Source organism: Monodon monoceros, unplaced genomic scaffold (genome assembly GCF_005190385.1).
Source record: "Monodon monoceros isolate NGI ecotype Baffin Bay Population unplaced genomic scaffold, NGI_Narwhal_1 Super_Scaffold_18, whole genome shotgun sequence".
Classification (NCBI taxonomy): domain Eukaryota; kingdom Metazoa; phylum Chordata; class Mammalia; order Artiodactyla; family Monodontidae; genus Monodon; species Monodon monoceros.
The window spans coordinates 161,977,723-162,039,225 of NW_021703774.1; the positions used below are offsets into that span (position 1 = coordinate 161,977,723).

Sequence of the window (61,503 nt, forward strand, 5' to 3'; positions counted from 1 at the left end):
AGATGATAAAATCAAAGCACAGAGAGGCTAAATAACTTGCCTGCTTTTGACAGACCAAAGACTGAACCCAGGTTTCTCAATTCCCAGCCCACGTATCATTGTAAACAGGATGGGGTGAGTAGAGTCTCCATCCAAATTTCAACCTAGAAAAGGGGTTTAGAGCTCCAGCAATGATGGAGAGGAATGGCGGGTAGAACTTGAGGTCTGATGCCACTTCCTGGTTTGAAATAGACCCAAACTGTAACAGCCCAAAGATTTTAAAAAATAACATATGAAATGTTATTATTGTTATTATACGTGTACTGGTGGGAGTATTTTCTCTGAAACGAGATGAACTGGGTTTGAATCCCAGCTCTGCCAATTAGGGCTGAGTAAATTCAGGCATGTTACTTAATCTCCCTGTGCCTGTTTCACACCTATAAAATTGGGGATATAGAAGCACCCACTTTGTGGTGCTGTTATGAAGACCTAATGAGTTAATACATGTAAAGAGCTTAGAACCGTGCCCAGCACATAGTAAGAGATCAATATATGTTAGCTACCCTTATAAAATCATTAATATTATTATAAAAACAATGCAGAAATAAAGAAGCACACCCCTTGACCTTGCAAACACCAACCAACCAACTAACCTACTAGCAATCCCATCATGCAGACATACTGGTTGTTAACACCTTGTGGTATATCATTTGAACTTTTCCTGGGTGCATGTGCGTAACCCATGTGTATGATCATAATGTACATACTGCTTTAGGGACTTCCCTGGTGGTCCAGTGGTTAAGAATCCACCTTCCAATGCAGGGGACGCAGGTTCGATCCCTTGTAGGGGAACTAAGATCCCATATGCTGCAGGGTACTTAAGCCCACGCACCACAACTACTGAGCCTATGCACCCTTGAGCCTGTGCGCCACAACTAGAGAGAAGCCGCACACCGCAACGAAGAGCCACTAGCCGCAACGAAAGATCCCATCTGCCACAACTAAGACCTGACGTAGCCAAAAAATAAATTAATTTTTTAAAAATGACGTACATACTGCTTTGTAAATTTTGACAATATGTTGTAAACAACTTTCCTCATCAATTTATACATTTCTACAATATTTTTAATGGCTTCCAGGTCTTCTATGATGTAATTGAATTTAGTCTTTTAATTTTGATGTATTCACTGAAAAGAATAATCTTCTAGCAAAGCTGTGACTACAGGTGATAACACATAAGGTGATAACACAGCAGTTACTCTTCTTACAATCAATTTATATGATTTTATTTCCTCTTATTTAGTCCCAGAAAGTAAAGTCGCAGGTATGTGCATTTCAGTATTTGTCACCTCAAATACTCATGTGGTCCACACAATACAACCTAGCAAGGGCTCTCCAGGAGAAGATTGAAACACTCCTCTCTTATCTGCAAATTACATATAAGAGTTTACTACACAGCTCAAGGTTACTATCATTGTCATTATATTATTATATTTTAAAAATATTTCTCCAAATACAAAAATATATGGTCACTGTGAAGTTATTCCAGTAGAACAGACAGCAAAAAAGGACCCACAAAGGGTTAGAGCATTTGATGATGGACTCATAGATACTGCTGTGCACATAATAGGCACCCACAAACGTTAGTTCCCATTCATTCTGGCATCACTGAAGGGACCAGACAGTTCCAAAGCCCAGGGCATCTCATACCTGTTGTACATCTTCAGCAAGATCAGAACCACGGTGAAGATGACGATGACAACCACCACAATGGCAGCAACGATGGCTCCAGAACCTACGAGGAAGAGAGGAGTGGAGATGACTAACGTGCAAACTGAAATGCAAGGAAGGATTCGGAGGCTGGGAGGAAGACACAACACCTGGCACCCTCACTGGGTCAAGGAGAGGAGAGAACGTGAAATCCTGGCATACTCATTGCTGACCCCAGGACAGAGTCACATCTAGAGTGGCAGTGTACCTCTACCTCCAATGGGACTTGGAGGGCCATATCCTCAGCACCTGCCCTGCCAAAATCCTGCCTTAGGCTAAGTCCTGCTCTTATCATCCCCAAGATAGCTTTGAACTTCTTTTGTGAAATAAAAACATCCTTCCTTCTTTCAGATGATATAAAAGTAATATGTGGTTTTTGTAGATAATTTTTTTTTTTCCTACAGGACACACATGGGCAACAACAATAGCCCTGTGCCCTGTGTAGATAATTTTGAAAATATACATACAAGCCAAAGAGGAGGGGAAGATGAAGACCTCATTACCCCAAGAGCCACTGATAGTCTACATACGTATACATTCACCAATGCGATCACGTTTTTGCATATATGCATATTTATCTATCATCTTTTAGAATAATTTATTAATCCTATGTCTGAAAATCCATCTTAAGAAAATATTCATAAATATGGAAAAATATGCACTTGATAAAAATGGAACCATATTCCATAGACCGTTGTACAACAAAATACCCTGATCCTTTTGCTATGTAAGTACATAGTTTTCTTCATGACTCTTGAAGGCTGTATAGTACTCCGCTGTTTGCCTGTGCCATAATTTGTTTAGCAATTCTTTATTGAGGATATTTATGTTGCATTCAATTTTACACTATTAAAAACATGGCTATGATGAATGTCCTTGTAGCTTAATATCTCAGATTCTAATTTCAGTATCAGCTCCCAGTCCCAAAGTCAAATTCTAATATTAGGTTCAAGATCAACAGCCTTGCCAGAATTGATATAGAAAACATCAAGAATCATAAAAAAAGCTTCATACTTTAAACCGATCTATTTGATTCTGGGGAATTGATCATAGGGAATAATCCCAAATACAGAAAAAGCTATATGAATGAAAATGTTTATTACATTATTGATATTCTAAATATGGGAAGGGTTTAATAAGGTATAGCACACTGATCCATGAAATATACTGTAATTAAAATAATAATTATGAAGACTATGGTACATGGAACACTTTCGATGATAGAAAAGTGTGGAATATAGAATACGATATTATATACACATCCACATATACATACATATACATTATGTTGCAACCATTAAATAGGTGCATACAGACATAACATTGAACAAATCATTCGTGGTATGATTCCACGAATACAAAGTTCAAAACCAAGGTAGAATTAATCTATGGTGGTAGAAGTCAGAACAGTGGGTTCCCTTGAGTGGGTGGGGGATAGTGATTGCAAAGGGCACCAGAACTTCTGAAACACTGATGGTGGCCTGATTCTTCATCTGGGGGGCTGGCTACACAGCTGTGTGCACTTTGTGAAAATTCGTCCAGCTGTGCACTTATCATTTGGGCACTTTTTCGAACATATGTAATGCTTTTATAAAAAGTTTACTTAAAAAACAACAACGACTGTGCATTTATTCATAGGAAGAAGGACAGAGGGAAAAAGGGAGGGGGTGGGGAATCCATCATGGAGTTACTTGTTTTTCTTTCCTTCCTGGGGAGTCCAGTGGGTTTTTCAACCTCGGCTGGATAATTCTCTATCGTGGGGACTGTCCTGTGCCTTGCAGGGTATTTACCAGGATCCCTGGCCTGTACTCACTAGATACCAGTAGCACTTCTCCTCCCACACTCCCAGTTGTGACAAGCAAAAATGTCTTCAGACATTGCCAAGTGTCTCCTGGTGGTAGGGTTGCCAGATAAAATACAGGATACCCATTAAATTAGAATATCTGATAAACAATGAATAATTTCAAAATATTGCATGGTATATCCTTATACTAAAAATCTATTAATTGTTTATCTTTTTTTTTTTTTTTGCGGTACGCAGCCTCTCACTGTTGTGGCCTCTCCCGTTGCGGAGCACAGGCTCCGGACGCGCAGGCTCAGCGGCCATGGCTCACGGGCCCATCCGCTCCGCGGCATGTGGGATGTTCCGGGACCGGGGCACGAACCCGTGTCCCCTGCATCGGCAGGTGGACTCCCAGCCACTGCGCCACCAGGGAAGCCGAATTGTTTATCTTAAATTCAAATTTTATTGGTATCCTGTACTTTTATTTGCTAAATCTGGCAACCTTATTTAGGGGGCAAAATTGCCTAGTTGAGAGCCATGACTTTTAGTTAAACAAAAACGTATTATTCCCATCTTGCTGACAGTGATTCTATCTACCCTGCATTTCACTTCAGAACTGTTTTGAGACATATCTCAGCAGGCCTCTGTAGGTCTCCCCACCCAGCAAGAGCAGGCTAACATGTGGGACCCTGTCCCAAGAGTGACCCTCTCTGGGTCTCCATAGAAGAGCCACATCCTGCCATTAACCCAGCTTCCTGCGAGTACCCCAGCCTGTAGCTGTTTAACACTGTTCATCACTGCTCCATGTGTGTCGGGAGGCCTGTTGCATTCATGGAGGTATGTACCAAGTCACCTGACATGACTGAAATGGACCCAAATTTCACCTAATACAGTCAGTTGGTTTTCTGAAGAATGGTCCTCAAATTTTTCCTTCTAGGGACCCCTTGTTCTTGGCAAATATCTCCCCAGGACTAACTCTTCCTACCTACATTCATTTACTCCTTGGTAAATTGATGGGATGTTTTTGCTTTGCAAAACTAGTACGAAAGTAGCTGCATTTTAAGGTGACTCGTGTAGGGCCATCTTACAAGAGATACAAATTTCCATCGCCTTCTAAGCCCCAAAACTCCCTAATGAAAATAACAGTAATAGTAATAATAATAATAATACTCATTAGGTACTTAGTATGTTTCATACGCACAGAGGCTATTCTATGTTTTTTACATGGATTATCCCTTCTAGCTTTCACACCTACCTATGTGGCAGCATTGTTAATATTCCCATCTTATAGATGAGGAAATCAGGCCCAGAGCAGTGAAGTCATGTGCTCAGGGTCATGTAGTTGGCAAGTGGTATATCACTGAGACTGAGACCCAGGCAGTGTGTCTCCAGGGCCCACGCTCTTGACCTCGACACCAGGAGCTGACCACAACACCTGTCCCGCCCTCGCTCCCCTGGCCGCCCAGCTAAGTTGACCTTACTCTTGTACAGAAAGTCTTCTCCTCTGGTGGTCATGTTCAATGAGAAGAAGGTGGTACTCCCCAAAGGGGTGGCTGTGGTCATCTCGACCTGCTGAGAAGGAAGATGAAATATCATTTAAAACCAGAGTAATCTTTATAACCCCTGTATGATGCCTCTTTTGGTCTTCATCTGGGTGACAGGAGAAAATATTTAAGCATGCAGTTTCTCTTAGCAGCAATTAAAGATGAGGCCTTTTACTATACACTACGGGGAATTAAAAATAAGGTCTGACATTTGTAAAGAACTTCATTTTTCAAAGCAGTTTCAATTCATTCAACAATATTTATTCAACTCCTCCTAACTATGTTTCACACAGAATGTCTAAATTGATCTTCTGGAAACTGTGAGGGAGGTTATCGTTGCCATTTGACTGATGAAACTGAAGCCCCCAGTGCCATGTGGAGCCCCAAGTTTACCTAGAAGAACTGAACCCTGGGCGTCTACTTCCCACGCTAGTGGGGCTTTGGCCACCCCACAACCGTGCTTGAAATTGTGTTCCTGCTTTCAAAAGCTTTACAATCTAAGGAGGAAAGAATAAAAGCAAATGAAAAAAATTATGGTTACTTGATTATTAAGCTGTCAGTGACATGAGCCATGGGGTTGTGAAGAATGATTTCAAGAAGGAGATCAATTTGAATGGGCCTTGAAGGATGAGTGTGGTCTGGGGATGGGGGTGGAGGAGAGAGAACACAGGTGTGGTTGTGCAAAACCCTCAATGGGAAGAGAGCATCTCCCATGCACAAGGCTGTCTTCACAAATGCCATCTGTCAGCTCACTTAATGCTCTCAATCATCACATTTTGCTGCTGAGAAATTGAGGCTCAGAGTGGTTGAGTGAATCGACCAAAGTCACACAGCTACGAAGACGTGGAGCTTGGCCCAAAGGCAAACTCCTTGCCTCCGGAAGCTCACATTCTGGTGAGAGTGAGAGAGACAGTAGGTTTGACCATAGCATTCTCGGGCTCAAAAAACAATCATCTCCCCGGTACCCACACTTCTATATCTGGCAGTGAAAGCCCTTCACTGGCTGTTTCCACCCTCCATTTCAGCCTCCTGGTTCCTCCTACCAACCTCTGCCAAACTGCTGGGACAACGGGCCACTCCATCCTCCCCCGTCGTTCCTGGTCTTTGCTGTCTCTGGGCTGCGGCCCCAGGCTTTGGCCTCCCAGGCCCCCCAACTCTGCCAGCTCATGATGGAAACAGGGGTCAGCACCCCCCCAAGTGGGGTCAGGTCATCTGCAGCCAGGCTGGGGGCTCTGGTGGCTATGACCTGTTCCCCTGCCAACCCTCCCAACAAGGGCCTCAGCCTCAGAATGACCCTGTGTGGCCAGGCCCTGTTGATCCACAGGATAGGCTCTGCCTTTACTTTCTCTGCCCTCCTTTAAGTCTTGAGATCCTGCCTAAACTGCTGCTCCACCCCCAGCTATGTCTGTCCCCTCCTCCCAAAAACCCAATCCTCAGGACTTTCACAACTCAGGCTTCCTGAAGGACATGTCTGTGACCCTGATGTCCCCATGCCAGCCAACCTTTCAACCTTTCAGCCTGGCTGGGCTTCCTGTCTCCTGACTACCTTAAACAGAACTGGGTTGCTGGCCATGCCTCATTGCCCGCTCCCCCTCCAAAAGGAACAGAACCTTCCAGACTCAGCCCAGTCACCTTCAGGAAGACTTCCCGCCAGATAGAATTAGCGATGCTACCCTCCATCCTCCCATAGCAGTGCCCTGCAAAGAAGCACCACCACAGCTTGTGTCTCAGTTGCTGTGTCTGGCAGTCAACTTTCCACGTTCATTGTCAGGTCCTTGAGGTAGAGACTGTTTCTGGTTCTTTTCACTCCTGTCTGGCTCTCCTCACCTTTGCCAGTGGAAGGACTTGAGTGAGTGGCTGAACCTCTCCCAGCTGGGGTTGCTGTTTGTAAAATGAGGTAGCTTTTCCCAAGGGAAATGAGGGATCAAGGTTAAGTATGGAAAGTGCTTTTAAGTGCTCAGTAAATGGTAGATAGCCCTCAGGATTTTAGTGGGTATCAGTGAATACTTGCTGAACTAATTAGAGACAGGAGCTCAAAACAGAAAAAAAATTCTTTCTATAAAAATAGGTATGGACCAGGCTTCCCTGGTGGCTCAGTGGTTAAGAATCCACCTGCCAATGCAGGGGACACGGGTTCGAGCCCTGGTCTGGGAAGATCCCACATGCCGTGGAGCAACTAAGCCCGTGTACCACAACTACTGAGCCCACACGCCACAACTACTGAAGCCCGTGCGCCTAGAGCCCGCGCTCCGCAACAAGAGAAGACACCGCAATGAGAAGCCTGCGCACCGCAACAAAGAGTAGCCCCCGCTCGCCACAACTAGAGAAAAGCCCGCATGCAGCAATGAAGACCCAATGTGGCCAAAAATAAATAAATAAATTTATTTTTTAAAAAAATAGGTATGGAACAATTTGCGAACATGGAATAAAATTCTTCCCCAGCCCCCGACCCCCACTCCTACTCCTAAGGAGAGGTGGCTGAACCCCTCCCTCAACACACACATATACACACTCCCCATCTCAGCACGTAAAGGGTTTTAATATGCATTTGCCCAGACGCTCTGCTTCTATCCCCACCAATATCAAGCTGAGGACACTCACCAGTAACGCTTTCTCACAATTCCTTTTAAACACAAAAAAGAGAGAAAAACAAAAATAAAAACAAAAACAGAAAGAAGAGGCAAATAGGTGGCCATTGGTCAAAGGTCATTTAAGGAGAGAGACATGGCATAATCACTAGATAAACTAAACCCTACCATGGACACAACCCCCGTTAAACCAACATGCACAAAGATGACGGAAGCCACCATCCGAGTGTCTGCCACATGCCAAGACCTTGTGCCAGATATTTTTATCCATCCTCTGATTTAATTAGCAAATGCCATGTAAAGTAGGTTTTCCGCTCCCCTCGTTTCAAATGAGGACCCTGAGACTTTCCATGCTCACACAGCCTGGAGGCTGTAGGCTTGGCATATGAACTTGGTTCTGCAAACTTCAAAGACTATATCCTTCCCTCTACACCACCTGCCCCTGGTACACCTCGGTGGGGAGGGGGGGAATGAACAGTCACTACAGGAACCCGCACACACGCACTCACAGACACATACTGACCAGTAATGGAGCCGCCTAAGGCCACCAGGACACAGGCTCCTCTGCAGGTCCTTCAGGGTGACCTCCTGGGTGCCAAGTTCCAGGTGTGACTCCTTTTCAGATGGGCCCGGCTACTCTTCTTTCTGAGAGAACAGTGAGTAATCCCAGAGCATATCGTGCCCCATCTAAGGACCGAGGGCTTTAATTACGTCTCTGTTCCTGCCACATCAGAGAAGGTGGGAGGGAGGGTGGTGGAGCGTTGATGGCCAAGGATGTGGGTGTTTTCATGTGTGGGGCCTCTGCAATTCTTGTTAACCAAGTGAGATCCAGCAGGGGATTTCAGTATCAAATGTGCCCATGACCGGGATCCATGGCCACAGAAAATGGGGGAGCATACAGGGAGGGCGAAGCTAGTTTTTACTGACAGAGGTTAATTTAATAATTAATAATAATAATAATAATATACTATGTGCCCCAGGCACTGCATTCAGTGATTTATGTGGGAGGTCTCATTTAATCCTCATACCTTTCTGGTTAGGAGGGTGCAGTCACTGTGCCCACTCTACAGATGAGGAAACTGAGACTCAGATCAGAGAAGAAATCAATCTAAGCTCACAAGGCTAATATGTAGCCATGCTAGGATTCAAGCTAGGGTCTGTCTGATTTCACAGCCCCTTCTCCATAAGCTCTCACTGGACTGCCTCCCAGTGAATCTGGGGACCAAATCAGTGTAGGGCTTTGATGAGAAAAACCTCACAGGCTGTGGCACAGAGAGCCAGAGCCCTTGATCTAACCCTGACCCAGACTGGTCCTACCTGACTGGTCCCTGACCTTGCCTATACTCTGAACCTCTGTCTCCAGCCGAGCCTTAATCGCATTTGCAGAATCTATAAGAAACTTTTTCCTTGGGTTGTTTACAAATGGCCCCGTGTGGGAGGTCAGTTTGGGAAGCGATGGAGGATCATGAACCTCACTGAACCACCCCTCTCTGACTGTTCCTTGGTTACGTGTAAGGGCCATAACTGTAGGATAAATGTTGCCAGGCCCCACCTGTCCAAAATATTTCCCCCTTCTGCTCTGCCCCTGCGGTACCCTCCTTCCCTCTGGCCTAGCCTAAAAGTTCCTCCCTGGATAAGACAGCCCAGATGCTATCAACCCTGGCAGACCCCTACCCAAACGTCCAACTATAGCTCAGAATAGGTAAGCCATGAATGCCTGAGACCCACCAAAACATTGGAATCGATTTCTCCCATTCACCTGAGAGATGGGAGATTCAGCATGACTTGGTTTCTCCCACAGACAAGAACCTCACTACTCCCAAGCAGTCCCTTGATAATTATGTGTTCATTATCAGAAAATTAACTTTCATTTTGGAACCAAAAGCTCTCCCCTTGTGAGTTTAACCCATTCGTCCTAATTCTCTTCCCACAAAGGTAATCTGCTACTTCTTACACATGACAATGATCATGCTTAAAAGCCCGTCTATGTATGAAAAGTTAAGTTCTATGAATGGTACAGTTACGGTAGCTGAAATCAGCACATCAATTTTACCTCCCACCAGTAGGTGGCAATAGCAGTTGGCTACAGTATGTCCTTTCGGACTTAACCAACAAATCGTTGGCAAATGTCCCGTGAACCCAACCTGTTTCTAAGTAGAGGAGCTTTCTGCCCTTGAAAACAGCAACTGTATGTTCTCTGATGATTTTCTTCTCCGGGATAAATATTCTCAGCTCCTTCAAACAATCTTTAGGGTGATAGTCTCCCTCATGGATGGGTTCCTTGTTTCTCTGTATGTCAATGTCTTCCTTAAATATAACACCCCAAACTGGATACATGACTCCAGAGTGGGCCTGAACTCTCCAGAATGACACTTTTCTTGACAATTATCAGACCTGAGCCTGAATTCTACTATTTACTAGCTGTGTGACCTCCGTCAGCTTTCTTCACTTCTTAGTTTTCTGATCTGTAAAACAGGAATTACAAACTTCATAGGGTTGTGTGAGAATTAAATGAGATAAAATGTGATATATTCAGCACAGTGGCTGCACACAAAACCTATTGATATTGCAATGGATTAATGCAGACAAATAGCCCATTAGCTTTACAGGCAGCCACAGACCCTGCTCCACCCAGACCCTGCTGGGACCCCCCCCCCCCCGCAAGCCTCTTTTTGACTTATTCTTGTGCTTGTTTACGGTCAAAGCCCTAAGATCGGTAAGTACAAGGGCTTCCTACACTCAAAGTGCTATGGAACTAGAAGGCAATAACGGCCGCATTACGCATGGTGACAGTATTATGATGAGCTGCGGTCCAGTAACCAGAACTCCATTACACTCGTGCGCAGCTGTCTTTTTGAACTTAAGGGCAGGACTTTGCATTGATCCCTGTTAGCCGTGACCTTGTTGATTGGGCCCTCAGGAGAGAAACTCCAGCTCCTGCTGGGTGGCTCCTGAGAACTCTTGACGGTCTGTGACAGAGCATGTTGTCTAGGAACTCAGGACCCAGCAAGGGCTTCGGGGTCAGGTAGCCCTGGGTTTTATTCTTGGGCTCCCTGCTGACCGGCTCTCCAAGCCAAGCCACTTCTCTAGGCTTCAGTGTTCTCATTTATAAAGCAGGAATAACACTCCCTATCTTGCTGGGTTATGAGAATAAATGAGATGTTATAACTGTCCAGCACAGTGCCTGCTGGATGGTGGGTGATGGGTGAATGTCCATCCCAGCCTCTCTTCTCCTTTCCTTCCTGTCCCCAGTCTGTGTTCTCCCTCCTCTTCGTGGAGACCCCAGTTCTCCACCTGGCCAAGTGTGTGCTGCATTTGCTCAAGCTCAAGTATGAACAGGGAGGTCAAGGAGCCAGTCCATGAAGGCCGATGTCCCAAGGAGGGGATCTGAGGAGGGATACCTCAGAACTTCCAGAGGTTTGACCTTCTCCTTCATTTCTGCTGAGGGTAGAGACAGAGGAAATAGTGAAACCACCCCCAGGGAGGCAAAAATCCTAATGGGACTGGTAGGGCACGGGGGCTGCTGGGTGCAGCAAAAGAGCAATAATGAACTCATAACTTGGGGTGAGAATCAGGACACCTGGGTCCCCTTTGTTACTCTTTGCCATACAACTTTGGAAAGTCATCTCCCCTCCCTGGACCTTGGTTTTCCCACCTGTAAAATGGCCCAGTTTGGAGATGATCTCTAAGGGCCTTTCCAACTTGTGGTTCTATTGCATGGACCAGCCATTCATAGCTTACCTCAAGAACCAGTGTCTTCCAAAAGCTCATCTTTCTTTGTAGCTACGTACTTGGGGGATATTGGGAGACAGTGTGTACAGTTCAGGCTGGAAGGCAGGTGAGACTAGAACAAGCCGAGAAGAACTCCACAGAGGGGTTTTGACATGGCAGCAGCATTGCACACGGGACCCCTAGGAACCTCCAAATGCTCTGTTGAGTACATAGTAACCCCAGTCTGCCTGAATCTTAACTGGCCCCTCCTACACCCTCCATTCCTGTTGGGTTCCATATCATCTCCCCCCACTCCATCTACCCTGCGTGTGCTTCGCTCTGTCCCATTGTGTGTCCCAGCTTCCAAAGGTGGGGTCTGAGTTGGCATAATGTCATCTTGAACTTGGGGCCAGACACAATTACGTACTGAATACATGTTCCTTGTGGTTGGTTCCCAGAAATTAGTAAGACCATTTCTTGTTCCATTCATCCATCTACTTTTCCATCCTCCCATCCACTCATGCACCCACCCACCCACTGTGCACGCATTCATCCTCCCACTTGTTCTGTTCATCTTCCCTGTCATTCATTCAACCAGCGCCCACCATGTACACAGCTCTGAGACGATTCAAAGATGGGCCATGGGGATCATGTATCTAGAGCTCAGACAAAGAGGATGAGAAACAGAATTATTTCCTTTAAGAATCTTTGCTGAGACTTCCCTGGTGGTGCAGTGGTTGGGAATCCACCTGCCAATGCAGGGGTGCAGGTTCGAGCCCTGGTCCGGGGAAAATCCCACATGCCGCGGAGCAGCTGAGCCTGTGCACCACTACTGAGCCTGTGCTCTAGAGCCCGCAAGCCACAACTACTGAGCTCGCATGCCACAACTACTGAAGCTCACGCGCCTAGAGCTCGTGTTCTGCAACAAGAGAAGCCACTGCAATGAGAAGCCCGTGCACCGCAACGAAGAGTAGCCCCCGCTCACCACAAATAGAGAAAGCCCACGTGCAGCAACCAAGACCCAACGCAGTCAAAAATTTTAAAAAAAAAAAATTAAAAAGAATCTTTCCTTCCATCAGTATTTAGTGGGGCTCATCCCCCCTCACGCCTGGTCCAGCCTGATCAGAGAGGTGGCTGGTCAACATCAGATTGAAGTCCTATGGAAAAGGCAGTGGCCCGTGGCTCTGGAAGTTGGGGTTCCAGGCCCACCACGTCTACTAAGTCTTATTTACCCATCTGTCAATTTCTGGCTTGAACATCCTTTGATTCTTATTCTTGTGGCCCACATTGTAAAGAAAGGTGTCTCAAGGAGCTTCCAGCCCAAGACCTGAAAGTCTGAGAAGTTTCACGGACGAAGAGTTATAAATAGAAATACCAGATGAAACTTGTCACAAGGCAGATTTATACCTAGTGCCAATAGGGTGGCACAGGCCGTGCCAGGAGTCAGTGGGAGGAAGAGAACAGTGGGTATCCTGGTTGAGACTGACCGAGAGCTGGAACGTGACCTGTGCCTTCCATTTGCCCCTCAGTCTTTGGGCTCAAGCCAAGGGCCCAGCCACGCAGTCCTCAAACTACACCTGAGTTCCTACATAAATCTTCAGGTGTCCCACTGTCCCCAAGGGAAATAGGCACAAGATTAAAGAGTTGATGCCCCTAAGTGAATATGTCAGAGGAAAATAATTCCACCCCGACATTCTGATCAGGAAGGAAAGGAAACTAACATTTAAGGGGACGCTAATGAAGACTCAGGCGCTGCGCATTCATATGTTTTCTCATTTAGGTCTTTTATCTCCTTTGCTGATAAGAAATGGAGGCTCAGCGCTTCCCTGGTGGCGCAGTGGTTGAGAGTCCGCCTGCCGATGCAGGGGACACGGGTTCGTGCCCTGGTCGGGGAAGATCCCACATGCCGCGGAGAAGCTAGGCCTGTAAGCCATGGCCACTGAGCCTTCACGTCCGGAGCCTGTGCTCCGCAACGGGAGAGGCCACAACAGTGAGAAGACCGCGTATCGCAAAAAAAAAAAAAGAAAAGAAAAGAAATGGAGGCTCAGAGAGGTTAACTGACTTGCCCAAAGTCTTATAGCAAATGAGTGGAGACGCTGACTCTCAAATTCAGATCTACCTCCAAACTGTGGTGGCTGCCAAGTCTTCCAGGGGGCAAGCAATTTTCCTGGGGGCACTCCGAGGGTCAGCAGCCCTGCTGCAGCAGGACCCTGCTCACTATTTTTACTACATGTTGTTATTTTGAGCCCAAGAGTTACCACAAAACCTCAGAGAATGGAAGCATTTCTCAAGCTTGGCACTGTTTACATTTGGGCCAGATAGTTCTTTGTTGTGGAGGTATCTTGTACATTGCAGGATGTTTAGCAGTGTCCTTGGCCTCTACCCACCAGATGCCAGTAGCATCCCCCACTTACAACAACCAAAAATGTCTCCAGATGTTTCCAAATGTCTTCTTGGAGGCAAAGTTGTCCCTGGTTGAGAACTACTGGAGTTGAGTTATGGGCCTGTCTCATAACAGCTTCCTATCCTTTCTCTCCATAAAGGTCTAGACAAACAGGAAAACGTCCAGCCTGTACTTAACATGTGTGGGTAGGCAACCAATACCAGAAAGGATGATGGCAATTATGATGCCCACAAACACAGCAGCTTCCATTTAGCAAATGCTTACTATGTGTCAGTTACCATGCTAAGTACTTCATACATATTTTCTCACATACCTTTTCTCTATTTTCCAGATAAAAAAGGCGTGAGGCTCAGAAAAGTTAAGTAACTCATCCAAGGTCCCAGTGCTAATGTATGGCAGAGCTAGGATGCATTCGTTTCCTATGGCTGCTGTAACAAATTACAGCTTAAAATAACACAAATTTATTTTCTTACAGTTTAGAGGTCCAAAGCCTAAAATCACACTCACTGGGCTAAACTCAAAACGTTGGCAGGGCCATGCTCCATTCAAGGCCCTAGAGAAGACTCTGTCTCCTTGCCTTTTCTACCTTCTGTGGGCCAACTGCATTCCCTGGCCTGTGGCCCCTACCTCCCTCTTCAAGCTAACAGTGTAGCATCTTCTTCTTCTTTTTTTTTTTAACTTTTATTATTATTTTTTTGGCTGCATCGGGTCTTAGTCGTGGCACACAGGATCTTTGTTGAGGCGCATGGGCTTCTCTCTAGCTGTGGCGCGTGGGCTCCAGGGCATGTGGGCTCTGTAGTTTGCGGCACGTGGGCTCTCTCGTTGAGGGGCGTGAGCTCAGTAGTTGTGGCGCGCGGGCTTAGTTGCCCCACGGCATGTGGGATCTTAGCTCCCCCACCAGGGATCGAACCTGCGTCCCCTGCATTGGAAGGTGGATTCTTTACCACTGGACCACCAGGGAAGTCCCCATTGTAGCATCTTCTTATCTCTCTCTCTGACCTCTGCTCCCAACCTCACATCTCTTTCTCTCTCTCTGATTCTCCAGCCTCTCTCCTATAAGGACCCTTGTGATTACACTGGACCCACCCAGGTAACTCAGGGTAATCCCCCATCTCAAAATCCTTAACTTAACCACATCTGCAAAGTCCCTTTCGCCACGCAAGGTAACATAGGCACAGGTTTGGGGGATTAGGATGTGGCTATCTTTGAGGGGGCATTACTCTGCCTCATATATAGGATTCAGACTCTTATCTGTTGGACCCCAAGGTTTGTATTCAAACCACACCTGCTTCCCCTGCCCTGCCTGAACAGACACATCCCACAGGCCAGGTGCTGTGGGGAATGCGGAGGTTGACCAGACACGTTCAGGGAGTGGTGGTCATGAGCACACATCAGGAGGTAGTACGTGAGAGGTGCTGGTGCTGTAAGAGGAGCAGAGAAGGGATCCTGAAGACACTGGGCCAGCTAGGTAGGGGTGTGGGGCGTGGGCTCAGGAGGCAACGGGGCAGGCCTGATTCCATCCCTGCTGCACGAGCTGATTTCACATGTCTCAGCACCTACTTCCAAACTAACTACGAATACATCTGCAGTTTATCCTGTCCTGAAGGACCACCCTACTCCAGCCCTTGCCTGCCAGGATTCGGTCCCATCGGTGGGATTTATTCGCACAATTAAATGGTGACCATTCTCAATTTTTCCTGTCCAAATCTCCTCCCTGCTGAGGGAGCTAATATATAGGATTCAGACTCTAATCTGTCAGACCCCAAGGTTTGTACTTAATCCACTCCTGCCTCCCCTGCCCTGTCCTGCCTGAACAGACAAATCTCCTCCCTGCCAAGGGCTTAGAATGTCTTTAGTTTTATAAGTCCACTCCCTGACCAGCTCTGGTTTGCAAGGATGTCCTTTGGCTGCCTGGCCCCTCCATGAGCCCACCCCTCCCTTTACAGAATAGAGAAACCACACCAAGTGGGTGAGCAGCGCTCTCCCCCCAGACAGGCAGAGACTTCTACCTCCTCCAGTAGCTCTCAGGCTCTGCAGTGACTCAGAGATGGTTTCTCTGGGCCCAGAGGAAGATGACAGGTAAGAAGGACAAACTCTGGTTTGCTTCATCCTGGGAGAAACAAAGTGTGGGATCTATCTTTGTCTTTTAAAAAATGCAGGAGGGGGCTTCCCTGGTGGCGCAGTGGTTGAGAATCTGCCTGCCAATGCAGGGGACATGGGTTCGAGCCCTGGTCTGGGAAGATCCCACATGCCGCGGAGCAACTAGGCCCATGAGCCACAACTACTGAGCCTGTGCGTCTGGAGCCTGTGCTCCTCAACAAGAGAGGCCGCGACAGTGAGAGGCCCACGCACCGCAATGAAGAGTAGCCCCCACTCGCCGCAAGTGGAGAAAGCCCTCGCCCAGAAACAAAGACCCAACACACCCCAAAATAAATAAATAAATTTATTTAAAAAATAAAATAAAAATTAAAAATGCAGGAGGGAATTCTGGTCCAAAAGAGCAGATGGAACACAAGTCTTCATCTCTGCTTCCTTCTGAAATCCCCCATGAATGACAGTAAAGGAATTCAGACGTATGGATCCATAAGGCCAAAGAGAAAGGAGAGACGACAACCACATTGGAGAGAGGCCAGTCAAGGTTTGAACGCTGGAAAAGCTGATGGCTGAGTGTGACTTGGCAGCCTGGCAAAGGCCGAGGCTCAAACCTCTGGCCATCTAAATTTAAATGAAATTAAGGAAAATTAAATAAAATTAAAAGCTCAGTGCCTCAGTCGCACTAGCCACATTTCAAGCGCTAACATCCACTGGGGCTTGTGGCTCCTGTATTGATCAGTGTGGGTCTAGCACGTGTCCACCACTGCGTAAAGTTCCACTGGATGGCAGGGCTCTAGACGCTGACCATCCAAAGTGCGGTCCTTGGATCAGCAGCGCTGGCAACCCTCCGACCCTGCTCGGAAGGCAGAATCTCAGGCTCCATTCAGACCTGCTGAATGGGAACGTGCCTTTTATTTAGCCAGATTCCCAGGTGATTCATAGGCACATTTGACTTTGAGACTTAAGGAAAAGGAAGGTGGTGGTTAATCTCTGGCTGAAAAATGGTGTTGAGGTAAAGTCCTGCATTGTGGGGCTCATCTAGCCCCTTTAACCCCCTGGGCCACTGGGCTTAACCTGCAGGCAGGAAATTAGAGGCTCTTGGGAGACTGACCAGCTAAAGAGAACAGACTGACAGATACTGATTGATGTTACACGGTCCTCCAATGAAATGACCAGGTTCCTGCCAATCAGCCAATGGGGAGGCCACTAGCTGATAAGCCGGCCCCCACACCCAGAGCTTCCCCTGAACTTTTTTTATTCAACGAGTTTTCTAGTGGCTTAGTCTTAAATAGGAACAGATAGCTAAGGGTCAACAGACCTCTGAGGGTACAAGCCTCAAACACGACGAACAGACAGCAAACAAATGAACAGAGGCAGGCGTTTAAAGCAAACAGAGACAGAAGGGCAGAAAGGCCCTTCAAAGGGCAAAAGAAAACTTCGACATCCTCAGAGAGATGAGATACTACATTAATAAAACAAGAACAGAATGCTATAAGAAAAGAATATTCCAAGAACGAGAAAGAGTGTTAGGATATTTAAAATGTGATAAAAGAAATTTAAAAATTCAATAGAATTATTGGAAGATAGTTGAAGAAATGTCTCATAAAGTGGAACAAATAAAGATTGGGAGAGAAAAGGGGCAAAAACAAATTACTCCAGGAGGTCCAACATTCTAATGATAAGAATTCAAGAAGAGATTAAGCAGAAAAAATCAAGGGGAGGAAATTATCAAAGAATACCTGGAAATTTCCTGGAAATGAAGGATATGAATTTTTAGAATGAGAAGACTCACGGAGTCCCCAGAAAAATGAATAAAAAAGATGAGTCATCATCATGACCTTTCAGAACACAGGGCCTAAAGAGAATATCCCACACACATCTATAGATAACAACAACAAAAAAAGGTCAAATACCAATAAAAGGATGAACACTCAGATGAAACCAGAACAGCAGTGGATTTGACAGCAGCAGCAGGGAAGCTCTGAGATAGCTCTCCAAAGTTCTGAGGGAAAATAACCTCCAGCCTAGAAGTGGACAGAAGCCAAACTAAATATTGAGAGTAAGGGTAGAAGAACTACATTTTGGGACATAGGAAGCTTCACAAAAAATCCACCCCACCCCATGCACCTTTTCCTGGGATGCTCCTGGAGGACGTGCCCCACTAACGTGGAGGAGCGAATGAACATGAGAAGCTCAAGGGACCCAGGGATCGAGGAGTGCCCAGGGCGGCGCCCCGCAGCAGCCTGGGGGTAGCCAGTCCAACTAGGGGGAGGAGGGAGGTGCAGGGGGATTCTGCCAGCCAGGAAAAAGTGAAACTGGTAGACTTTCTATGTGTCTGTCCAGAGTGAAAGGAGATCTACGCTTCCGTTGGAGAGTTTGGGGGATGAACTTATGATGGAAAATTCAGCTCCTCCAAAAGGTTTAAGGAGCTAAGCTGCTCCCTTCTACTCCTCCCCCGACAATTTCTCTTTCACTCCACACACCCTCTGCGATGGCCCTAGGAGGCAACTCCTGTGATCAGAGGATTTGGTGGAAGCCAGACTGAAAACTGCTGAGTCCCACACCTTCTCCTTACAAACGGGGAAGCTGAGGGCCGGCGGGGATGCCCAGGGCACACAGACGGGAAGGTTCATTGGTAGTTCATTTGGTACGTTTTCCAGAACTCCTTTCTGATTCATTCAAGACAAGATCAGTAATAACAACAGCAAGAACCAAAGACAACCTGAAGGGACTCTGGCCCGTGAGCACGATGAGGTGCCACCGGGCCCTACGTTTCCCCCTCAGCTTTGCCCTCAACCACCCTGCTTGGTAACTGCACTAAGTTTCTAAAACACACCAACTGAGGTTTCTGAGTTACTTCTCGTTGCCACCTATGAAAGCAAGAACATAGAGATGTACCTGAGTTGTATACACCATGGACAGGCCACTGTGAACCTCTGGAAGAAAAAAAATTGGGGGTGGGAGTGCAGGGAAAAAAACCAAGTCTCCTCGGAACCAGGTGCCCTGACCCCCAGTGCCCCTGGCTAACTCCTTATTATTATTTTTTTTAAAGAACCCAGGCAAATGCCTTCCTACAAAATCCAATCATCTGAGTTTACCCCTAACGCTGACCTTTCAGGGGCCTCGCTTTGATTCTCTGCCTCTCCCTCCTCCTTTTCCAAGGGCTTGGTTAACCTCAAGGTCTTTGTAATGAATGAGTTAAGGATGTAAACTCTGTCTGGAGCATCTGCACTTTACTACAGAATTCGAGGGAACCTAGTTCTGTGTAAGCTTATCACGTGACGTTCTTTCTTTGCGTCTCGGTGTCCCGGGCTATGGAGCTCATTACATCACCTGTTCAGCAGGGTCACCACCAAAACCCTGAGAGGGAGGTCTGATGTAGGGGGCAGCAAGAACCCTGGGCTGGAAGTTAGGAGCCCAGGGTTCGAGTCTTACCTCTGTTACTTGCTTGCCGCGTGACCTTGGGCAAGTCACTTGTTCTGTCTGGACTTCAGCTTGCTCTCTTGCAAAGTGCACGGCGGGGATCGGTGACCTCCCTCTCACGCTCCTTCCCTTGTGTGACTCTCCCGCCTCCCAGTTTGGTTCAGGACGTGGCCCCTCACCCTCCGCAAGGCTCGCCTGCCTCCTACACCTTCCATTCCAGAAGGAACAGCCCTCCCCTTTCCTGCCCGAGCTGGGGCCTGGCAGGCGCTGGGCGGCAGACAGGACAGGAGGCGGGGGAACAATCCCGGCCATTCAAGCTGCCCGTGGGGAGAGCTGGCCCGCAGCCAGTCACAACAGGCCCCGAGATACAGAGGGGCGTTTGTCTGGGAGACCCACGGTTTCGTCTAAACCTTCGCGCTCTCTCTCCTCCCTCCCTCTCAGGTGGCAGCGCCAGCCCCCAGCTTTGCTAGGAGGCGGGATGTGGATGCTGTGCAGACCTGAGAGCAGCCCCTCTAAGGGCTGGGAAACCGGCCAAAAGGCGGAAGGTGGGAAAGAAGGGCAGGGGAGACACGTGTGCAGGGTGGCCTCCCAGGGCGTGGCCACAGGGAGGGCAGAGGGTGGGGACAGTGTGTGTGGGGCACAGGAAGGGCTTTGGACAGGGCAGAGGCAGTAGGGAGGGTTCAGAAGGAGGGGCTGGTTCCCCACCCTCACTGACTGGGAGGAAGGGACTCGTGAACAAGATGCTCCCTTCTCCTCCAGGCCTCAGTCTCCTCAGCTTTAAAATGGGGCTGGGAATTCCCCGGTGGTCCAGTGGTTAGGACTCCGTGCTTTCACTGCCGAGGGTACGGGTTCAATCCCTGGTCAGGGAACTAAAATCCCATAAGCCGCGCAGTGAGGCAAAAAAAAAAAGCTGGTTATCCTGTCCTTATGCTGTAAATCAAATCAGATAATGAACCTGCAAATAGCGTGGTCTAGGGAAGAAACGAGTTTGGACTCAGGTGGACCTGGGTTCAAATCACACCTCTGTCACCTCTAAGTTATAGGCAATTTATTTACCCTCCATGAGCCTCATCTTCCTCATCTCAGGGAAAAAAAGATGTGTGCGCAGCCAGACAAGATCATAAGGAACAAAAAAGAGCAGATGGGACGTACCCTGCCCCAAAAATGCATTTGAATGAATGAAGAATTGGCCAGGGCCGCAGTGTGGCCGCAGGGCTGCTTTCACCATAATAAAGTTTCATGGGCTCTAAACAGTTTATTTTTTCTGATGTGAGAAAAAAATGGAAACATTTTCTTCTGCCCTAAAATGGGATTCCCCTCCCCGCCCCCGCCGATTTTAAAAGAAAATAAAACATTTCAGGGGCCCTTGAACGTCTTGTGGGCCTTGTGTCTGCTGTGCCCGGCGAAGAAGTCGGCCTGATGTTGGATCAGGGTCTTCTCAGTGCTGACCTGTCCTGGGCAGAGCCCCCAGTGCCGTCTCTGAAGAATCTCCCGTGGATCACTGATGCCTCCCAACCCAGAGCTGAGCCCACGGTCCTCCAGTTTTGCCAAATCTTCCAGTGTCAATGCAGTCCGAGCCCTGTCACGCGAGGATGATGGGCCCCAGAAGCATGGCAGGTGTGGAGGCAGGGAGAATCCAGGGGCCCTGGGTGTGTAAGCCGGCCTGGCTCTCAAGGAACTGGGGTGGGGGACGATGGGCACTTACCACTCACGGTCACCACCACTCCCTTTTGGGACCTCCTCTGTGTCTAGCACTGTGCTTGGGGCTTCACGTTCATAATCTCATTTACCCCACGTCACACCCATTCCGCTTTACACCCAAGGAAACTGAGGCTCAGAGAGGCCGAGTAACTCACCCACTCACAGAGCTACCAGAGCAGGCTTGGGACCCAGTCTTCTGCTTCCCCAACCAGGGGCCTCCCAGCACCCACCCCGGCCTCCTTGAAGAGTCAGAGGGAACATGAAGCAGGCTTTGAGGGTGTGCGGAACACGCAGGGCAAGTGTGAGTCCAGGATCCAAGGAAATACGAAAGTGAGCAGGAGAGCATTGTGGGGAAGGGAGTGGGTGTGCCAGGGACTGAGCGTGCCAGGGGCACCTGGGTACCCCGGGGGGTGGTGGGCTGAGCAGGGGCAAGGGCGGGGGCCAGCGTGCCAGCATTTGCCTCCACAGGCCAGTGTGTCTTAAGCCAGCAAGGCGCTTGGCCAGGCGGGGCTACTGCAAAACACGCTAATAGGTACTTCATTTTCTCTCCAAACTGCCCAGAGCCATTGTCTGTTTAGCTACAAACCACAGCAGATGCCGTGCTGTTCAGGGAGCACTGCCTGCCTCGGGAAAGAGAAGCTCAGAGTCACAGAGCAGGATGTAGCTGCTCGCGGGCCGGGGACCTCGGGCTCTGACGTTTGCCAAAGGAGGGAGATTCTTAGTTGGGGACAGGGTGCCCGTCTCCACACCAGTCACACCACAGCCAGGGGGAATGGAGTGTGCCCTGAGTGTGACCTTTCCATGCCAGAGTGGAGAGGATGGAAAGGGACTCTCTGTCTCAAAGCCTATCGGCTGCACAGCTACCCCAGAGAGCTTTCTAGCAACAAATCTGACCGTGCTGACCTCTGCCTAGACCTTCAGTGGTCTCTCACCAGCTAAGGCGAATGAAGTCCAAACCCCTCAGCAGGCCTTTTACTGCCCAGCAGCATTTAGACCTGTGCTCGCCAATATGGTAGCCACATGTGGCTATGGAGTCCTTGAAATGTGGTTGGTCTGAATTGAGATGTGTTGTATGTGTAACATACCTGCGGGAACTCAGAGACGTAGCACAAAATGAAAGAGTGTGAAATACCTCAGTAGTTTTTAAATATTGATTAGATGTTTGATAATATTGGGATATACAAGGTTAAATAAAATATATTATCAAAATGTAATGTTTCTATTTACTTTTTTAACGTGGCTACTAGAACATTTAAAATTACATATGTGGCTCATTTATATTGAACAACACTGATTTATACTATGTCCTTCTCTCTTTGCTGCCTCTCCTATCAACACTAGCTCATTCATTTGTTCATTTCTTCATGCATTTATTCATTCAGTAAAAATTCATTAATCTTAAGCTACATGCTAAACACTGGAGACAAAAAGGAAACAATATAGGCCTGAGCCCACATGGAGCTTATGAACTATACTTTAGAGATACCAAAGAGCTTGTGTTCTACACACACACATCGCATAGCATTACTTGCCTCTGCTCATATTCATGCTTCTCTCTAGAATGACTTCCTAACCCAGTCTGCCTGGTGAACTCCTATTTATACTTCAAAACCCAAACCATCAAACACTTCAAGCACTTATGTCAAATGTTTCAATTAAAAAAAAAATCTACCTCATACAGTTTGTTCACTCCCACCCCTACTCCCTGCTGGGGTTCTGAACTATTAACTGTGTGATTATGCAATTTTACTATCATGTCAGTTTAAATGTCACCACTCTAAGATTATCCCTTTCCCCCCAACCCCAGGAATTGTCTCACTTACCCTCTTTAACCTTCTTCACAGAATAACCACCAGCTGAAACTGTCTTGTTTGTGACCCATCTAACCCCCAGATCCTAAGCTCTGTGAGAGCAGGGTGGGAGGCCACTGGGAGGTCAGCGTGCCAGCATTTGCCTCTGTGGGCTGGTGCGTCTTGAGCCAGCAGGGAGCTCGGCCAGGCAGGGCTACTGTTTTTCTTGTTCAGAGCTGACATCCCAGGGCCTAGCACAGTTCTTAGCACCTAGTAGGCACTTAGAAAATAAAGATGATGGCATGATGGCTGTAGAGTAGAGGGTGTTACAACAGAGGCTCTGGAGCCAGACTGCTCGGTTCAAATCCTGCACTCAATTAGCTACTGTTATCACCATCGTCGTTGTTATTATATGTCTGCTTTCCCCCTCTTGAGGGCCCAGGCAGTGTCTTGGGCTTTGTCATGCCCTAGCACTTCACAGAATCTGGTCTCTTCCAGTGTTCCCCATTGCAGGAAATGTCACTGCCACTCACATAGCCTCTGAGGCCAGAAACCTAAAGTCACCGCCTGTCACCAGTCCTCCACCCCCATCATCAAGCCCTTTCAGATTTACCTTCACGTCTTATACATTTTCTTACTAACCTCTCTCATCCTCCCCATCCTCGCTCAGGTCCAGGCTTCTGTATTCTCTCACCTGGATGCTGCAATAGCTTCCTAACAGGTCAAGGCTGCCTCTACTCTGGGCCACTGCAACCCTTCTCCACAGCAGCTCCAGCAATCTTTAAAAACCTCAAGACTACTTCAGACTAGAACTTATGATGGTCAGCAAGTCCCCTGTACAGGATCTGGATCCTTCAGACCCCTCCAGTCTCCTCCCTGTCTGAGCTCTGCCCTCTGTCACTCTGTCCCATCGCTGCCACAGGGCCTTTGCATATGCCAGAGCACTCTTTTCTCATTTATTGACACTTCTGATACTTTAACCCAAGCATCACTTCAAATTCCCATGCTGTGCACTCTCACAGCCCTGTGTCCCTCTGTCACCACTGGTTGTAGTTATCACCTTCCATTTGATGAATGGTTGTGTCCCATATCAGACTCTGAGCCCCATGAGTGTAGGGGATGTGTCAGGTTTTTTTTGTTTTTTTTTTTTGCGGTACGCGGGCCTCTCACTGTTGTGGGCTCTCCCGTCGCGGAGCACAGACAGGCTCTGGACACGCAGGCTCGGCGGCCAAGGCTCACGGGCCCAGCCGCTCCGCGGCATGTGGGATCTTCCCAGACCGGGGCACGAACCCGTGTCCCCTGCATCGGCAGGCGGACTCTCAACCACTGCGCCACCAGGGAAGCCCAATGTGTCAGTTTTTATTCACCCTTTGAATCCCTAGTTCCTCAAATACTGCTTGGCACATTGCAGGTATGAACACATAGTTGTCAAATGAAATGAACCCCCGCTAAGTGAATGAGCAGTGGGGGGTTAATAACAGCTGACTGAACTGCCTCATCGAACAAGGACCAAGCACAGGTCATGGGTCTTGTGCTTTCCCACCACATGGGGCCGCTGGTAATGCAGACATGACATTTAAGAGACAAGACAGGCCATGAGTGCTATGGAGCTCGGAGTGGGAGAGGGTGCTGAGCAGGGGGCCGGGGAAGAGGGCGTGCTGCCTGGAGAGGCAAAATTTGAGTGGCACCATGTGGTCATTAAACCCTTGTGCTCAGGGGTCAGTGATCTGGGTCTGAACCCCAGTAATATAATAGTAGATTATATTTACCTGTCTCTAAGTGCCAAGCCCTCTGACTGCTTTATGTCTATTTGATTGTCTCATCCTCCCTAAGTGGAAAGCACATTGCAGTTTAAATTTTTTATAGAGGACACTGAGGCCCAGAGAGGTTAACTAACTTGTCTAAGGTCACCAACTGGGATGGGATGTGAACTCAAGGAATCCGACTTCAGAGTCTGCTCCACATTTGAAGCCTTGATGATAAGAATAAGCATTTGATGAGCTCTTACTAGGTGCCAAGCACTTTTCTAAAAACTTTACAAGTGGGGCTTCCCTGGTGGCGCAGTGGTTGAGAGTCCGCCTGCGGATGCAGGGGACACGGGTTCGTGCCCCAGTCCGGGAAGATCCCACATGCCACGGAGCGGCTGGGCCCGTGAGCCATGGCCGCTGGGCCTGTGCGTCCGGAGCCTGTGCTCCACAACGGGAGAGGCCACGGCAGTGAGAGGCCCGCGTACCGCAAAAAAAAAAAAAACAAAAAAAAACTTTACAAGTAAGTTTTTATTTATATCATTTTTATTTTTATAACTCGTTTCACCCCATAATTTTATCTCTTTCTTTTAAGTAAGCTGGGTATCATTATCTCCATCTTACAGGTGAAGAAACTGAAGTCCAGAAAGGTTAACTAACTTGCCTGAGGTCACACAGCCAGCAGAAGTGATGAAACTAGTTGGGACCATGCAAAACACTCAGAGTTCATTCTTTTAACCACTCCACTTCACAGCTTCTGCTCTATGAAGGTGCATTATTATTATTATTATTTTGCTGGGATTTTGTCAGGTGGAGAAGGGAGGAGTGACATTCTAGCTGGGAAGAACATTGGGTGTGAAGACTGGGAGGTGGGGGTGAGTATGAACACTTTCAGGAAGAAAAGTGTGAGATTGGTGATGGGGGTGGGACAGTGAGGGTCCCAGCACCGTGGAGCTGAGTGTCCAGGGAAGGCCAGAGAGGAGATGAGATGTGAGGGATGTTTTGGGATTAAGCTATGGAGGAACTTCCTCCACAGGGAGATGCTAGCATGTTCTGCTCTCTCCAGGATCCCTATGCCATGGATTCCATGTGAGATGTTTGAAAACTAGAAGCCTCAGAGCTTCTGACCTGGCTCTGCTGAGTGTCCTTTGGGAAGTTACTTAACCTCTCTGTGCCTCCATTCCTTTTCTGCAAAAGGGAGGTAATAAACGGGACCACTTTCGTTGGGCTCCTGCTTGAGTAAAATGACTTTATGCATACAAAGCCCCGGCAGAGTTTGGCATAAAGCAGCCCTTTGATATCTCATTTCTCTCCCTTCCCCAGCCTCTAGGACGACCTCCCCAAATCCCCAGCCTCACCAGAATCAAGGCTAAAATCAACAGCTGATCGAGAACCACTAAGGTCCCTGGAGACCCCAGGTCAATAAGACGAGGAAGCAGAGAAGCAAATATCAAGCTATCCAAAGTGTGTCCAAGACTGAGGAAAAAGAATAATTATAATTTATTTCCTTCTCCTTCTTGCTGTGTCAACTCAGGGTTATATAACTGAACTTCTCTGTGAGGTAGCCCTTGGGGCCGCCAGGAGGCAGGGTTGGCGGTGACATAAGTAAATATTTCTCTGCTCTCTGCCCCTGGCTCGGGTTCTGAGCAAACACCACAGCCTGAAAGGGAGGCCATGACAAGGAGGAAGCTGGGTGAAGAGTGAGCTCTGGGCTGGGAGTCAGGAGACCGTGTTCCAGGCCTAGCCCTGACTTGAAGGACGTGGAATTCAGGCGACGAGTGATCTGGGAGGAGAGATTACAGTGTGAGCTAGGGAGTGGTGGGACCTTCCCTGGGGAGAGAATCCAGCCTTCTCCCTGCACCCTGGCCTGGCATTCAAAACTCTCTCTCCTGCCTTCTCCCCCATCCCATCTTGGAACCCACACACTACGAACCCTGGCTCTTTGGGACTACTGAGTCCCCAACGCCCCCCAACAGGATTTGTTCCTCTCCCGGGAAGTCCTCCCCTTCCCTCAAAATGGTGGTATGGTGCGGGGGACAGAGGTGTGGGGTTTGGAGTCAGACATGGGCTTGAATTCCGGCCTGAGTGGCTTTGGGCCTGTGACTTAACCTCTCTGGGCCTGTTTCCTCATCTGTAAACTGGGCTTGGTGATTCCTGTCTTTTTTCCTGGTTGCAACAATGAAATGAGATAACAATTGTTAATAAGTGCCAATTACTTAGCCTTATCGCATAAACGTGTGAAGGTTTTGCATGCATAAGTCATTAGCAATGCATGTCAAGCCTCTAGAAAAGTGAGTGCCTGGTGCATAGTGGGCACTGATAAATGCTGCTTTCCTTCTCCAAGACCTGCCCAAAGCAACCCGGCCAATCTCAAGTAGGTCGATGTCTTCTGAGACGTCACAGCATCTCATAGGTACTTTGCTTACAGCATTTATCATATGAAAGTGTTGTAATTAGTAGACAGGTCTGTCTTCCCTTCTATTCTAGGAGCTTCATGGGGAGTGAATTCACGCACACAGAGAGGCTGCGTGGAAGAGATGGGCTTTCGCAGATGCCCTAGGATGGGTTGGCTTTGAACATACACTGAACGCTCTGGGCTCTGGCTCCCTGAGCTCTGCTGCCGACCATCAGAGGCCCTCGCTCAGCTCCATGTAGACTCCAGGGGTAAGCCACACCCTCTTCTGGGTGCTTAAGGGGCTTGGACTTGGACCTGCACCATAATTTTTTAGTCCAAACCCAGGACACTTGTCCTAGCAAAAGATTTTGGGTCCATGAGGAGTCCAAGAGGAGATCTAGAAGCTACAGAATGAAGGTAGAAATACTGGGATTTGCAGGATAGCCCAGTGGTTTACGAATTGTAGACTTACTTCCACAATGCCTGGCCTGGTCATGCACCTGGCATACGGTAACTGTCTAACAAATGCTTAGTGGATTGGGGGCAATGTGTTTTTTCACTCCATCGTGCCGCTGGGATATTCTACTGTAAAGGAACAGAAGCTACCAGCCTTCTTCCCTGGGGACCCACTCGTTGCAGAAAGAATTGCTGAGACCTTGGCTTTCTGCACGGTGTCTCTCCTTCATTCCAATACCATCAATCGCTTCTGGCTGGCTACAGAATAAAGCCCTAATTCTTCGTCTCATCAACTAAGGTATTCCATGGAACTTTTCCAGTTTTATCCACCAGCACCTGTCTCCTCCTTTTCTCCCCGGCCCTAGGCAGGGAATGAGTGACTTCCTGTCTCCTAAACTCACCCATGCTTCCCAGCACTGGGAAGCTAGCTGCACAGTATTTCCCATCCCACTGCTCACCGCTGAAGAGGTAGAGTCTATTTCTCCACTCCTTTGAATCTAGGTGGGCCCTATGGCTGCTGGGACCGCTAGAATATGGTAGAAGTGACACCGGAAGTTCCAGGTATAGCCCTTCAGTGGCAGCTTCTGCTTCCTGCCTCTCAGAATGCCTGCTCCTGGAAACCTCCTTCTTGGAACCCAGCTGACATGCTGTGAGGAGCCCAAGGCACGTGCAGAGGCCACAGGTAGATGTGCTAGCTGACAGCCCCAGCTGTGCTCAAAACTGACAGCCAAGTGTCACTAGGCAGCCACATGAGTGAGCCACTGGGGGCGCCCAGGCCAGCTGAGCCTTCAGATGTGAAGATCTGACCGAGACCACGCGACAGACAGCATCAAGGCACTAAGTCTTGGAGTTGTTGGTTACACAGGGATAGATAATCAGCACACTGGCCTTCGCTCCAGTGCTATCTTCCCAGTACTACACCAATCTAAACCTTCCTCTGTCATGAGACCCAACTGTCCCCTCCTCCCTAGGTCACCTCTTCCACCTCTGACTACTTATATTAATTGTCTGCACCAATCACAATGGCTTTGCAGTGAGATCCCTGGACCTACTTTTCCTTTAAAACATTTAAAAGTGTGCTCTAAACAGAAATGTTCTATCATTTCTGAAAATGGAAAACCAATGTCACTTGCCATCAACAGAAAGTAACAAAATAAAATAGATGAAACGGATCAATGTCATTAAACTCTAGCTGGACAGTGTTACCTCCCAAAGTGTCTGGGCCCAAGGCTGGTCCTCTGTTAAAAAGATGAGCAAGTGTTGTAGCCAGACTCTGAGTTCCAGAATCTGGGTAGTTACAGCATACCAGCTTCCGGATTCCTGGATCACATGGCCATGGTTGTGTATCTTTAAATTCAACAGCTCCAGGCAGCCCTTGTGATTCCTTCACTTTCCTGATTACGGCAGGTGCCATAGCTCTCCAGTCTGGCCAGTTCTGTATCGTTTTGGAAGCCTCCAGCCTTTCCAATATTTTAAAAGAATTAGGTGCATAAAATCCCTTCCTACCGAAAATGCCGAGTTCTGCTTCTGTTTCTTGCACTGACCCCTGACTTAAACACCCTGACTTCCCATAGCTCTTGCAGCACGTCCTGGACTTGTTTCTTTTATTATTTAGGTATTTCCTTCATGAGTATTTTCAATGTGGGTCTCTGTGTATTCCACCTTCTAAGGCTTTATTTGCCTAAGAATATTTTTAGTATGACCTCATCTTTGAATGACAATTTGGCTGGCTTTAAAATTCTGGATTGAAACGGTTCTTTTCTTTCAATTCTTATAATAACATTACTCTGATTTCCTGGTTCAAGTGCTGTTGCTGAGATGTATAATGTCAATCTGATTCTTGGCCCTTTGTAAGGGATGCTATTTCTTTGTCATTCCTCTTTGTCCGTCATATTCTCGATTTTACCATATCTTTGTGTGGATTTTTCTTTATTTCTACCGTTGGCTACTCCATGAGTCCTTTCAATCTGAGTTCATTCATTTTCCTTTAATTCTGGAACATTTCATCTCCATTATTTCAATTCTTCCCTGTTCTCCATTTTTCTTTTTCTCTCCTTTAGCGACACCTACTTCTACCCACCATCTCTTAGGTTTTCTTTTTCATTTGTTCTCTCTTTGTCTTTTCCTGCATCCTGGGACAGTTCTCAATCTGATTTTCCTCTTTACTAGTTAGTTGTTCACTTATATCCAAACTGATATTTATACCATCTATTGTGTCCTTTACTTTAAAGAGTATATCTTTCAGAGCTAATCTTTTGCCTTGGTTCTCTCCTGGACTTCTTGTCCTTGCGTTATTTTACAAATGTCTTCCCTTATCTTTTTAGGCATAATTATCGTGCTTTACTTCAAAATCTTGGTCCATCTACTTCAATCATTCTGCTTTAGATGACATATGCAGCTTGATTTATTGTCTTTCTTGTATAGTAGTTGTACTTCTAGGGCATCTGATTATTTTCGTGGGTGAATTCATGTCCCCCTGGGGGTATTTGCTCTTAGTCTGGTAATGTGCCCTGGGGGAGAGCCAAAGGCATTAAGAGGAAAAAAGATGAGCCCCGAGCCAGAGAGCCACACAGACTCCCTCAGCCACCTCCTTCCTGTTGGCACTCTGCCTGTGTGTCTGTCAGGCTTCACCTTGGAGTTCCAGGGAGAAGCAGACTTGGCAGGAGGTAGACTGCAGGGATCCCACAGGCTGGGGTGGGTGGTGGGGTTGGATGGGCATTGATGCGGGAGTGAATGCCTGAAGCTTGTCCTGCTTTGATCAGTCCCTTATTCCAGCAGGGCTTTGAGCTGCCCCAGACTCCCCCCAGGGCTGTAGCTGCCAACTTCTGCACTACAGAGGCAGGAGGTAGTGGCTGTCCCAAGACAAGGAGCAGGGACAGGAAGTGGGTAAGCGTCCTAGAGAGCAGGACAGTGGAGAGGTCAGTCCACCATTCATTCATTCCACACTGAAAGTGTGTCTTTCCACACTGGAAGTTGTGGTGGGCGACCGGGAGACCGTGGGAAATGGACCCTGCCCTCGTGGAGGTCATGCTCTGACAATGAAACAGGGAAGAGCTAAATCTGACTACAGATTGGATCTGTTTCTTTTACTTTAACCTTTGCTTTCAGTTGCTTTTGTTCATTAAAAGGATATTGTCTATACATAATGGCCTGCCTTGGGGAACCCTGCCCCTCTTCCTGAATGTTAAACCAAAGTGCCTTTGTTCAGGGAAACATCCCGACGCTGTCCACCTGTGGATGGCTGCAAGAAAGAAGAAATTAACACGTCTGGTCACCGAGGCTGGCCATTCCAGGGGCATCTGCAAATCTTATGGCCTTTTTACTTTACTTCCTCACCTCCTTCCCTTCTCTGTTCTATAAAAGAAAATGGCATCCAAACCCAGTAAGTTGGTTTTTCGGAGACATTTGTCTGCCATCTTCTCGGTCTGCCAGCTTTCTGAATAAAGTCGTTATTCCTCACCTCAATATCTCCGATTTATTGGCCTGTCGTGCAGCGAGCAGAGAGAGCTTGGACTCAGTAACTACAACGGTCTAGCAGACTCAGCTTAGTTCCCTACTAAGGTCCCTATCTTGGCACCTCCTTTTGGGCACCTCACTTAGTCTTCCTAAGTCTCAGTTTCTTCATCTGTAAAATGGAGATAAGGCAGTTCATGCCAAGTGATTAGCAAATGCCCAGCACATTGAGAGCTCTCAAAAATATGAATTACTGTTGTTATTATTACTATGACCAAAGATAATGTTTCTGGGGATTAGGTAGCAACTTGGAGCTGCTCCCATAAGATAAATGAATCCCCTTTTGTCCTCTGGGCAAACCAGTCACCCTTTAGGTCTGAGACTGGATAGAAGGCCAAGACGGGGTGTCTAGAATTTCCACAAAAGAGGATAGAGTGGTCTTGGCTCTTTGAAAAGTTTTGGTCAAGAAGTAGCGAGGGGCTTCCGTGGTGGCGCAGTGGTTGAGAGTCCGCCTGCCGATGCAGGGGACACCGTGCCCCAGTCCGGGAAGATCCCACATGCCGCGGAGCAACTAAGCCCGTGAGCCATGGCCGCTGAGCCTGCGCGTCTGGAGCCTGTGCTCCACAACGGGAGAGGCCACAACAGTGAGAGGCCCGCGTACCGCAAAAAAAAAAAAAAAAAACAAGAAGTAGCGAGGCAGAAGGTGGGAGTTTGGTGGGGAGGTGAATAAAAAATCCAAGTTACATTTTCCAGAGACAACTATTAATACCACCATAGGCATTAAGATTTCAGATAGCTAGTCCCTTTTCTACAGTTTCTTGCTTTTTTGTTGTTTTTTGTTTTTTTAATTGCTAAAGGGCAGTACAGGGAGGAGGTTAGAACTTCCACAGCAGCGTGGGCGGGAATCTCAGCCTTGTTTCTCCCTAGCCTCAGGGCCTGCATCTCTCCTGGGCCCAGGAGACAGTGCCAGGGCTCACAATACTTTCCGGGGCTCACAAAAATGTTCTCATTTCTGTCAAAATCAGAAGAAAACAGGAAATTTTAGGTTGGAGAAAATGTTTTAATACACCAATGCAGTCATTAATATAACTGTTAATATGTTTTAGGGAGGAAGGGTCCACGAAGGCAAAATTGCATCCCTGGTAAGCTCTGTGACCACCAGCAAGTGGTCTCTGAACCTTAGCAGGGACCAAGGGAATACTACTACTCACTTCCTGGGCTGCCGTGGGTGTTAAAGGGACTGAAGCATGTGGAGCATTTAGCGCTGTGTGGGCACCAGCAAACACGGGCTCTCAGCAAGCAGTCGTTAACCATTTATTTCCCTCTGAGACCTGCAGGCTAAAACCTTAGGGAACTTGGAGGAGGGTTAGGGGATTAGGGACAGCAGCAGGGGAACAAGTTACACAATTGCTTTTTATTTTGTACGACAGACTGAAAGAGAGCATCCCCAGTGGAGGAACAGATGGAAGCTTCAAGGCCAGGCCATGTGTGCCGGAGTCTGCCAGAAACCAAACAGCAGGAAAAAGAGCTGAATTTCCAGTGCAGGCCCGAGGCAGGTGTTAGCCTTGGAGAATGAGTGAGTGAATGAATGATGGATGGATTCTGGAGGAACTGAAAAATCCTGAGGCTTGTTGGCCCTAAAAGTTGGCTCGACAGGTCCCAAGACACAAGCTTCTCTGAAGGGGAAGGGAAACTAATGTTTATTAAGGGAGGACCGCGGATAGTATCCTCTTTAATACATTGGGAAACTGAGGCTCAGAGAGGCGATGTGGCTTGACCAAGATCCCACAGCTCAAAAGCAGAGGCCTATGTGCCTGCTCTGTGCCCCATCCTCACTGCTGGCTGAGGCTGCCCTGGATGGAGCGAGGTGTGCTGGCAGTCCAGGGTCTGCACGGCTCCTTGAGATGCCAGGAGCTTCTAAGACCGTCCCCTCCACCTCCTGAAGCTGCCCGGGACGTACCATAGGATCTGGCAGCCCCACTGAGGGCCCCAACAGCTCAGGAGTATGTGGCCCAGGCAGGAGGCCCCTCACAACAGGCCTGGAAGCTGGCTGAAGAACAGGCCTCTCTGTCTTAGAGGCTGGCACACCCTCTTTTCCTTCCTTAGGCCAAACTGCAGCCAGCACCCCCAGGAGTTTCAAACCACATGATAGGTTCCAGCCCAGCTGCCACTGGCCCTACCCCCTCAACTCTTACCTACACCCAGCCCTGCTCAGGAATCCAGAGACCTGCTGGCAGGCTCTTGCCTTGGCACAGTCCCCTTCCCCTCTTCCTGCCCCCTCCTGCCCACCGAGGATCTTTCCTCCTGATAAGGAATTCCTCTGAAAGAAGGCAAAGAGGGATCCACCCTACCAGATCCCAAAGCAAAGAGTGGGATGCCAGAAGCCCAGATGTCAATGACTGCATCAGGAGGCCAGATGGATGGAGATGGGGAGCCCAACAGGGCAGTGTGCTCAGTGCTTGGAGGTTGTCCAGGAGAAACAAACACGCCGCTGCTTCTGGGCTGCCTTCAGAGGCTCTCGCATGGCAGCGTGCAGGGGGCATCTTGACACAGGCACTGCTGGCCAGCAATACTTAGCCTAGTTTAGAGAGGTTCCTATTTTAGATTACTTTTCTCCAATATCAAACATACATCTTTTGAAAAGTAAAGTGAACATACATAATTTGGGGTCTATTTTCATCATATGAGGTTTTTTGTTGTTTTTTTTAATTAAAAGGGTTTATTGGGCAACTTAAATCCACTTTACCATCCTTTTTTTAACCTTCCATTCCATTTTATTGGAAGATTGGAAAGTAAAGAGAAATGTTGCAGGATTTACAATTCCCAGAGACTCTCAAAGCCCACTCTAGTGACAAAGCACTTGGATTAGGAGACTTGAGGTCTCCCCTAACCCTCCATTGACCGAGTGTATCTCATCCTCTCTGGACCCGTCTTCTCACCTTTAAATGGAGGGAGACCTCTGTTACCTTTAAGGGTCTCTGTAGCTCCTACCTTCTGTGACCCTGAGCCCCAGAAGCAATGGGATGGGGATCAGCCTGGATGTTGCTTTCCTCCTCTCAAAGCCCTGGGGGTCTCTGGGGGGCTGACTGTCAAGGGCAGTAGGGCTGGGAGCAGCAGCACAGTGCCTAGGCCTTCCCCCGAGGTGTAAATGTCTACTAGTAGTGGATTCTTCCCTGAGAAAAGACGCTGATGGTGGCAGGAGAGAGGGTGGAGGCACAGAACCTGTGACAGGGGGACGTACCCTTCAAGCTGTGAGGTAGGGATCAGACAGGGGCAAAAGAACTTGTGGTGCTTACATCAGTTCTGTCAGGGGGTGCTCTCCTCTCTCAACACCAAGAGCCCCAGTCCTCAGCCCAGGTTTGTGCATTCCACAGACATTCACTGAATGCCTACCACGTGCCAGACACTGTCATAGGTGGGGATGCAGCAAGGAAGGAGGCAGGCTTGCTCCCTGTTCCCATAGAGTTTACAGTCGGTGGGAAACACAGACATTAAATGATTATGAGCAATTATGGAAAGTGCTACAAGGAGAAGCTTTGAACTCGGCTCTTTTGAGGAATACAGTGCCTCCCATCTCCTCTTGATGTGTTCCCCCAAATCTCTCACCTCCACTTCAGATCTTTGCTTCTCACGGACTCCTAGTCACCACAGGGAGATGGAAACCCAATGAGGCTGCCTGCCAGGATGTCAGACAGGCTGACAAGCTAGCTTTACTAACAGGCTAACTAACAAAGTTAGTCAGACAGGCTAACTTTGCTAAGAGTGGCTCCACCTCAAGTACATCGCTCCCTCCCAGCCCGAGGCATCAGTGGCCACTGTCCACAGGGGTGATAACGGGTGTGCAAACCGGCCACGGGGATAAGCTTTGAATCCACTGCAGCAGATTCCCCCAGAGACCCAACACGTTCCCCTAGCCCAACTCACTGTGAGCCTGGCTCAGCACACACATAGTTGGCCCACCTGGCACCACACTGCCCCCTTCAGCTACCTCACCACCAGCCAGGAGACAGCAGGACAAGGTGAGGAATGTCCCACCCCCACGAAGGGGCCATGGGAGTCCCTTTCCCTTTTCATCTTCTGTTCCCATCAGGTACCCACAGTCCTTTGCTGTGTCTTCCCCCCCGCCCTGCCCACCCGCCGCCCCTTACCCCTGTAATTTGGAGGTGGACACTTAGAGGATGTGAGAAAGGTATTTGACCTACCTAGAGTTCCAGCTCCTTCATCTATGCCCATGTGGCTGCTGGGACTCAGGATTCCAGGATTTTGTGTGCCCTCCCTACCTCTGTGCTCTGGATGAGCTTATCATATTACTCCCCTGCCCCCCATAAGAGGGGGTGCCCCAAATCTGTTACTCTGGGCTTATCTTAATCTGTTACACTGCTCCATCCACCTAAACAACCGTCTCCTACATCATCCCATCTGTTAGGATCTGATCATCTCTAAATTCACGGCTATTTATTGACTACTTACCACATGCCAACTGTTGTACTACATACTCATTCATTGTTCATTCATTCAACCAATATGTAGTGAGACCTACTATATGCCGGGCACCATATAATGGTGAACCAAATAGACATGGCCCCTGCCCCCAAGAAGCTACAGCCTAGGGCTTCCCTGGTGGCGCAGTGGTTAAGAATCCGCCTGCCAATGCAGGGGACACAGGTTCAGGCCCTGGTCCGGGAAGATCCCACATGCCGCGGAGCAACTAAGCCCACGCACCACAGCTACTGAGCCCACGTGCCACAACTACTGAAGCCTGCGCACCTAGAGCCCGTGCTCCGCAACAGAGAAGCCATGGCAACAAAGAGTAGCCCCCACTCTCAGCAACTAGAGAAAACCGGCATGCAGCAACGAAGACCCAGTACAGCCAAAAATTAAATAAATGAATGAATAAATAAATTTATGTATTAAAAAAAGAAGCTACAGTCTAGTGGAAATTAACAGCTTATATTTACGGAGTGCCTATAACATACAGACCTTGTACTAAGCACTTTATGTGGACTACCTGACACCCTGTCAAAGAAATTGTTTCACTTACGGAGCAAAGGGAACTGTAGAGAAATGCAGGGTCCTGCCCAAGACTAAGTTATTGGCACCTAAGGGGCAAGGCAGGGATTCCAATGCCCAGGTTGACTGATTCTAAAGCACCAGCACTATGCTTTCTTCCCCATCCCTACTCAATCCCACCTCCTCCAAGCACCCCTCCAGATCCTCGTCCCAGACTAGATGGCTTCCTTGGTCCCTCTAAGCCTGCTCTAGTATTTGACACACCCATGTCCTCCTCCTGCCAGATATCCAGCCCACAGAACGTGTCCCCACCTCTTTCCTCTGGAGCAGCTAGTCCAGTGAGCCACCCCGGAGCTGCTGAGTTTGCTGATCTGAGCTAGAACACTGGTTTCCTCCCCCTGCTGTGGGTTTTCATCGCAGATCTTCCTCCTGGAGGGGTCTCCGCACAGGGCTCACCCATCCAGACGCGCATTTCACAGATGAAGCCAACACAGGTCCTGAGTGGTTCAAAATCCCTTTACCTCCTGGCTGGCCGAGTCCGCTCCCTTTTCTTCCGGGGAGTCTCGGACCCTCAGCCGGAGGCTTGGTGAGAGAGGTGGGACAAGGAAACGACCTGCCTGCTGGATGCCCGTAATATCAACCCCCCAAACGCAGGCTGGCGCTCGGGGCACTTCTCCGCGAGGGTCGAGCTTGCCCGGCACTCCGGGCACCTGTACTTATGCCCCACCCCCATTTCCAAAACCCGCAAAAGGTGACCGATATCCCTCCCTCCACCCCGGCCACCGCCCACCGCCCTCGCGCGCAGACCCCAGGCACCCCTTCCAACGCAGGTGGGGGTGGGACTGGGAACTCCTCACTCTCCCTCTCCCGTCACCCCTCCGCGGAGCGCGGCAGGTGGACAGCGAGCCGCTGCGCCTGAGCCGGGCCGCCCGTGCCCCCCGCAGACCCGGCGTCCCCGGCGTCCCGCGCCTCCTACCTGCTCGGGGGAGCCCTGCGCTCCGGCCGCCGCCCGCTCCGCCTCCCGCCGGCGCCACCACAGCAGCCCCAGCTCCGGCCGTCCGGGATCCCGCCCCCGGCTCCGCCCCGCCCCGTGCAGGTGATCCCGGGGAGGGGCCGACTTGCCCCCGCGGTCCCTGCCTCGGGGGCCGTCCTGGGGGCGCCAGGCTCGGGACGCTGGCTGGGCGGCGCCTCACCGCAGTGTCCTCGCGCTTCTCCTGGCCTGGGTCCTTCTTGAGATTCCAGTTCTGGCACACCCACGCCCACCCCCAGGCGCTCAGCGCACCAAGGCCACGTCTCCCAGGTCAGACTTCTGCCAGGGCAGAAGGGGAGAAGGGGCCTTACAAATAAACCAGGCCGGGTGTGAGCTGCAGGGGGTTTGTGTAGGTGTCTTTTTTTTTTTTTAATTTATAATATTTATGGCCTTTTCTTTTTTGGCTGCACTGGGTCTTCGTTGCTGTGCGCGGGCTTTCTGTAGTTGCAGTGAGCAGGGGCTACTCTTCCCTGCGGCGCGCGGGCTTCTCATTGCGGTGTCTTCTCTTTGTTGCGGAGCACAGGCTCTAGGCACGTGGGCTTCAGTAGTTGCAGCACACGGGCTCAATAGTTGGGGCTCATGGGCTCTAGAACGCAGGCTCAGTAGTTGTGGCGCACGGGCTTAGTTGCTCTGCGGCGTGTGGGATCTTCCCAGGCCGGGGCTCGAACCCGTGTCCCCTGCATTGGCAGGCGGATTCTTAACCACTGCAACTTTTTTTTTTTTTTTACATTTCACTGAAAACTTTTTATTAGCCTTTTGGATAGAAACGGGAATTTATTTGCCAGGAAGGATGATCCCATCATACTTCTGCTAGAACCAGCGCATGGCCTCCTCTTTGCTGATTCTGTGTTTGGCCCCAATGCAGCCTGTCCTGTGCTTCTTGTCTACGATGCTGAAACCTGGCCTACCCAGCACCACACAGAAGTCCAGGCCGTAGATACCAATGCTTGGGTCATATTTGATCCCCAGATCGATGTGTTCTTGGATCCCAAAGCCAAAGTTTCCAGTGTCTGAGAAGTTATTTTTTCTTAACTCATACTCTCGCACCTTCAGACCTTTCTCCAGGATTTCTTCTGCCTTGGCCCCACGGACTGTGCAATGGACAGCAACTTTTTCATTTCTTCTGATGCCAAAGGATCTGACGGTGTATCTAGCTTTGGAGGACACAGGAGTCTGGCCTGTGAGCTGCTCCAGCACCTTGGCTGCCCGGGTCAACCTGTCTCCACTCTCCCCCACGCAAATGTTGAGGCAGAGCTTGCGGATGCGAAGTTCCCGCATGGGGTTCTCCTTCTCCCCTTGATCCTGCGCCATGACGGGAAACAGGAAGAGAAAGTGAGACTTCTCTTTTTCTTTTTTCATATTAAACTTGTAGTTTTATTCAGGTTTGATTTTTAACAAATGTGTCGGGGAGAGAGCCCACAGGAAAGGGTGAAGCCCATGGGGGCAGGGCCCTCCCAGATGCCTGAGGAGGGGGCAGGTCCCCTCCCCTCTCCTCCTCTTCCCTTCCCATCTAAAGGGATTTGGGGAGAGACATAGGCAGGGGAGGGGGCTGGTCCCCAGTCTGTGGGGGTGGTGCTTGGGAAAAAGGGCTATTGGGGAATAAGGGACTAGACCAGGGATGAGTGGGGGAAGGGCACAGAATCCACAGCTTTCTGATTCCAGATTGAATTAAAAAACAAAACAAGACAAAACAAACCTAAACCACAAGCAGCACCGCCCGGTCTCCCCCACCAGGGCTGTAGTGCGAGGGGAGAAGAGGAGGGGCAGCTTCACCAAGGCCGTGGTTCACTCACTTCTGGCCAAGGGAGCAGGGTGAAGGGCAGGGGCTCCCCGGCAGATTGAGGGTGTAGGGGAAACCAAAATAAAATGTCAAATAAATTGTGTGGGAGGAGTCCAGCCAAGGGCCGGGCCAGAGCTGGGCCAGGCTCGGGGAGGGGGCCTCTGCAGGCTGGAGGATCACTGCTGCCACCACAGCCACCCTGGGAGCCAGTTATTTGGCCATGGCCTTGATTGCAGCAGCTGCGTCCCCTGTCGTGGCAGACAGCACCGTGATCAATATCTCTTCTCCACCGCCGTACTTCTGCTCAACCTCCTTGCCAAGATCTCCCTCAGGCAGACGGAGGTCCTCTCGCACCTCCCCGCTGTCTTGGAGCAGTGATAGATACCCATCCTGGATGCCAATCAGCTGGAAATCGTTCCTTTTGATGCTGGGGACATCCATATTATGAGTTGACAGGCAGATATCTTCATATTTCTTCCCAGTATAGATGTCAAGACCAACCAGATGGACCTTGGCATGACCGTGCTGGCCAGTCTTGGAGGCTGACCTCTCCACAATCTTACATGGCCGGCCTTTGGGCACCACAAAGCCATTCTTACGTAAAGCTGAGCGCTGCATCGGGAGGGTGGCTGAGGCCCCCGCATCTCCGGTCTCGAAGCCCAAATCATCTGACATTTTAAGAGGCTTCGATTCCAGCTCGCGCGAAGGCAGACTCGACCCCGTTCACTCGCGGCGAGCCCAACCGCTGCCTCAGAGCCCGCTGCCGCCGCCGCCGCTGCACACGGGTCTTAATTAAGTGGGATTGTGCTAATTTGATTGAAGGCTTTGCGGGGAGGTTGGGGTCTAGACAATCACGGAATGTTACACCAGGAGGTTTGCCAGCTAGCAAATGTCAAAAACTCCGCCCTGCAGAATCCGGCAGTTTCCGGCATCAGACTGGTTTACGGCTGGATCCCTGGAGCCCAGCACTCTATCCCGGGCACACAATGGGCCCTCAATTAATATTTATAAAAAGAGAGAAGAGATCTTAGGGGGGGTCTCTTAGGGGATCTCCCCATTTACAAACAGGAAACTGAGGCCCAGGAAGCAGAGGTAAGTTGCCCAAAATCACACAGCAGGGGAGTGACAGAATCAAGAGTACAGCCAGGTTTCCCCATTGTGTTTTCAAATTATTTCTAGAAAGTGTTTGGTTTGGGGCCTAATGCTTTGTCACTGGTGCCTGTGAGATGCTGTCAAAGCCTTGGTAACTTCCTCCCAAGTTGGCTGAAAACAGAGAGAGCCCACTGTGTTTTAACAGGCAACTCAGGTGGTGTTTATTAACAAGGATTGATTAAGAAGTGAAATTCTGTTACTATATTGTACACCTGTAACTTATATAATATTGTATATCAACGGTACTTCAATAAAAAAAAAGTGTAATTCTGTGATTCTACTTTTTTTTTTTTTTTAAGTGAAAGGTTTACTGAGAGAGATACACATTCCAAAGGCAGAATGCTGTCCATCTCAGAAGGCGAGAGCAGCCCCAGGGCATGAGTTTGTCCTGGAAAGTGAGAGCAGCCTGTGATTCTACTTCTCACCAAATACATGAGACACAATCCTTGGCTTCAAAGAGCTTCTCTGTGGTGGGAGACGCAGATCTGTCCACAAAGCAGAGGCTGTGAAGGAAGGCAGAAGGCAGAGAGGGCCCCGTGGGAGATGCTCTGGTCCTGAGACCCGAGATCTATGAGACCACTTCAAGATACTTCCAGAAGCTCTTGCCGGGTTGTGCATGGGGTCAAGGGCTCTGTAGTCGGATGGTCTCAAGTTCCAATCCTGACTCAATTGCTTACTAATTGCAAGGCAGGAGCAGGGTTTTTTTGTTTTTGTTTTTTTGCGGTACGCGGGCCTCTCACTGTTGTGGCCTCTCCCGTTGCGGAGCACAGGCTCCGGACGCGTAGGCTCAGTGGCCATGGCTCACGGGCCTAGCCGCTCCACAGCATGTGGGATCTTCCCGGACCGGGGCACAAACCCGTGTCCCCTGCATCGGCAGGCGGACTCTCAACCACTGTGCCACCAGGGAAGCCCAGGAGCAGGGTTTTTTTTGTTGTTGTTTTTAACCTCTCTGAGACTCAGTTTCTTTCGGTTGGATGAAGACAGTATACTTCCCTCAGTATAGTTGTGGTGAGAATTAAAAATGCGATAACGCTTATAAAAGTCTAGATAAATGGAAGAATTATTATGCTAAGTGGTAGGCGCTGGGGAGGTAGACACACCAACACAAAGGGGACCTAGCATCTCTGTTAGGTCCCCCTCTGAGGAATTCAGTGGTCTTCAGCCTTCTGTCATCCATGGCTCTACCCCACCTTCTGCTTTCTCCCTTTACCCAGGCCAACCAAGCCATAGGACACCTGCCATGTCAGAATGGCTTTGCACACACCTGCCATGAGGGATTCGGGAATGAAACTCTGAAACCAAACAGGACCCTGTAGGGCCTTCCCTGGTGCAAGTCCGTCCGTGTCCCCCACTTCTTGTTTGGCCTCTTCCCTGGGCTCCAAAGAGCAGACTCAAGCAGTTCATGATTAGAAAATGGAGTCAAAGGACCCCTAGTTCCTCCTGAAGGGATATAGGTAACAATCTGACACATATCCTTGAGTTGTCCCACAGAAACTAAGACCCCGTCTCACCTGCTGGAGCATGGTGACTACATGCTGACCACAGGGACACAGACCTCAGACTGCTTGGAACCAGAAGGCTGATGACTGAGACTTGAAAAACATCACCTCACCAGCAGCCAGTCAGAAGAATGTCCATGAGCTGATCATGTACCCTGCAGCCCTACCCCTAATGCTACTTTCAAAACCCTTGCCTGAAGGCCAGGGTAGTTCATGTCTTTTGAGTACTAGCCGCCCATTCTCCTTGCTTGATGCCCTGCAATAAACACTGTACTTTCCTTCACCACAACCCAGTAGATTGGCTTTGCTGGTGTCAACTGAGCAGACCCGGGTTCAGTTCGGTAACAACTCTTCCTCTCACCAGCCTCCCCCATAAGGAATTGACCAGGGTCAGACACACAAGCCAAGCTCAGTGAGGCAGAGGCATAAAAAGGCTCTAGGTAACCTTCATCTCTCAGTTTATTTATTCATTAAGTCCTCCTGAATGTTCACTACAGGCCAGGCACTCTGCAAGGTGGGGCAGAGTCAGTGGGGGCCCTGCCCCAGCCAGTAGACCTCACCTTCCAGTGAGGCTGTGAGGACAGCTGATACCCAAGCACAAAAGATGGTAACACAAGAGAAAGACAGTCTGTGAAAAGTTCTACAAAGGAAATAACATGCTGTCTTTGATCATTATCCGTGGGAGGGTAGGGGCTCCTTCAGAAAAGGAGGGAAGGGCAAGGACCATCTGCTGGGAGAAGACAGGTGAGCTGAGATCTAAAAGACAAGCAGGCAGGTGTGGGAGAGGCTGGGGCTGGGGAGCATTCTGGATGGAGGGAAAGCCCATAAGGCCAGTATCGTGGACCAGAGTGGGGGTAGAGGGCAGAGTGGACAGCATGAGGTCAGAATCAGGCAGCGGTCAGATCTTGTGAGGTCTTAGAGGTCAGAGTGAGGAGTTCAGATTTCATTTCAAGAAACATGGAAAATCATGGGAGGGTTTAAGAAAGGCAATGGCCTGATCTGACCTATGTTTTTAACAGACCACTCTGGGCAGTTCCCTGGCAGTCCAGTGGTTAGGACTCTGCACTTTCACTGCTGAGGACGTGGGTTCAATCCCTGGTCAGGGAACTAAGAATCTGCAAGCTGCGCAGTGTGGCCAAAAAAAATAGACCACTGTGGCTGGCTGAGAAGAACAGATCAAGGGAGCCCAGGTAGGAGGGAGGTGTGGAACAGGGGGTGGCAGTGGAAAAGGAGGGAGGTGATCAGATTTGGGATATATTCTGGAGGACAGGCAGACGGGAATTGCTGATGGAGAGGAAGGTTCAAAGAAGGCCATGTGGTGGTTTGTTTGCTGCCGAGTCAATTCATGCCCTGAGCAGTGGAAGCTCCCATGACCAGAATCCCTGACCCTCCTTCTGCTGAGCTGGATGCAACTCGGAGACCTTCAGGTCACCCCCGGATCTTACATCCACAGAGTGTAAGCCCGGGGAGGTGGGGAAACATGCCCAGGTAAAGGCAGAGGTCCCCTAGCTCCCAGTCCAGAACCTGCCTGACCCACTGGCCTTGATTTATTCCTTGGGCAAACCAGGAGCTGGTCATCTAAGGTGCCGCACTGGGCAAAGGGATTATCGAGTCATATTCTGCATGTAAAAGCTAGAAATGACCACAATTCCAAGCGATAGAGAATGGCCTAGCCAATTGTGCTTCATAACAGATGCACCAGACATGTAAACACTCAAGTGTTTCCATCTGTGGAGATACATAAGAAATATGTATTTTGGCCTTCATCCAAGGTTTCTGGCTCACAGCTCCCCAAACCCTGTAATTCCTAAGTGATTAGAGCCATAGGGGCATCTTTAATTATAATATTTGGTTTTTATCCTCAGTTCCTAAGATAGCGTCAGAGTGATAAAAGTGAAATGAGTGTCTTCTGTGATTCACAAGAAACCCCTTTCAACCACACCTGAGTTTATGTTAATGGGGTGACTTTTGGAAAGCCGCTAGGTAACCTAAGGATGGGAGCTAGTTGCCAGACCAGCCAAGTGATTAGAGGGTTGGAACTTTCAGTGCAGCCCTCCCTGAACAACCTCCAGAGAGGGGAGAGAGGCTGGAGGTTGAATCAATCAATGGTCAAGATTTAATCAGTCGTGCCCTATATAAGGAAGACTCCATAAAAAACCCCAAAGGGTAGGATTCAGAGAGCCTCCCGGTTGGCAAATAAGGATACATCCATGTGCTGGGAGGGTGGCACAGAAGCTTCTGTGGTCAGGACCCTTCTGGACCTCGTGCTATGCATCTCTTCATATGGCTGTTCATTCGTATCCTTTGATATCCTTTGTAATAAGCCAGTAATCGAGTAAGTAAACTTTTCCTGAGTTCTGTGAGCCACTCTAACAGATTAATCAAGCCCAAGGAGGGGGTCACGGGAACCTCTGATTTATACCAGGTCGTCAAAAGCACAGGTAATAACCTGGACCTTTGATTGGCATCTGAAGTGAGGGTCAGTCTTGTAGGACTGAGCCCTTAGCCTGGGGGATCTGATGCTGTCTCCAGGTAGATGGAGTCCGAATTGAGTTACATTGTAGGACACCCAGCTGGTGTCGCAGAATTGCTTGAGAAGACCACCCCACTCCTCCAGCCCCCCCTCCACACGTGGTGGCCAGCAGTGTCAGAAGTAAAGCGAGTGTTGAGGGTAGAGGAGACACAAGATTACGCTTTCACATAAGAGTGTATAAACAGAAAATGAAAACAGCAGGCGCAAACTCTGACAACTATATAAAAGGTATGTCCATGTACTGATTAAGATTTGAAGGGAATTTGGTGGAATGTAAATAAAGCGTGGGGATTTTCCGTGTTCTTTTTTTTTCTGTAGAGACGATGATATTTATGTAAAACAGTTTTATAAGTCAATGAAAATGGCTTATAAAATTACCCAACAAACCACCCCTGTTTCAGATGTACCATATGGACGCTTAGGCGCCAGGAGGTTTAAAAATAACAAAAAACTGCTCTTTCCACATAGAAAATACTCAGATGCACCAAGCTAACCTTCCCTTTCTTGTTAGCAGAGGGTGTTGCTGCAAACCAGCCTTTGAGCCCCCGGGTTTTCATCTCCTGGCCTGGACCGTGTAGTCTCTCACCTCTGCCCTCAAAGCCTTAATCTGCTATTCATGGCTTTTGAGATGGTTGCTGGGGAAACAAGACAAATGTCATGTAGGGTTAGACGGCAATTTTAGAGGGAGATGAAGCATAGAGAATCATGAATCCAGAGACATACAAGTCCACACTGATTCATCCAGGAAAAAAGAGGAAGCAGACATACCCAGGCCAGTCGATTCTGAAATCAATTCCTTGCCTCTCAGCCAAGGGGATGGAGGGAGCAGCAAAGGGCAAACGGCTCAGAAGCCACGGTTCTTAGTTAGCTACAGAGCACACCGTGTGATTTTCCATGTGACTGCTACGCAGATAACTGTGTACCCTGTGGTACCCAGAGATGTGATCCACAAGCCGAGCAGTGGTCCTGCATTCGGTTTAATTCCCATTTCAGCTGTGAGAAAATCTGGGTGATGGAGGGTGAAGACAGGAGAGAGTGACGAAGGCTGAGCCAGGCTTCTGTAACCCCCAGCAAGCCACCTGGTCTCTTGGGGCCTTTGTTTTCTCATCTGTAAAATGGCACATTGGACTGCTTTGTTCCTGAGGCCTCTTCCAGTGAGTTTGACTGTCATGACTGCCCCCCCCCCTTTTTTTTTTGCGGTACGCGGGCCTCTCACTGTTGTGGCCTCTCCCGTTGCGGAGCACAGGCTCCGGACGTGCAGGCTCAGCGGCCATGGCTCACGGGCCCAGCCGCTCCGCGGCATGTGGGATCCTCCCGGACCGGGGCACGAACCCGTGTCCCCTGCATCAGCAGGCAGACTCTCAACCACTGCGCCACCAGGGAAGCCCATGACTGCCTCCTTTAAATAGGCAGCCCAGGTCATTACCTGGCAGCTTCCTCATTTTTATGCTACAGTTTTAGGAAACCCATGATTCAATTTTACTGGTTGCAAGGGAAAAACTTCTGTTCCCAAAATGAAAATGAGAGGCTGTAAATTAAGTTAAGCCCTTTGGCCACCAGCAGAAGCTGCCCTTCCTCACCCTGGCAAGGAAACTGCTTTTATCTAGGATTCTAGGAGCAATTCCTGGCAGCAGTCAGTCCATTTGCAGCTATCTCTGCTGCTGGATTTGCTCTCCCCTGGTACCTCCTGGGTCCACCCTAATATCACAGTCACCCTAGGAAACCCAGAGCAGGAGTAGAAAGAACACACACACACACAGAAGCTACTCTATTTACTTGCTGTGTGACCTCAGGCAGATCTCCTAACCTCTCTGGGCTTTAGTTTACTCTTCTATGATTCATTCATTCATTCATTCATTGAAAGAATATTTACTGAGTGCTTGCTATATACCAGCAATGAACAAAAGAGACAATAATCCCTGTCCTGATAACGCTGACATTCTGAGATGAGGGGAAAACAATAAAAATAAATAAGCCAGTGATATGGCATGTCAGAAGGTGGTAAGTGATCTGGAGAAAAATAAAAAGGAGTTTGGAATAGTGATGTCTGCCTACTGCCTACCCCTAAGGGTTGTGATGAGGACTGAATGAGCTGATGGTCATTAAATTTCTTCCTCAAACAGTAATGGGCCGTGCAAATATAAAGAATAATTATAATATATAAATGAACATTTTGTTCAATGAAAGCATTTACAGAGATCCCAAAGGCCCAGAGAATGTGGTGATCCAGGGATGGAGAACCCAAGTCAGCTTGAATCATGGCCTGGGGCTGGAAGGGAACTTGGACATCCACTAGCCCAGGGATCTGGCTGTCCCTAGGAATCACCCAGGTGCTTTGAAAAACTGCCGAGGTCAAGGTCACACTGCAGATTCCCTTGAACCAGAGTCTCTGGGGGCAGGGCCAGGCATTCATGTTGTTTCTTACAAGCTGCCCTGGTGATGCTATGTGTGATCAGGGTCGAGAGCAGCATCTGACCATAGAGAGCGGGCTCACTTGCCTAAAGGCTGGTACCCAGGCCTGAGATCTTTCCTCTCCCAGGCCCAGTGTCATTGTGTGCCGCTCAGCACCTCATTCCCTTCCATGCTGGGAGCCCCCACGGGGCTGTCACCACGTCTCGGCCACTTGCTGCAAGCCGGAGTGCAAGCCACCTTGCTGCAAGCCGGAGTGGCCCTCTTACCTGAAGGCTAAGAAACTGTGTTACTTCTCAGTGATGGCCAGGCTGTTGATCATTCCAACTTCACTTTCTGTTATGGGCTGAATTGTCCCCCACGCCCACCCCCGACTCACTCCCCCCTCCACCCCCAGAAAATTCCTGTTGGAAGTCCTAATCTCTAATACTTTCGAACATGATTGTATTTGGAGATAGGGCCTTTAAAGAGGTAATTAAAGTAAAATGAAGTCGTATGGTTGGGCCCTAATCCAATGTGATTGGTGTCCCTAGAAGAAGAGATTAGGACACAGACGCAGAAGGAAGACCCATGTGCGGACACAGGAAGAAGACCACCATCTACAAGCCTAGGAGGGAGGTTCTCCGAAGAAACGGACCCAGATCTTAGATTTCCAGCCTCCAGAACTCTGAGGGAATAAATATCTGTTCTTTAAGCCACCCAGTCTCTGGTACTTGGTTCTGGAAGCCCTAGCAAACTCATCCCACCTCGTAATTGGTCACATCACGGGGCATCCCGTCCCCTGTGGCACTGGAAGGAGAAAGCGTATTTGATTCCCTTGCAGCCTAAGAACCTTGTGTACCCTTCAAGTCCCAAGACTAAGCTCAACTGTCAGTTCCCAGGGAACTTTTATAACCCCAATCGCAGGTACCTTCACTTGCTTCTGTTATGGACATGGTGGTTGTTATCCTTCCTCTCCGAACAGACCATGAGCTTCTCGGGTCCTGTTCACCTGTGTGTCCTCCACAGCATCAAGCACAATTCTCTAAACTTAACAGATGTCCAGGAAAGTCATGAATAGAGATATGAAATACAGTCTTTGGCCAGGGTTTCTTGGATCATCGGGTAAGAGTGGATAATAAGAATTAAAATTGTAGGGCTTCCCTGGTGGCACAGTGGTTGAGAGTCCGCCTGCCGATGCAGGGGACACGGGTTTGTGCCCTGGTCTGGGAGGATCCCATATGCCGCGGAGCGGCTGGGCCCGTGAGCCATGGCCGCTGAGCCTGTGCGTCCGGAGCCTGTGCTCCGCAACGGGAGAGGCCACAACAGTGAGAGGCCCGCGTACCGCAAAAAAAAAAAAAAAAAAAAGAAAATTATAGGTCATGTTTAGGGAGCACGTGTTACATGCATAAGTCATTTGATTGTCTAGACAATTCTATGAAGTAGATACTATTATTTATTGCATTTTACACATGAAGAAATTGAGACTTGAACAAGTTAGTACAATTTGCCCAAGGTCACCCAGGTCGTCTGGCCCCAGGGCTTTCAGGCTTACCCACCATGAGGTTAGCCCTACAGTAGAAGTTGAACCAGAAAGAGCCTGTCTAGTCTGGAGATTAAGATGGTGCTTGACCTTCAGGGACACATGCCCCCCATCCTCAATTTCACTAAGGATCCTGATCTGACCATTTGTTCGTCTCTTGCTCCCATCACTGTGGCCATCGCTCTCTGGGCCTGCTGTCCTTTCCAGTCTTATCTGGACTTCTCCCCAGCCCCGTGGGCGGCTTCTGCTCTTCAAACCTGCCCTGGGCTCTGGGTCAGAGCAGGCCATTCCTTCCAGAGAGATGCTCTCCCGTCCCTCCCAGTCACAAAGGGCCTTCCTTCAAGATCCCACATCCTTCCATGAAGTCTCTCTAAGCCCCCAGCCAAAGTCTGGCCCCCCTTCTTGGGGAGCCCTAGCGCTGTGTCTGTCCCCAAACCATCACCTGTGATTCTGTCTTACACTACAGCTGGCTACTTGCAGACCCATCTCTCCTGTTCTGTTCTGGGCTTTGGAGGCCTGAGTTTATATTTCCCAGAGCATTTAGGTTTTTGTTTTGTTTTGGTTTGGTTTTTTTGGCTGTGCCATAAGGCGTGCAGCATGTGGGATCTTAGTTCCCCGACCGGGGATCAAACCCGTGCCCCCTGCACTGGAAGCACGGAGTCTTAACCACTAGACCGCCAGGGAAGTCCATCCCAGAGCATCTAATGTTAAACAGATTTTTTTTAATGTGTTGGTTTGCAAAATGAACTCATTTGCCTTATAGGACCCTCTCCTTTGAATGGACTTGGCCTTTCCCAACTGTGGACGTGGTAGGGAGAGGCAGCCAGCAGGGGATTGACAGAAGATGCTTGGCAGGGCTACAGGATATCCAGGACCAATCCCAAGAGCTCCCGATGGCTTCTCGTTTCGCCTGGAACTGCTCTGCCTTGGGATGGAAAAGCAAAACATTCCAGTGAGAGGAAACCATTTTGGGATTTACTAATCAGGCACCCAGAGGAATTAGGCGGGGAGGACTCAGTCATCCAGGGGCGCTAAAGATCACAGAATCCTGGCTGCCCACAGGCCTGGACATTGTGGAATTTTCTAGAAAGACTGGTGTCCCCGGGGGGGGTCTGCTCCCAGGATGGGCGGATTAGAGAATTGTCCAGGTTGAGCCTCATCCTTCTTCTCTCTGTCCCTCTCTACAAGGTGAACTGAGTGGGGCACAGCACAGGGGAAGCATGTCTGCAACAGCCTGCATGGGTCAAGTGACAATGTCCTCTACTTCGGTGGCATCTGTACAGCTCACACAGCTCATTCACTCTGCTGACGCGACAGTCTGGAGATTCAGCAGGTCAGGTCAAGTTTGGGCAGCTCTGACACTGGCCAGCTGCACTTGCCAAGTATTTTTTCACTCCTTGGTCACTTATTCTTACCGTTAACCTGTGAGGCAGGAAGGATCATTACCCCTGTTTTACACACAAGAAAAAGGGCCACAAAATGATGTGGCCAAGATGCCAGGAAGGCAAAACTTGAAGCACAGCAACTTAACTCTGAATCCCAATTTCTTTCCAGATTTTAAGCCCACAAATCCTCTAGCCTGCTTCTCCTCCACCCGCTAACTGACATCCCATTAGACCGAGTTTAAGGGGAGCCGGTTATTCTTCTAGGCATCTCCTTAGACTGCATCACCTAGTCCAGCTCTTCCCACTGCACAGATGAGAAAGGGACTTGCTTATGGTCACCTGGGGAGCCAGGAGGAGTCCAGGTTAGAACCTGGGCTTTCAACTGGCTCTTTCCTACACAGGTGTCAAGTGTAAAAACCCATGACCAATGAAACCAGAGCCTGTTTCAGAGAAAAATCATTTCACATATTGGGGCAGGTAGTGAGTGACGATCCAGCAGGACAGCTGCTGGGATCCCAGGGAAGCAGCCAACTTTGAGAAGCCGGTGGTAGTGCCCTAAATACAACATTGGTCAAACAGGAAATGTACCAAAATTTGTTTTCAAAACCATGCCCTTTGCTGTTTGTCAAATGCAAAACACAGAAGAGTTTATAATGGCCAAGTTCAGAGGCCATGGCACAAAATCAAAGTAATTCCCAAACCATTTAGCACACTGCTGACGGAACCACCTTCCAACATCCAGCTCACCATTGCTTTTAGGATCAAGAACAGTCATTAGGTCAGCATTCAGGGCCTGCCTTAGTTGTCCTTAGCTCATCTCTCCAGCATTACCTTCTACTATGCACCTATTTATACCCAACCCTTCAACCAACTACACTTGCTCTCCCAAACGCTGAACACTATCTTTGGGCTTTTGTTTCCTCTCTCCTGATAGCCATTCCTTCCAACCCCACTTTGTGAAATTCCTGCTTCTCCTGTAAGCTCTGGTTCATTTTATCGCTCTTTTTTCTAGCTTCTTGAGTTGAATGTGTTGTTTATTTAGACTTAATTCTTTCTGTTTTCTAATACATGGACTTAAGGCTACTATGCATTTTCTTCTGAATACAACCATGGCCACATCCCAAATGTCTTAGTAGGGAGCACTCTCACTGTTCATTCCCAAAAAGAGTTTTGTTTTCCTCTTAACTAAAGAACTATTTAGAGGGGTAGTTTTGTATTTCCAAGTGGTTAGATTGGTTTTTCTATGCTTTTATGGTTAATTTTGAATTTTATTACATTATGGTTAATGAATGTGGCACATGGGTGCTGTAAGACTGAATATTTGTGTCTCCCCTCATCTAATCCCTAAAGTGATATCATTTGGAGGTGGAGCCTTTGGGAAGTGACTAGGTCACGAGAGTGGAGCCCTCATGAACGGGATTGGTGCCTTTATATATATATATATATATATGTATATATATGATATATATATAATATACACTTAAAAATATATTATATATATTTTACAAATATATACTTTTGTAAAATATATATTTTATAAAATGGATGGAACCCATGCCCTTGCATTGGAAGCACAGAGTCTTAACCACTGGACCACCAGGGAAGTCCCCTCATGCCTTTATAAATGAGTGTCCAGAGAGATCCCTTGCCCCTCCCACCATGTGAGGACGCAGTGAAAAGACAGAAGTCTATGAATCAGGAAGTGGCCTCTCATCAGACACTGAATCTGCTGGTGACTCAGTCTTGGACTTAGCCTCCAGAACTGTGAGAAATAAATTTCCGTTGTTCATAAGCCATCCAGTCTATGGTATTTTGTTATAGCAGCCCAAATAAATTAAGACAATGAGATTTCTGCTTTTTGTGATTTGTTGAAAATTTCCTTGTGGACTAATACTTGATAATCATTAGTGATATTAGATATATGCTTGAAAAGAATGTGCTTTTTGGGGTACAAAGTTATATATAAAGATACACATATAATCTATGTATTTATATAATCTATCACATAATTATGTATCATGATACTAGATTATATTATACAAGGTATATTTTGTGTAATGCAATACATATTTGTTACATATAATATGTAATTAATCTGTTTAATTTTTATTTAACATTTTGTTATCTATATTTCTTTTTTTGTCTACCATATATCTTATGATATATATTAAAATCTTCCCTTCCTGTTCATATACCATCTCCTCTGTGACCTTCTTCCGAATGCCCTAGGCAGGCTATTTCAAGGCTGACTGCTGTCTCTGAGATGAGTCCATTTTTAGACGGGTTGCTGGTACCCTAAGCATGACTTTGTCCTCCGTGTCCCTTTTCCTCCAAGCCTGGAGTGCCATTCCTCTCTCCTCTTTATCCTATGTGCTTACCTCTTCTCAAGATCCACATTGTGTTTTTCTTTTTCTTCGTGACTTCCCCAGACACTTCCTTGAGTTTCTGTTGAGCTCAACAACTGTGTTTTTGTCTGTTAAACAGTAATCACACATGCCTGGCTGACCTTCTGGGTTACTGTGAAGGCCAAAGGAGATAACGACTGTGAAAATGCTTTGAAAACTCTCAGGTACAAATGTCAAATTATTTACAATAATTAATAATTAGACCTATAATGATTGGAACACAAAACATCGTGACTGTGTTATGGCCTAGTGTGGAATCTGTTGTGGGGCAATATTGTCCGGAACTATTAACAGCAATTGAGGGACTCCTGTCAATCAAGGATGAGGCTTGCTTAGGAAATAAAGTAAAGCATCCTATGAGCTCTTTTTCCACAACTGATCACGGAATGGCATTCTGAGGTCAGACGCTGCTCTTAGAGATACGCTTGGGAAGAATGTGGTCAAAGTTTTGCTTCTCTTCTGTAAAACTTGGTGGCTCTTTGTTTAGATTTCAAAGATGTTATTTTCCCAGTGGGTATCTTTAATGCTTCTGTACTGTAAGGAAATATAAAGCCTTCAAGGAAAAGTCTTTTTCTTCTGACTTAAGAGGCGGAGAGAATAATCCTCTGCACGTAAAGAAGTTGATCTGACTTTTCTCTTCCTGCCAGGGCAGCCACCAAATACTCAATAATGTTGTTACTTATTTAGAGCATATTAGATACCAGAACACTGCTAGTGTTACTGAGTCCAAACTCGCTCTCCTCGCTGCACAACAGGCCAATAAATTGGGAGGCGAGGTGTTGAGGCAAGGAATACGACTTTATTCGGAAAGCCAGCAGACCGAGAAGATGGCAGACTAGGGTCCCCAAGAAAACCATCTTATGGGGTCTGGATGCCAGTTTCCTTTATAGAATCAGAGAGGGAAGGAAAGTAAAAAGGCAGAATAGAGAGGGAGAGGTGGGGAGGAAGTAAAGAAAAAGGGCCATCAGTCTTGACATCTCCTGGAATGGCCAGCCTTGGGGGAGGGGATGTGTTAAATGTGTTAATTTCTTCTTTCTCACAGCCATTCACAGGTGGGTAGGGTGCCCTGAGGTAGGCCATTACGCATGATTATAATACCAAAAGCAACGAAAAGCAAAGGCTAAAGTCAAAGAAACAGATCCAACATGTAGTCAAAATTGGCTCTTCCCTGTTACATTAGATGATCTACAAGTGTTTTTGAAATTGTGGACTTCAGATTGGGACTTGAACCCACAAGGCCGGGACTCGAACCCGGCCAAAACCCCCAGTCTTCCAACTGAGATCACACACCTGGTTTCAGGACTTAATGAAGCTCAGGTTCTTGATGTCTCATCACAGAAAGAATTCAGTGAGAGACAAAGTGATAGGTAAGAAGTGGATTTTTTTTTTAGAGAGAAACACACTCCACATGGGCCATCTCAGAAGGTGAGAAAGGCCTTGGGAGAAACACACTCCACAGATGGAGCGTGGGCCATCTCAGGCGGTGAGAAAGGTACCAGGGCACGGGGTTGTCAGTTTTTATAGGAGTGGGTAATTTCATAGGCTAATGAGTGGGAGGAGTATTCCAGCTATTTTAGAAAGGGGCAGGGATTTCCAGGAATTGGGCCACCGCCCACTTTTTGATCCTTCTGGTCTGTCTTGGAACTGTCATGGCGCCTGCGGGTGTGTCATTTAGCTTCTTCTTTTTTTTTTTTTTTTTTTGTGGTACGCGGGCCTCTCACTGTTGTGGCCTCTCCCGTTGCGGAGCACAGGCTCCGGATGTGCAGGCTCAGCGGCCATGGCTCACGGGCCCAGCCACTCCGCGGCATGTGGGATCTTCCCGGACCGGGACACGAACCCGTGTCCCCTGCATCGGCAGGCGGACTCTCAACCACTGCGCCACCAGGGAAGCCCTCATTTAGCTTCTTGATGTGAGCGTATACTGAGGCTCAAGGTCTAGTGGAAGTCGACTTGTCTGCCATCTTGGACCCACTTGGTTCTAATCAGTTTATGTCATGTCCTTGGGCTATGTCTTTCTTTCAAAGGTTGTGCCCTGCCTCCTTCCCTCCTGTTTCATTTTCATTAACCCTTACTGCAGTATTTTATTATTCCCATTTTGCAGGTGAGGAAACTAAGTTTTACAGAGGTTAGGATTAGCAGTCTTGCCCTAAATTGCACAGTGGTGAATCAGCATCTGAGCCCAGGTCTGTCTGACTCCAAAACCTGGGTCCCACGATCCCCTGCAGAGATCCTCACCATCTGGACTCCATTAGAAGGCTCCTACCTGGGCTCCTTGCCTCCACCTTACTTCAGGGTATCCCACCCACTTCTGCCAGATCAACTGTCCTGCAGCCCCACCTTGCACAATTCTCCTTCACTTCCACCCTTCCTGAAAACCTTACTCAGGGTGAAGTCCAAATCCTTCGCAAATCAGACTTTGACTCCCACATCCCCAGGCTTGTTTCCTTTATTGTACAAAGTCCAGGCCAGGCCAATTCAGTGATTCTGCTTTTTGCTGCTCCTTTGCTTAGGTCTTCTTCTCTGCAGGATCTTTCCTCTTTTTCTCTACTTACGTGGGGCTTATTCTTTCTTCCCAGCCTAACTCATCCTTTCTCTCTCATGAGGACTTTCTTGCTGAGTTCACATCTCAGTGATCTCTCCACCCTCAGAATTTCCATGGCATCCATCCATCCATCCATCCTCCATCCATCCATTCACCCAGAGCTGACTGATCTGAGGCACAGTATAGGCACTAAGGATAGAGACATAGTCCTGACTACAGAATTATGAGCAGGTAATTACAATCCAATTCAACAGCACTTGCCGATTTCAAGTGATGTCAGTGTAGCAAGCAACATGGAAATGTGGTGATGAATGAGAGAAACATGATTCCTGTCCCAGTGGAGCTCACAGCCTGGTGGGGGAGAACTCCAGTGCGATTAAATGGGAGGGGCCCTAAGCTGGACTTCTGTGGATGGTCAAGGAAGGCTTTGAGAACCAGAGAGCATATCATCTAGCTCTGCCTGGATGGTTTCAGAAAATTTCTCAGAGTCTACAGCATTTAATCTGGGAACTCAATGTACCCAGCGAGAAAGAAAAACATAAGTGGATGGTTACATCAGTCCTTTAGTATCATTTAGGTAGCCACCCAATTCTTCGAGGAATTAAAAACAGCTGTCCTTGTTTTACAACTCTTGTCTTTACAGTACCAGAGGTGTGGCTTCAGAAACAATTCAAAGCCCATCAAAAAATTTTTTTTAAACTACTCCCCAAACCTCCCCTATTTATCTTAAGAGGCTTGTACACATTGATGATGGCAGACTCAGAGACTTGTGGATCCACCCGTGGAACAGAATGGAGACCCAGAAAGGTACGCCCAAGCCCATATGTTTGGCAAAAGTGCAAAAGCGAAAAGATGGCCTCTCCTTCCAGTGGGAGGAGGGCCATCGGACATGGGCAGGCAAAACACCCAAACAAGCAAGCAAGCCAGCCAGCAAACAACAACCCCAAAAACCCTTGACCTAAACTTCATACCTCAGACAAACAGAAACCCCAAAAGGATCATGAACCTCCATGTCTTCATTTGTTACACCACCTACAAAAATAAACTCCTCATGGATCAAAGACATGGAGCTTGCATTTCTCTCCCTGTGCCTTTGAGATGTAAATGTTCTACCTGGTCTTCTCCAGGAACTCTTTTCAAGCCATCTGTTTATTTTTAAAATTTTATTTATTTTTGCTGCATTGGGTCTTCATTGCTGCACGCAGGCGTTCTCTAGTTGCAGCAAGCAGGGGCCACTCTTCGTTGTGGTGTGCAGGCTTCTCATTGCAGTGGCTTCTCTTGTTGCGGAGCATGGGCTCTAGGCATGTGGGCTTCAGTAGTTGTGGGGTGCAGGCTCAGTAGTTGCGGCTTGCGGGCTCTAGAGCGCAGGCTCAGTAGTTGTGGCACACGGGCTTAGATGCTCTGCGGCATGTGGGATCTTCCCGGACCAGGGATTGAACCTGTGCCCCCTGCATTGGCAGGTGGATTCTTAACCACTGTGCCACCAGGGAAGTCCCCAGGCCATCTATTTAAAAATGCAAATTTCAGGAAGGTAACTTATCAAAAGAAGAAAAACCAAAAGGGGTAAAGGTCATTTGGAGCTTGACTTGTCAAGGAGAAATGCAAATCTTAAGTCTTCTCCACAAACATTAGTAAGAGGGCTTTAGCCATCTGAACAGATAACCTTGATTTGTTCCATCTGCCAGAAATCCAATTTGAATCAAACCTCTTTTGTAACTTGTGGGGTTTATGTTATTGTACCTGATTCATGGCTGAAGTTTTGGAACAGGAGTTATGGGTTCTCTGTTTGTGTCTGTTGGTATGTGTCTTGTAGATGTGATGTTTTCTACCTTTGGATGGCATTGCCAAAATTAATTTGTAAAAGTGTTTCATTTAATTGGTTTAAAGAAAATTAACGGCTTACATAAATTCTCAGAAATATAATAGAAACTAACCCAAATGAATTTCAGGTTCATGTGATTTGGGAAAATATTTGGTATTAAACCTAGTTTAAGTTTGTTGGTTTAATTAATACAGGCATGTCTTTAGAATTATATATGACTACTGTTCTAAATATAAAACAATTTCTGTAGAAATAGCTGCATCTGGAAAACTACCAAACTGCTTCTGGAAAGTTCCTCATGATGTATAGAGTTGGCTTTTGTTAAACTTATTCTATGGGGAGTGGACGTCACCTTTTCCAGGACACACATGTGTTAACTCAGCCACATGTGGATTCATTTAAGTAAGCACACACTGAGAGTATATGAGGGGCAAGGAACTGAGTTTGGTACTATGAGAGACACAAGATTACTATGTCCTCTGCTTTCGAGGAGTTGGTATCTAGACATAACAATTCTTTTTATATGTGCAGCACTTTGCAATTTATAAAATTTCTGCATATGCGTATACATCATCTCACTTGAGTCTAACAACACCTTGAGATACGGGGCAGATGTTGCATCTGCATTTTACACATCAGGAAACAGACTTAGGCAAAGGCACACATTCAAGGTCACATGATGCAGTAGATGCGATCGGGATACTACATTTTAAAAAATATTAATATGCTTTTCTCCTTTATATTTACTTACCTGACTTCCCCCTGTTCTGCCAGGTTACCTGTGTTTTCCGAATGTTTTATCAACCACAGTGATACTTCCACTGTGGGTGATATGTGAGGACAGTTTTCCTGTCGTAAACTGGTTACATGAAAGCCACATTTTTAAAGATTTCCCTCCAGTGAAAATTATTTTTGTTGGAGTGGTTTTTATTTTTACTTCTTAACTACATTCTTTTTTTTTTTTTTCCCAGCACACCACCATCCCCTCCCCACTGCGGTTTTCCCACCTTGGTGTCCATACGTTTGTTCTCTACATCTGTGTCTCAATTTCTGCCCTGCAGACTGGTTCATCTGTACCATTTTTCTAGGTTCCACATACATGCGTTAATATACAATATTTGTTTTTCTCTTTCTTACTTCACTCTGTATGACAGTCCCTAGATCCATCCATGTCTCAACAAATGACCCAATTTCGTTCCTTTTTATGGCTGAGTAATGTTCCATTGTATATAGGTACCACATCTTCTGTATCCTTTCGTCTGTCAATGGGCATTTAGGTTGCTTCCCTGACCTGGGTATTGTAAATAGTGCTGCAATGAACATTGCGGTGCATGTGTCTTTCTGAATTATGGTTTTCTCTGGGTATATGCCCAGTAGTGGGATTGCTGGGTCATATGGTAATCCTATTTTTAGTTTTTTAAGGAACCTCCATACTGTTCTCCATAGTGGCTGTATCAATTTACATTCCCACCAACAGTGCAAGAGGGTTCCCTTTTCTCCACACCCTCTCCAGCATTTGTTGTTTGTACATTTTCTGATGATGCCCATTCTAACTGGTGTGAGGTGATACCTCATTGTAGTTTTGATTTGCATTTCTCTAATAATTAGTGATGTTGAGCAGCTTTTCATGTGCTTCTTGGCCATCTGTATGTCTTCTTTGGAGAAATGTCTATTTAGGTCTTCTGCCCATTTTTGGATTGGGTTGTTTCTTTAATATTGAGCTGCATGAGCTGTTTATATATTTTGGAGATTAATCCTTTGTCAGTTGATTCATTTGCAAATATTTTCTCCCATTCTGAGGGTTGTCTTTTCGTCTTGTTTATGGTTTACTTTGTTGTGCAAAAGCTTTGAAGTTTCATTAGGTCCCATTTGTTTATTTTTGTTTTTATTTCCATTACTCTAGGAGGTGGGTCAAAAAAGATCTTGCTGTGATTTATGTCAGAGTGTTCTTCCTATGTTTTCCTCTAAGAGTTTTATAGTGTCCAGTCTTACATTTAGGTCTTGAATCCATTTTGAGTTTATTTTTGTGTATGGTGTTAGGGAGTGTTCTAATTTCATTCTTTTACATGTAGCTGTCCAGTTTTCCCAGCACCACTTATTGAAGAGATTGTCTTTTCTCCATTGTATATCTTTGCCTCCTTTGTCATAGATTAGTTGACCATAGGTGCGTGGGTTTATCTCCGGACTTTCTATCTTGTTCCATTGATCTATGTTTCTGTTTTTGTGCCAGTACCATATTGTCTTGATTACTGCAGCTTTGTAGTATAGTCTGAAGTCAGGGAGTCTGATTCCTCCAGTTGTTTTTTTCCCTCAAGACTGCTTTGGCTATTCGGGGTCTTTTGTGTCTCCATACAAATTTTAAGATGATTTGTTCTAGTTCTGTAAAAAATGCTATTGGTAATTTGATAGGGATTGCATTGACTATGTAGATTGCTTTGGGTAGTATAGTCATTTTCAAAGTATTGATTCTTCCAATCCAAGAACATGGTATATCTCTCCATCTGTTGGTATCATCTTTAATTTCTTTCATCAGTGTCTTATAGTTTTCTGCATACAGGTCTTTTGTCTCCCTAGGTAGGTTTATTCCTAGGTATTTTATTCTTTTTGTTGCAATGGCAAATGGGAGTGTTTCCTTAATTTCTCTTTCAGATTTTTCATCATTAGTGTATAGGAATGCAAGAGATTTCTGTGCATTAATTTTGTACTGCAACTTTACCAAATTCATTGATTAGCTCCAGTAGTTTTCTGGTAGCATCTTTAGGATTCTCTATGTATAGCATCATGTCATCAGCAAACAGTGACAGTTTTACTTCTTCTTTTCCAATTTGTATTCCTTTTATTTCCTTTTCTTCTCTGATTGCCGTGGCTAGGACTTCCAAAACTATGTTGAATAATAGTGGTGAGAGTGGACATCCTTGTCTCGTTCCTGATCTTAGAGGAAATGCTTTCAGTTTTTCACCATTGAGAATGATGTCTGCTGTGGGTTTGTCATACATGGCCTTTATTATGTTGAAGTAGGTTCCCTCTATGCCCACTTTCTGGAGAATTTTTATCATAAATGGATGTTGAATTTTGTCAAAAGCTTTATCTGCATCTATTGAGATGATCATATGGTTTTTATTCTTCAATTTGTTAATATGGTGTATCACATTGATTGATTTGTGTATATTGAAGAATCCTTGCATCCCTGGGATAAATCCCACTTGATCATAGTGTATGATCCTTTTAATGTGTTGTTGGATTCTGTTTGCTAGTATTTTGTTGAGGATTTTTGCATCTATATTCATCAGTGATATCGGTCTGTAATTTTCTTTTCTTTTTTTTTTTTTTTTGTGGTATGCGGGCCTTTCACTGTTGTGGCCTCTCCCATTGTGGAGCACAGGCTCCGGACGTGCAGGCCCAGCGGCCATGGCTCACGGGCCCAGCTGCTCCGCGCCATGTGGGATCCTCCCAGACCGGGGCACGAACCCACATTCCCTGCATCGACAGGCGGACTCTCAACCACTGCTCCACCAGGGAAGCCCTCATAATTTTCTTTTTTTGTGGTATCTTTGTCTGGTTTTGTTATCAGGGTGATGGTGGCCTCATAGAATGTGTTTGGGAGTGTTCCTTCCTCTGCAATATTTTGGAAGAGTTTGAGAAGGATGGGTGTTAGCTCTTCTCTAAATGTTTGATACAGTTCACCTGTGAAGCCATCTGGTCCTGGACTTTTGTTTGCTGGAAGATTTTTAATCACAGTTTCAACTTCATTACTTGTGATTGGTCTGTTCATATATTCTATTTCTTCCTGGTTCAGTCTTGGAAGGTTATACCTTTCTAAGAATTTGTCCATTTCTTCCAGGTTGTCCATTTTATTGGCATAGAGTTGCCTGTAGTAGTCTCTTAGGATGCTTTGTATTTCTGTGGTGTCTGTTGTAACTTCTCCTTTGTCATTTCTAATCTTATTGATTTGAGTCCTCTCCTTCTTTTTCTTGACGAGTCTGGCTAATGGTTTATCACTTTTGTGTATCTTCTCAAAGAACCAGCTTTTAGTTTTATTGATCTTTGCTATTGTTTTCTTTGTTTCTATTTCATTTATTTCTGCTCTGATCTTTACGATTTCTTTCCTTCTGCTAATTTTGGGTTTTGTTTGTTCTTCTTTCTCTAGTTCCTTTAGGTGTAAGGTTAGATTGTTTACTTGAGATTTTTCTTGTTTCTTGAGGTAGGCTTGTATAGCTATAAACCTCCCTCTTAGAACTGCTTTTGCTGCATCCCATAGGTTTTGGATCATCGTGTTTTCATTGTCATTTGTCTCTAGGTATTTTTTGATTTCCTCTTTGATTTCTTCAGTGATCTCTTGGTTATTTAGTAACATATTGTTTAGCCTCCGTGTGTTTGTTTTTTTTACGTTTTTTTCCCCTGTAATTCATTTCTAATCTCATAGTGTTGTGGTCAGAGAAGATGCTTGATATGATTTCAATTTTCTTAAATTTACTGAGGCTTGATTTGTGACCCAAGATGTGATCTATCCTGGAGAATGTTCCGTGCGCACTTGAGAAGAAAGTGTAATCTGCTGTTTTTGGATGGAATGTCCTATAAATATCAATTAAATCTATCTGGTCTATTGTGTCATTTAAAGCTTCTGTTTCCTTATTTATTTTCTGTTTGGATGATCTGTCCATTGGTGTAAGTGAGGTGTTAAAGTCCCCCACTATTATTGTGTTACTGTCGATTTCCTTTTATAGCTGTTAGCAGTTGCCTTATGTATTGAGGTGCTCCTATGTTGGGTGCATATATAGTTATAATTGTTATATCTTCTTCTTGGATTGATCCCTTGATCATTATGTAGTGTCCTTCCTTGTCTCTTGTAACATTCTTTATTTTAAAGTCTATTTTATCTGATATGAGTATAGGTACTCCAGCTTTCTTTTGATTTCCATTTGCATGGAATATCTTTTTCCATCCCCTCACTTTCAGTCTGTATGTGTCCCTAGGTCTGAAGTGGGTCTCTTGTAGACAGCATATATATGGGTCTTGTTTTTGTATCCATTCAGCAAGCCTGTGTCTTTTGGTTGGAGCATTTAATCCATTCACGTTTAAGGTAATTATCGATATGTATGTTCCTATGACCATTTTCTTAATTGTTTTGGGTTTGTTTTTGTAGGTCCTTTTCTTCTCTTGTGTTTCCCACTTAGAGAAGTTCCTTTAGCATTTGTTATAGAGCTGGTTTGGTGGTGGTGAATTCTCTTAGCTTTTACTTGTCTGTAAAGATTTTGATTTCTCCATCAAATGTGAATGAGATCCTTGCCGGGTAGAGTAATCTTGGTTGTAGGTTTTCCCCTTTCATCACTTTAAGTATATCACGCCACTCCCTTCTGGCTTGTAGAGTTTCTGCTGAGAAATCAGCTGTTAACCTTATGGGAGTTCCCTTGTATGTTATTTGTCATTTTTCCCTTGCTGCTTTCAATAATTTTTCTTTGTCTTTAATTTTTGCCAATTTGATTACTATGTGTCTCTGTGTGTTTCTCCTTGGGTTTATCCTGTATGAGACTCGCTGTGCTTCCTGGACTTGGGTGGCTATTTCCTTTCCCATGTTAGG

At 47.4% G+C, this 61,503-nt stretch overlaps 3 protein-coding genes across 3 annotated transcripts in view; all 3 read right to left on the reverse strand.

Annotated features, from left to right (window-relative positions):
- NCMAP (non-compact myelin associated protein) overlaps nucleotides 1-5,128 on the reverse strand; it is an 8,250-nt gene extending 3,122 nt beyond the window's left edge. Inside the window, exons 1-2 of the mRNA XM_029231235.1 lie at nucleotides 5,014-5,128; nucleotides 1,690-1,774 (exon numbers count right to left, since the gene is read on the reverse strand). Of these exons, the coding sequence (XP_029087068.1) occupies nucleotides 1,690-1,774; nucleotides 5,014-5,128 (200 nt within the window). The remainder of the gene's footprint in view (nucleotides 1-1,689; nucleotides 1,775-5,013) is intronic.
- Nucleotides 5,129-37,587: 32,459 nt separating this feature from the next.
- Nucleotides 37,588-38,235, reverse strand: LOC114898120 (60S ribosomal protein L11-like). The gene has a single exon (XM_029227180.1). The coding sequence runs from the start codon at nucleotides 38,233-38,235 to the stop codon at nucleotides 37,687-37,689; it is 549 nt and encodes a 182-aa protein (XP_029083013.1). The 3' UTR covers nucleotides 37,588-37,686.
- Nucleotides 38,236-38,866: 631 nt separating this feature from the next.
- On the reverse strand, nucleotides 38,867-45,435 carry LOC114898121 (eukaryotic translation initiation factor 5A-1-like). The gene is made up of 2 exons (XM_029227181.1): nucleotides 45,421-45,435; nucleotides 38,867-39,352 (listed from the first exon to the last, which is right to left on the reverse strand). Exon 2 carries the CDS (start codon nucleotides 39,329-39,331, stop codon nucleotides 38,867-38,869), a length of 465 nt encoding a protein of 154 aa, XP_029083014.1. The 5' UTR covers nucleotides 39,332-39,352; nucleotides 45,421-45,435.
- Nucleotides 45,436-61,503: the final 16,068 nt, after the last annotated feature.

Coding starts and splice junctions, on each gene's coding strand:
- LOC114898121 (XM_029227181.1), bottom strand. CDS start 39,331: ATGTCAGATGATTTGGGCTTCGAGACCGGAGATGCGGGGGCCTCAGCC.
- LOC114898120 (XM_029227180.1), bottom strand. CDS start 38,235: ATGAAAAAAGAAAAAGAGAAGTCTCACTTTCTCTTCCTGTTTCCCGTC.